Source organism: Capricornis sumatraensis, chromosome 19 (genome assembly GCF_032405125.1).
Source record: "Capricornis sumatraensis isolate serow.1 chromosome 19, serow.2, whole genome shotgun sequence".
NCBI lineage: Eukaryota > Metazoa > Chordata > Mammalia > Artiodactyla > Bovidae > Capricornis > Capricornis sumatraensis.
Genome location: NC_091087.1, coordinates 29,733,844 through 29,804,793, shown reverse-complemented (window position 1 = coordinate 29,804,793; position 70,950 = coordinate 29,733,844). Strand labels below are relative to the sequence as shown.

The 70,950-nt window shown below is 49.3% G+C and overlaps 1 protein-coding gene across 1 annotated transcript; it reads left to right on the top strand.

The window, feature by feature from the left end:
• The first annotated feature begins 35,307 nt into the window (after positions 1–35,307).
• Positions 35,308–59,890, top strand: LOC138094942 (liprin-alpha-1-like). The gene is made up of 17 exons (XM_068990951.1): positions 35,308–35,424; positions 36,518–36,619; positions 37,090–37,254; positions 37,819–37,834; positions 38,151–38,205; positions 38,912–39,014; positions 39,236–39,439; positions 41,348–41,494; positions 42,892–43,008; positions 44,217–44,324; positions 47,200–47,331; positions 50,456–50,679; positions 52,476–52,707; positions 54,746–54,775; positions 57,407–57,549; positions 58,402–58,574; positions 59,829–59,890. The coding sequence occupies exons 1-17, from the start codon at positions 35,308–35,310 to the stop codon at positions 59,888–59,890; spliced, it is 2,130 nt and encodes a 709-aa protein (XP_068847052.1).
• Positions 59,891–70,950: the final 11,060 nt, after the last annotated feature.

Sequence of the window (70,950 nt, the reverse complement as noted above, 5' to 3'; positions counted from 1 at the left end):
GAACCAATTCACCAGGTGAACCTGCCTCCCTACTCAACCTGAATGTGCTGGAACATTAGAATGATTACCAGGTGGCCCACCTGAGGGGTCTCCAGGAGCCCCAGGGAAGGTGAATCTGGCAGGGGACAGACTAGGAGCCTGACCACAGCACTGACCCCCGGGAGGGCCAGGGAAGAAGCCCACTCAGAGGAGAGCACGGTTCCCAGAGAAGTCCACCCAGCCCCAGAGCCCAGACATCTGAGCACTGACGCTCAGACGCAGGCACGGAGTTTCCAGACAGAGGCCAGGCCAGGCCTGTGCCTGGGTCTCCATGTCCCAGCGCACAGAGTACAGTCAGGCCTAAATGTCCTCACTGCAGAAAGTGCACGGTCTCATCATCCATGTAGACAGGACTTGAAAAGTGAAAATGAAAGTGTTATCTTGTCTGACACTTGTGATCCCATGGACTGTAGCCTGTCAGGCTCCTCTCTGCATGGAATACCCCAGGCAAGAATATTGGTAGTGAGTAGCCATTCACTTCTCCAGGTGATCCTCCCAACCCAGGGATCGAACCTGGGTCTCCTGCATTGCAGGCAGATTCTTTTCCATCTCAGCTATAAGGGAACCCCTAGACAAGATTTAGAGAGGCCTGAATCTACCATGTAGACAGAACTTGGTCGGGTTTAGACTAGCGTAAAGCTGCTCTCTAGGAGGCACCGGCCACACACATGCAGAGTCTCTCATCGTTGGACGTGGGGCTCACCCTCGTGTGGGAACTAGGATGTACATCTCTCAAAGAAATCATTCCTGGGCTCCACATTTCACCCACATCAGGAACTGAAAGAACCTTTGCCATTAAACATTTCAACAGGCAAAACAAAACTGGTACCAATTTCTGTGGCCCCTTGGTGGTCCAGATCCTGGGGAGATATTCTTAGAGTGCAGCCCAGTGTCTTATAAAGACAGACAGGAAGTGGCCTGATTCCAGAATCCTAGGCCTCCAGCAGGAGGTGGACACTGGAAGCCTTCTGGAAAAGTTTTATTATTTATCAGAGTAAAAATATACTCCTGAAAAAACAAGCATACTAGTTATTATTTGCAAACCTAAAATATTGTTAAAAGCTTGGCACCCTGATCTTTGTGGTGCACACTGGTTCCTTTGTGTTCAGATTTTCTGGGTAGAAGCAAGCCATCATTTCAAATTAGTTTCTTCTAATTCTGTTATTTGTTATTATATGAATGAAAGATCACACGACAAAAAATTAGAAGAAAATTTCTGCAAAAAATGAGTGACTCAAAGAGCCCACAAGCTGCATGTACTTTGTCTTCTAACAGATTCCTTTCTCTCCCTAAACAAACAGGAAAAAACTGGCCCCCTGATTTTTTTTGCTTCTCTGTTCAAACTGAGCTAAAAAGAAATTGCTAATCATATAAACAAGCAAGAGTTTATGAGTTCTGAGATGTCATACCAGAGTAACAGGGGCTGGAGAAAATGGAACATTCCTACTCTGCTGGTCGGCAAACCACATCCTTAAAATAAAGCTTAGTTTCTAATTGTATTTAATTACCACAGTATGTGGTTACATGAAGTATGAACCAGGAGTCTAAATATAGCAGGCAATGTGTGAAGACAAATTTGATATCCCATATGTGAGAGTAAAAGCTACTTGTTTTTCCAGCAGTCGTATACAGATGTAAGCGTTGGACCAAAAAGAAGGTTGAGCCTGAACAATTGAAGCTTTCAAACTGTGGTACTGGAGAAAACTCTTGAGAGTCCTTTGGATGCAAGGAGATCAAACAAGTCAATATTAAAGGAAATCAACCCTGTATATTCATTTGAAGGGCTGATGTTGAAAATAAAGCTCCAATATTTTAGCCACCTGATGCAAAGAGCCAACTCAATGGAAAAGACCCTGATGCTGGAAAGATTGAGGGCAAGAGGAGACAGGGATGACAGAGGATTAGATGGTTGGATGGCATCACCAACTCAATGGACATGAGTTTGAACAAACTCTGGGAGATGGTGAAGGACAGGGAAGCCTGACATGCTGCAGTCCATGAGTTCCCAAAGAGTCAGATACACCTGAGCAATTGAAGAAATGTTTGTCATAGCTTGTCTTCCAAGGAGCAAGTATCTTTTAATTTTATGGCTGCAGTCATCATCTGCTGTGATTTTGGAGCCCAAGAAAATAAAGTCCATCACTGTTTTCATTTTTTCCGCGTTTATTTGTCATGAAGTAATGGGCTCAGATGCCATAATTTTAGTTTTTTGAATGTTGACTTTTATGCCAGCTTTTTCACTCTCCTCTTTTACCCTCATCAGGAGGCTCTTTAGTTTCTCTTCACTTTCTGCCATTAGAGTGGTATCATCTGCATATCTGAGGTTGTTGATATTTCTCCTGGCAATCTTGATTCCAGCTTATGTTTCATCCAGCCTGGCATTTCACATAATGTACTCTGCATATAAGTTAAATAAACAGGGTGACAATATACAGCCTTGATGCACTCCTTTCCCAATTTGAAACCAGCCCATTGTTCCATGTCCAATTCTAACTGTGGCTTTTGACCTGCATACAGGTTTCTCAGAAGGCAGATAAAGTGGTCTGTTATTCCCATCTCTTCAAGAATTTTTCAGTCTGTTTTGATCCACACAGTCAAAGGCTTTAGTGTGTCAATGAAGCAGAAGGAGACACCCTTCTGGAATTCCCTTGCTTCCTGTATGATCCAACGAATGTTGGCAATCTCTCGTTCCTCTGTCTTTTCAAAACCCAGCTTGTACATCTGGAAGTTCTAGGTTCATGTACTGTTGAAGCCTAGTTTGACAGATTTTGAGCATTACCTTGCTAGTATGTGAAGTGAGTGCAATTGTACAATAGTTTGAACATTCTTTGGCAGTGCCCTTCTTTGGGATTGAAATGAAAACTGACCTTTTCCACTCCAGTGGCCACTGCTGAGTTTCCAGTTTGTGGTATATTGAGTGCAGCACTTTAACAGTGTCATCTTTTAGGGTTTGAAATAGCTCAGCTGGAATTCCAACACCTCCACTAGCTTTGTTCATAGTGATGCTTCCTAAGACCCACTTGACTTCACATTCCAGGATGTCTGCCCCTAGATGAATGACCACATCTTTGTGGTTATTGAAGTCATTAAGACCTTTTTTGTACAGTTCTGTGTATTCTTGCACCTCTTCTTAATATTTTCTGCTTTTGTTAGGTCCTTGACATTTCTCTCCTTTATCGAGCCCATCTTTGCATGAAATGTTCCCTTGTTATCTCCAATTTTCTTAAAGAAATCTCTAGTCTTTCCCATTCTATTGTTTTCCTCTATTTCTTTGCGTTGTTCACTAATGAAGACTTTCTTATCTCTCCTTGCTATTCTCTGGAACTCTGCATTAGGTATCTTTCCCTTTCTCCTTTGCCTTTTTGCTTCGCTTCTTTTCTCAGCTATTTGTAAGGCCTTCTCAGACAACCATGCTGATCTGTTGCGTTTCTTTTTCTTGGGGGTGGTTTTGATCACTGCCCCCTGTACAATGTTAAGAACATCCATGCATAGTTCTTCAGGCACTCTGTCTGTCAGGTTTAATCCCTTGAATCTATTTGTCGCTTCTACTATATAATCATAAGGGCTTTGATTTAGGTCATATCTGAATAACATAGTGGTTTTCCTTACTTTCTTCAATTTAAGTCTGAATTTTGCAATAAGGAGCTCATGGTCTTATTTTTGCTGGCTGTATAGAGCATCTCCATCTTTGGCTCCAAAGAATATAATCAATTTGATTTGGGTATTGACTATCTAGTGATGTCCATGTGTAGAGTCATCTCTTGTGTTATTGGAAGAGGATGTTTGCTATGACCAGTGTGTTCTCTTAAAAAACTCTGTTAGTCTTTGCCCTGCTTCATTTTGTACTCCAAGGTCAAACTTGCCTGTTACTCCAGGTATTTCTTGACTTCCTACTTTTTCATTCCTACTCCCTGTGATGAAAAAGATATCTTTTTTTGTGGTGTTAATTCTAGGAAGTCTTGTAGGTCTTTACACAACTGTTCAACTTCAGCTTCCTTGGCATCAGTGGTTGTGGCATAGACTTGGATTACTGTGATCTTGAATGGTTTGCCTTGAAGATGAAGCGAAATCATCCTGTCACTCCTAGGGGACTGGAATTCAGCCCCTTCTCCATTCACCTCCTCTCTGCTCTTCCCCTGGGAGAGGGGCTCCAGCCTGGCTGGGCTCCTGCACAGCCTCCCCGCTGTGGTGTCTCTGAGTCCTGTCTGGGCCTGCTGGGCTCCCTGGAAGTACAGACTGGCTCTGACAGAGCTGTTGGGAAGGGCTGGTGGGGCCCTGGTTGCTGGGGTTCTTCTGAGGCCCCTCACTTGTGAGCCTCCTGCCCCTCTGGGGCCACCTTCCCCTTCTGTCCCTGCTGTCCTTTCTGCATCCTCATCACAGTGGGTCTGGTGGCTCAGCCCTGCAACCTCATGGGAGACCCAACTCCCTTCCCCTGGACCTTAGGGCCTTAGGGTAGGATCCCCCACCCACCTAGATTTCCTGGGGGAGCCCGGTGGTCCCTGCCCGTCCCCTTCCCCAGAGCAAAGGTGCTAGTGCAGAGCTGCACACCCCCATGACTGCCCCCACTCCTGCCTGCGAACAATTACATATTACATCAGGAGTGGGAAGAAAAATATTTTAGATCACAGATCAAGAGGAAGAGGTGAATTTATAATTACTTTAAATTCTTGAAAAGCAGTGTTGCCTGTGTGAGACCCCTATTTCAAATCATCCAAGTTGTCCTTGAATGGAGAAGATTGACTGGGCCTCCATTTGTTTTTGCGTCTGTTAACATTTTATGAGAAGCTGAGGGGTTGGGGGTGGGGGGTGGTGAGGGTGTTAGGGGCAATATTATATAATCAATAGGCTTGAACTTCCCTGGTGGCTTACATGATAAAGGGTCTGCCTGCAATGCAGGAGCCACGGGTCCAATCCCGGGGTCTGGAAGATCTCCTGGAGAAGGAAATGGCAACCCACTCCAGTATTCTTGCCTGGAGAATCCTGTGGACAGAAGAACCTGGCAAGTCCCAGTCCAGGGGTCACAAGGAGTCGGACATGACTGAGCGACTAACCTTTCACATATGGGATGCATCTGGGCAGTTTTACAGGATAGGTAAGAGCACGTATTAGTGGAAATTACCCTAAAACTTAGTGTTTTAAAACTACAGCCTTATTCTTGTTGTTCAGTCACTCAGTCGTGTCTGACTCTTTGTAACCCCATGGACGGCAGCATGCCAGACCTCCCTGTCCTTCACCCTCTCTCAGAGTCTGCTCTAACTCACGTCCACTGAGTCGGTGATGCCATCCAACCATCTCATCCTGTCGACCACTTCTTTTCATGCCTTCAATCTTTCAAGCATCAGAGTCTTTTCAAGTGAGTCGGCTCTTCCCATCAGGTGGCCAAAGTATTGGAGCTTCAGCTTCAGCATCAGTCCTTCCAATGAATACTCAGGGTTGATTTGCTTCAAGATTGACTGGTTTGATCTCCTTGCTATCCAAGGGACTCTCATGAGTCTTCTCCAGCACCACAGTTAAACAAAGCATCAGTTCCTCGGTGCTCAGCCTTCTTTATGGTCCTACTTTCACATCCGTACTTGACTACTGGAAATACTATAGCGTTGACCAGACGGATCTTTGTCAGCAACGTGATGTCTCTGTTTCTAATACGGCATCTAGGTTTGTCACAGCCTTTATTACATCACCATTTCTCATGGTTCAGTGTAGTTTGGTTCTCTGATACTGAGTCTCACCAGATTGGGGCTGTGGTCCCTTCAAGGCCTGAATGGAAAGGACGTGCTTCCAAGCATACACATGAGATGGGGGCTGGATTCAGTTCTTGGGGGCAGTTGGCAGGAGGCTGTCCTTTGTCCTTGTGACGTGGGCCTCTCCGTTTATTGTTTATTGTGATGTGGGCCTCTCCATTTATTGTTTGTTAGTCACTCAGTCATGTCAGACTCTTTGCAACCCCATGGACTGTAGCCTACCAGGCCCCTATGTCCGTGGAGTTCTCCAGGCAAGAATACTGGAGTGGGTTGCTATTTCCTTCTCCAGATCTTCCCAACCCAGGGATCAAACCCAAGTCTCCTGCATTAGCAGGCGGATTCTTCACGGCTGAGCCACCAGGGAAGCCCAGTCCTCTCCATATGTGTGTATGTACATGCTAAGTCGCTTCAGCTGTGGCCGACCCTTTGCGACCCTGTACCAGGCTCCCTCTGTCCATGGGATTCTCCAGGCAAGAATACTGGAGTGGATTGCCATGCCTTCCTCCAGGGGATCTTTCCAATTCAGGGACTGAACTGGCATCTCTTGGGTCTCTAGCAATGGCAAGCAGGTTCTTTACCCCCAGTGCCACCAGGGAAGCCCGGGCCTCTCCATAGGGCTGCACAAAACGTGGCAGCTTGTTTCATCAGAGCAAGTGAGCGACTGGAGGTGGGGGAAGTCACCATCCTTTTACCCTGATCTTGAGACATCCCACTGCTTCTGTTGATCCATTTCTCGGTATTTTGTCTGAAATTCTGACAGGTCTGAGATCCTACTTGTGAGTTAACGAGTTACCTTACCGCAGTTATTTATATGAGTCTTTATGAGTGTGCATGTATACCTGGGTAGCATGTATTTATACCAGTATACAAGTGTATATGTATGCATACAAACATACATGCTAGCCAACTGTATACACACCAGCCCGTCGTGACACCTCTGGATCAAGCATCAGACTGTTTCGTTGCCGAGTAAACTTAGCCCTGGTCCCTATAGGGGAGAGGGGAGAGGCATGTGTACCTGTGTGTGCAGTGGGGTTTATGCATAAATTCCAGGTTATGAAACTCAGAGCTTAAATAGATGGCTGACACATCTGCTCCTGTTCTCCTCCTCAGTAGGAAAGATCCTGTATTTTCTTCTGGAATAGAAACAAAGCCTCTTTCGGAGGAAAGAAGCCTAGAATGTGAGTACATGGCCCTGATCGGCAGGGGACAACCTCTAGCCCCTACAAGGCAGTAGCCAACATCTTCCTTCTAAGGCGTGTCAACCATTTTTGCTTGTTGCATGCTAAGTCGCTTCAGTCATGTCTAACTCTTTGCAACCTATGGACCTTAGCCCACCAGGCTTTTTTGTTCATGGGATTCGCCAGGCAAGAATACTGGAGTGGGTTGCCATGCTCTCTTACAGAGGCTCTTCTTGGCCCAGAGATGGAACCAGCAACTCTTAGGTCTCCTGCATTGACAGGGAGGGTTCTTTACCACTAGCACCACCTGAAAAGTCCTGTTAACCCTTCAGACAGCCTTTAAGCAAAGTTGGCCACAATCTTTGCTCAAAGAACTTAAACTTTAAGCAAATCTGAAAAATGTCATGTCCATTTTATAAATTGAAAATAATAGGATTAAAGGCCAGAAATTTGTCCCCAGTAGAAAGATAAGCATGGTGCACACAGTCTCTCTGCCTGGATGATAAACATTCACTTTATAGAATTTCATTAAATACATATAAACTTTTAAAGATTTTTTGACATTCCCCAATAGTTTGAGTTGAACAAATAGAAAATACAAAACTCAGTTTTTGGAATAGATTTCCACCAAACCGTGAAGTGACTTTTCACCCATCCCTTTCCTGGGTCCTGAGTCATTCTGGCCTGTTTTTTCTTGACTCCTCAGACTCGGGTTTTACCGTTTCTCAGCACTTGACTGTCTTCCTCTGGATTCTTTTGTCTTTTCTGTCCTCTTGGGCACACCACATGCTCTCCCTGCTGAATCACAGCAAAAGGTCTCTGGCTTGACAGCTGTCTCTGTCCTCCCTTATGCTACCATCCCACAGGAGTCTGGAATCTTCCTGATGCAAACCACTTCCCAGGATTTCCACCCCTCCCTCCCTGGAGAGTGTCCAGACAATGTCTTATTAAGCACTTGGCTTTTGCTCCATTCTCTGAGTTGCTGAAACCATTTCCACACAAATGACCATTTTAGTCTACCTATTAGCCTTGTTAAATTATCGTGGATTTTAGAGACATTTGGGCTTCTTCGGTGGCTCAGATGATGAGGAATCTGCCTGCAATGCAGGAGACCTGGGTTCAACCCCTGGGTAGGGAAGATCCCGTGGAGAAGGGAATGGCAACCCATTCCAATGTTCTTGACTGGAGAATCCCCTGGACAGAGGAGCCTGGCAAGCTACAGTTCGTGGGTTGCAAAGAGTTGGACACAACTGAGTGACTAACACACATATAGACATTTATGTGACAAAATGTTTTTGTAGTATTATTCAAATGTCAAAAACTTCAAAATAATTAAAATGTTCCCAGTGGGATTCTGGTTAAGTTACTGGTGTTAGACCCATATAGTATGTTAGGGAGTTATCAAAAGTAACATTGTAGCAAAATAATTAGTGAAATGAAAAAATGTTTAAAAAAAGGTGTTTAAAAATGTTTAGAGGGAAAAACAAGATTATTAATAGTAGTTACCTGTGGTGGTTTTAAGGCAGGTGCACAAATTCTTTGATCTTTTTCTTTCAAGATACATAGCTGAACATGGGGTGCAATTAGTGACCCATCTGTAATCCTTAGGACATGGCAGAGGTGGCTATACATGACCAGCTGCTAAAACTGGGATCTCTCTTCCAGATCGAAGGGCCAGCAACAAGCCATCACAGCAAACAGTTCCTCAGGACAGTGCGGTAACCGTCTTTTAGGGCACACAGCCATGTCAAAGGGGTCCCTGTCCACATAGGGCATTTGGCCCAGAGTCAAAAGCTAGCTCCCACAGCCTCCCTCTGAAGGCCCGCAGGTCACTGGCACTGGAGAACTCATTATTAACCAGACTTTCAAGGGCCATCCACCAAACCCGCCTGTTCTCATTGTCTACCAGGCAATGACAGAGTCCATGGGGAACACGTCTCTGCAGACAGCATTGTCTGCGATCTTAACTTGAAGTGTGTCCTCAGCGACACGGTTCCTAACAGCCACATCTTGGTGGATGACTTCCCTGCTGGACAGATAGCTCATTCCTCAGGCAATCTGAACAGTCATGTGAACCAAGTCTTGTTGAGACACCGCCTGTGGATTATGGGCCTCTACTAACTGGCGCTGCCGTAAAAACAATCTAAGATTCCCCCAGTTCATGCAAGCCAATATCCCCAAGGGCTTCTCTCCTTCTATACACACCCTGGTGACAGGAAGAAGATTTCTGTGATGAAGACCGCACAGCTTACAGCTCTCAGTGAGCATCACTGTCACCCGAATTTCAGAAGCTTGATCTTTATCCGTTTTTACAAATACTTGCTTTTCTTTATTTGGATCTTTTTTCTTTTTTTCCTTTAGCCACAGACTTTATTGTTTGAATATTTGCAGCTATTTTTCTATACACTTTTAATTTCTTCCAAAACTCTATGCTCCGTATTTGCTAGGTCACTTCACTCTCCGTTTTATTCTACATTTCCATCAAGCAGTGTTTCCCCAAATCACAATCTGCCTGGTTGTGTATTGTTGTTATTCAGTTGCTAAGTTGTGTCTGTCTCTTTGTGATGCCATGGACTGTAGGCCACCAGGCTCCTCTGTCCCAGGCAAGAATTTCCCAGGCAAGAATACTGGAATGGGTGCCATCCCTTCTCCATATTTGGATCTTTTTCATCTACTAAGATCCCATGGAAAATATGCTCAAAAGTGCCTTATTGAAGTCCATCTTTTAGAATTATCCTCTCCCTGGCTATTGCAATATCCTTCACCTTAGTGCTGGCCTCCGAAAGAGTGACCCTTCTCAGGTCTTTCTTCTGTCTTTTACCCTGCTTGAGTGAAAATATAAACAAAAAACCAAACTCTGTCGCTATGTCAGATACAATATCATCAACATAGTTCAGAAGGGACAATGCAAAACAATTTTTTAAACAAAAGCATGTTTATTATGCAATCTGAGACAAAGTGCAATCAGGAGGGAACCTGATTATACTTTAAAAGAAAATGCACTCAGGAGTGAGTCTGGAATCAGAAGCAGCTTTGGTATTTGTTGACTGTGATCCTCAGCCACTTTTGCCTAAACACACAGAATGGATGGGTCTGGTGCCCTGTGTGCTGGGCTGCAGGCCCAATTTCTTAACACAGGTCAGATGAACTGGGCCCACCACCCCTGTGCTCAGTGGGCAAAGCTGAGTCGCTCTCTTGTCCTCATGGGGCTAGCGGGAGGGACTGACTGAAGACAAAGTGCCATGGGTTACACCGCAGAGGGGTGTGATGCAGGAGAAGGGTGCTGATTTTATTGATTGCAGCCCCATCCACTTCTTCTTCCATCTTCCTGGCTTCCTCCAATTCTCCTGGATTTAATACCAATTAACTTTAACTTCGGCCACTTACCTAGATTTCTCAAGAATTTCATCTGTGTGAAAATAGGAGGAGGAAAAAATAAAAATAAAAAAATAAACCTTTTTGCTGTGCTCAAAGACTCAGCACAACCATCCTGCTTTTGAAAAACAGAGTATAGCACCAGAACACTACACCTTATTCCCTTTCATCTCCTTTTATAATAGTTGAAAATAACATGAGGTGCTTTGACTAAAGTAAACCTTGTTCTAGACCCGTTCAGTTCACTTCAGTTCAGTTTAGTTGCTCAGTCGTGTCCGACTCTTTGTGACCCCATGAATCGCAGCACGCCAGGCCTCCCTGTCCATCCCCATCTCCCGAAGTTCACTCAGACTCACATCCATCGAGTCCGTGATGCCATCCAGCGATCTCATCCTCCGTCGTCCCCTTCTCCTCCTGCCCCCAATCCCTCCCAGCATCAGGGTCTTTTCCAATGAGTCAACTCTTTGCATGAGGTGGCCAAAATACTGGAGCTTCAGCTTTAGCATCATTCCTTCCAAAGAACATCCAGGGCTGATCTCCTTTAGAATGGACTGGTTGGATCTCCTTGCAGTCCAAGGGACTCTAAAGAGTCTTCTCCAACACCACAGTTCAAAAGCATCAGTTCTTCAGCGCTCAGCTTTCTTCACAGTCCAATTCTCACATCCATACATGACTACTTGAAAAACCATAGCCTTGACTAGATGGACCTTTGTTGGCAAAGTAATGTCTCTGCTTTTGAATATGATATCTAGGTTGCTCATAACTTTTCTTCCAAAGAGTAACCGTCTTTTAATTTCATGGCTGCAGTCACCACCTGCAGTGATTTTGGAATCCCAAAAAATAAAGTCTGACACTGTATCCACTGTTTCCCCATCTATGTGCCATGAAGCGATGGGACCAGATGCCATGATCTTCGTTTTCTGAATGTTACACTTTAAGCCAACTTTTTCACTCTCCTCTTTCACGTTCATCAAGAGACTTTTTTAGTTCCTCTTCACTTTCTTCCATAAGGGTGGTGTCATCTGCATATCTGAGGTTATTGATATTTCTCCCAGCAATCTTGATTCCAGCTTGTGCTTCTTCCAGCCCAGTGTTTCTCATGATGTACTCTGCATAGAAGTTAAATTGCAGGGTGACAATATACAGACTTGACGTTCTCCTTTTCCTATTTGGAACCAGTCTGTTCTCCATGTCCAGTTCTAACTGTTGCTTTCTGACCTGCATAGAGGTTTCTCAAGAGGCAGGTCAGGTGGTCTGGTATTCCCATCTCTTTCAGAATTTTCCCCATTTCTTGTGATCCACACAGTCAAAGGCTTTGGCATAGTCAATAAAGCAGAAATAGATGGTTTTCTGGAACTCTCTTGCTTTTTGGATGATCCAGAGGAAGTTGGCAATTTGATCTCTGGTTCCTCTGCCTTTTCTAAAGCCAGCTTGAACATCTGGAAGTTCATGGTTCATGTAGTGCTGAAGCCTGGCTTCGAGAATTTTGAGCACTACTTTACTAGCGTGTGAGATGAGTACAATTGTGCAGTAGTTTGACCATTCTTTTGCATTGCCTTTCTTTGGGATTGGAATGAAAACTAACCTTTTCCAGTCCTGTGGCCACTGCTGAGTTCTCCAAATTTGCAGGCAAATTGAGTGCAGCACTTTCACAGCATTGTCTTTCAGGATTTGAGATAGCTCCACTGGAATTCCATCACCTCCACTAGCTTTGTTCATAGTGATGCTTTCTAAGGCCCACTTGACTTCACATTCCAGGATGTCTGGCTCTAGGTGAGTGATCACACCATCGTTTTTATCTTGGTCGTGAAGCTCTTTTTTGTACAGCTCTTCTGTGTATTCTTGCCACCTCTTCTTAATATCTTCTGCTTCTGTTAGGTCCATACAATTTCTGTCCTTTTTCAAGCCCATCTTTGCATGAAATATTCCCTTGGTGTCTCTAATTTTCTTGATGAGACCTCTAGTCTTTCCCATTCTGTTGTTTTCCTCTATTTCTTTTCATGGATCGCTGAGGAAGGCTTTCTTATCTCTCTTTGCTATTCTTTGGAACTCTGCATTCAGATGCTTATATCTTTCTTTGAAGATGGTGATTGCAGATATGAAATTAAAAGATGCTTACTCCTTGGAAGCAAAGTTATGACCAACCTAGACAGCATATTAAAAGCAGAGACATTATTTTGTCAACAAAGGTCTGTCTAGTCAAGGCTATGATTTTTCTAGTAGTCATGTATGGATGTAAGAGTCAGACTATAAAAACAGCTGAACAGAGAATTGACGCTTTTGAACTGTGGTGTTGGAGAAGACTCTTGAAGTCCCCTAGACTGCAAGAGATCCAACCAGTCCATCCTAAAGGAAATCAGTCCTGGGTGTTCATTGGAAGGACTGATGTTGAAGCTGAAACTCCAACATTTTGGCCACATGATGTGAAGAGCAGACTGCTTTGAACAGACCCTGATGTTGGGAAAGATTGAAGGCAGGAGGAGAAGAGGATGACAGAGGATGAGAAGGGGATGACAGAGGATGAGATGGTTAAGTGGCACCACCGACTCAATGCACATGAGTTTGGGTAAACCCCAGGAGTTAGTGATGGACAGGGAGGCCTGGTGTGCTAGGGTTCATGGGGTCGTAAAGAGTCAGACACGACTGAGCCACTGAACTGAACTGAATAGATACACAGATGTAGAGGAAGGACCTGTGAACTCAGCTGGAGAAGAGGGGGGGGGACAAATTGAGAGAGTAGCATTGAAACATAGCCACTACCATATGCAAACTAGCTAGCTAGTGGGAAGTTGCTATATAACATAGGGAGCCCAGCAGGGAGCTCTGTGACGACCTAGAGGGTGGGATGGTGGGAAGTGGGAGGCAGGCTCACCAAAGAGTGGATAATATACTTATGGCTTACTTGTGTTGTTGTATGAGGAAAACCAACCAAGCACTGTAAAGCAGTTATTCTTCAATTAAAAATAAATAAATACAATCTGAAAACTATCATTCAACACAAATGCAATGTCATTAAACTTGTATGGGATCATCTTCTCTTCCTAGTTGTTTTTCCACTATAAGTACTTATAAATGTCATTAAAGGTTTTGAAAATATGATTTTAATATCCACACAGTATTGCTTAATACATCATACATAAATAATGAAATTTCAGTCTCAACATAGAAACATAATACCAAAAAAGGTTTCCATTCTAAACTAGAGCTTGCATTTTAATTCAGCTTAATGAGAATTCCTCTGAAGATCTAAAATTCTTATGAAAAATAAATTACATGGAGTTCTTTTTGCTTTCATCTGTTATGCCTTATTGTCATTTATTTCTAAGGACTCTTGGACTTTGGACATTTTGCATTTGACTGTAATTTTTGACTGAGACAAAATCTTAAATTTAGATATTACAAATATCAAGAAGTAGTCTTGTAAGTGTGAATCATTCAGTCATGTCCAATTATTTGTGACCCATGGACTGTAGCCCACCAGGTCCTCTGTCCAGAGAATTTTCCAGGCAAGAATATTGGCATGGGTAGCCATTCCTTTCTCGAGGGGATCTTCCTGACCTAGGGGTCAAACCTAGGTCTCCTGGATTGCAGGCAGATTCTTTACCATATGAACCACCAGAGAAACCTGACTCTGCTGTACATGGATATAAAAATCCTTAAAAGAATATTAGCAATCCAAATTGATGAATACATTAAAAGAATCATACACTATGATCAAATGTAAGTTATTCTGTGCCTGCAAGCATGATTTATGATCTGCACATCAATCACTGTGATACACAATATCAGCAAAATTAAGAATAAAATCACATGATCTTCTCAATAATTGCAGAAAAAGCTTTTGACAAAGGGTAACATCAATTTGGATACACTCTCTCAGTCCAGTGGCTATACATGGAACATACTAAAGGGTATATAAGACAAGCCCACGGCTAACATCCAACTCAGTGGTAAAGAGGTGAAAAGTGACAGTGAAGTCTGTCGGTTGTGCCCGACTCTTGGTGACCCCAGGGACTGTAGCCTACCAGGCTCCTCCGTCTATGGGATTTTGCAGGCAAGCGTACTGGAGTAGTTTCCCATTTCCTTCTCCAGGGGATCTTCTCAGCCCAGGGATCCAACCTGGGTCTCCCACATTGTAGGCAGATGCTTTACCATCTGAGCCACCAGAGGTTTTCCTAAAAGATCAGGAAAGAGCAAGGATGTCCACTCTCACCTGTCTTGCTCATCATAGTAGTGGAAGTGTCCTTCCCAGAGTAACTAGGCAAGAAAAGGAAATTAAAGGCATCCCCATCAGAACAGATGAAGTTACACTGTCACTATTTGATTACAACAGGATTTATATGTAACCTTAAAAACTCCACCAAGTAACAACTATTAAAACTAATAAACTCAGCAATATACCAAGATATGAACCATCAGAGAGAGAACAGAACAGTCCCATATACAAATGCATCTCCCCCCCCAAAAAAAAAAACCCTGAAATGTATTTCACCGAGGGGCAGAAATACCTGTACAGTCACAAGCTCCAAGACCTAGAGTCTGGGTTCAAATCCCAGCTCACCCACTGACATGCAGAGTGACCCAGGGCAAATCACACAATGATCTGAGGCTCAACATATTCAACTGTAAAATGAACACAAAACCAGTATCTCCTCCCAGGGCTGTGAAACTCCAAGGAAATGCTTATTTAGGCCGAGGGGTTGGAGTGTCTCCAGGAGCCTCTCTTTGTATGAAACTCCTCTAGAACTGGGCTCTCCTGATCCTGTGGGCGAGGGTCAAGGGTAGAGCCTGGGAGCGGAATGGGACTGGACAAGGACGAGGACAAACAAATACTAGTTCTGTGTCAATGAGGGAAGCCACCTCCTTTCCAGATCTCAGAGTGGGGCCTACACCAGGGCCATGCACAATCAGAAGTGATAACTCCGAACCCCCTACAGCAGGGATGGAGCCTTCCCGGAAAGAACCTTCTCTCTTGGTCCAGGCTCCAGTGTGATGTAGTGTTGCTCCCTGAGTCCTCCACGTCTCCACCAGGCAAAGAGCTCTTGGGAGCTGGAGGTCTATTAAACCACAGGGGCCTGAGGGTCAGAATGACACAAGGGCGAACAACATTGCATTGAAAATTAGCTATGTTTTTAAAAAATGACAGAAGTACAGACGAGGCAGGGGATGAGAAGCAGAAGGACTGACGACCTCTCAAGCCTTTAGCAGAAATATCTCCACACCAGCTCAGCAGAGCCTACAGGAGGAAAATATAATGGAAAAGCAGGCTATGGATATATCTCTACACTGCTGGACCCAGAGATCCAAGTCCCAATCCACCGACATCGTTCTGCATATCCAGACACCAAGAGGACGAAACACAGACCTTGCCTTAGGAGGTCTCAGCCAGACTTAATATTGGGGTTGCTGAGCATGGTCACATGGTCACTATGGACTCAGACCCTCCTCCATGCTCACATCCTCTGTTCTCACAGAAACATACACGGTTCACTACACAGAACCCTCTGAGGGTACTTGTGTATACTAGAAACTGGCAATGGTGAAATGCAAAGAAAAGACACAGAAATGGAAACATGCCTCTGGGGAGCTCGATAAATTAAAAAGATCTGAAGTGCTTGATACTTGGCATTTTAAAAAAAGCTTTTTAATAGGTAAATCCAGAAAGGACATTTCCAGGAGAAAGGACAAAAGAATCATCCCACTGGGGCAATTTGGTATCCATATGGGAAAGTAAGTTGGAACCCTACCTCACAAAACACCACCAAACCAATTAGACACATACTGAGAACCAAATAGATTTAAGGGACTAGATCTGATAGATAGAGTGCCTGATGAACTCTGGACTGAGGTTCGTGACATTGTACAGGAGACAGGGATCAAGACCATCCCCATGAAAACAAATGCAAAAAAGCAAAATGGCTGTCTGCGGAGGACTTAGAAATAGCTGTGAAAAGAAGAGAAGCGAAAAGCAAAGGAGAAAAGGAAAGATATAAGCATCTGAATGCAGAGTTCCAAAGAATAGCAAAAAGAGATAAGAAAGCCTTCCTCAGTGATCAATGCAAAGAAATAGAGGAAAACAACAGAATGGGAAAGACTAGAGATCTCTTCAAGAAAATTAGAGACACCAAGGGAATATTTCATGCAAAGATGGGCTCGAAAAAGGACAGAAATTGTATGGACCTAACAGAAGCAGAAGATATTAAGAAGAGGTGGCAAGAATACACAGAAGAGCTGTCAAAAAAGAGCTTCACGACCAAGATAAAAACGATGGTGTGATCACTCACCTAGAGCCAGACATCCTGGAATGTGAAGTCAAGTGGGCCTTAGAAAGCATCACTATGAACAAAGCTAGCGGAGGTGATGGAATTCCAGTGGAGCTATCTCAAATCCTGAAAGACAATGCTGTGAAAGTGCTGCACTCAATTTGCCTGCAAATTTGGAGAACTCAGCAGTGGCCACAGGACTGGAAAAGGTTAGTTTTCATTCCAATCCCAAAGAAAGGCAATGCAAAAGAATGGTCAAACTACTGCACAATTGTACTCATCTCACATGCTAGTAAAGCAATGCTCAAAATTATCCAAGCGAGGCTTCAGCACTACGTGAACCGTGAACTTCCAGATGTTCAAGGTGGCTTTAGAAAAGGCAGAGGAACCAGAGATCAAATTGCCAACATCCTCTGGATCATCCAAAAAGCAAGAGAGTTCCAAAAACACACATCTCTTTCTGCTTTATTGACTATGCCAAAGCCTTTGACTGTGTGGACCACAATAAACTGTGGAAAATTCTTCAAGAGATGAGAATACCAGACCACCTGACCTGCCTCTTGAGAAACCTCTATGCAGGTCAGGAAGCAACAGAACTGGACATGGAGAACAGACTGGTTCCAAATAGGAAAAGGAGAACGTCAAGGCTGTATATTGTCACCCTGCTTATTTAACTTCTATGCAGAATACATCATGAGAAACGCTGGGCTGGAAGAAGCACAAGCTGGAATCAAGATTGCTGGGAGAAATATCATAACCTCAGATATGCAGATGACACCATCCTTATGGCAGAAAGTGAAGAGGAACTAAAAAGCCTCTTGATGAACATGAAAGAAGAGAGTGAAAAAGTTGGCTTAAATAGCAACATTCAGAAAACAAAGATCATGGCATCTGATCCCATCACTTCATGGCACATAGATGGGGAAACAGTGTCAGACTTTATGTTTTTGGGTTCCAAATCACTGCAGATGGTGAGTGAAGCCATCAATTAAAAGACGCTTACTCCTTGGAAGAAAAGTTATGAGCAACCTAGATATCATATTCAAAAGCAGAGACATTACTTAGCCAACAAAAGGTCCGTCTAGTCAAGGCTATGGTTCTCCCAGTAGTCATGTACGGGTGAGAGAGTTGGACTGTGAAGAAAGCTGAGAGCTGAAAAATTGATGCTTTTGAACTGTGGTGTTGGAGAAGACTCTTTAGAGTCCCTTGGACTGCAAGGAGATCCAACCAGTCCATTCTAAAGAGATCAGCGCTGGATGTTCTTTGGAGGGAATGATGCTAAAGCTGAAGCTCCAGTATTTTGGCCACCTCATGCAAAGAGTTGACTCATTGGAAAAGACCCTGATGCTGGGAGGGATTGGGGGCAGGAGGAGAAGGGGACGAAGGAGGATGAGATCGCTGGATGGCATCACTGACTCGATGGATGTGAGTTTGAGTAAACTCCGGGAGATGGGGATGGACAGGGAGGCCTGGCGTGCTGCAGTTCATGGGGTCGCAGAGTTGGACACAGCTAAGCGACTGAACTGAACTGAACTGAAGAACCAACGATTGAAAGAAAAATTTTACAAAATTTTGAACAATTTTGGATGAAGTAATATCTTTTCTTTAAGTTGAGGTATTGTTACAATAATTTGTTTGTTTAACGTGTACAGCAAAGTGATTCAGTGATTCAGCCTCTCAGGTGCGTCCTTGGACAAAATTCATTCCCTCTGGGAGGCCCGTGGGCCATGCCCTCAACTCAGAACACCTCCGAATCCTGAATACGCAAAGCAGCATGTGGTGGTTCTTGTAGGGGTTTTTAGACTGAATAAATTATTCTAACATGATACAAGAAATAAGCCCAGAGGTCAAGAGAGGATCTCCTCACCTATCTTCAACAGGAGGCCCTGCTCCCTGGAATGTGGGTGTCAAACAGCGCTTGGGAAGGAAAGAGGTGTGTCATGAATATTTTGCCTGCAGAGGACAAGTGGTGTGTAGAGAGGATGCGCAGGCACGTCCCAGGACACTGAGCAGACGGACACAGTGACTGGACCCTCAGCCCTGCTCTTGGGCATCGCACTGTCTCCACCGCTGACACAGCGGGAGCAGCTCACCCGTGTCCTGGAGAGTATGGTCACATGACCTGAACCTGGCCAATCGGTGTGTTCTATCCCTCCTGGCCACCGTGATTGGCTCAGGACTGGTGCGGTGACCAATCTGGGCCCAGGGCCGGGCCTCACGCTGGAAGCAAGGGAAGAGGAGTTCGCCTTCTGCCAGAAGGGGTAGAGCTGGGTGAGGTCAGGCTCCAGCAATGGGAGGGGCGTGAGGTCAGCCTGGGGCAGTTGGTGACCTTCCTGAGCCCATCAGGGCAGAGCTGCTGGCCTGAGAATGAGGGCGTTCCTGAGCCCAGGGGTTGAGAGCGCCAGTTCCCGCTGTGGTCCCGGAGCTCCACCTGAAACCGGAGGGAAGCGGTCTGCCTGTGAGTCCTCTCCTGCTTGCCTGTCAGCTTGTTTGACCCACGCTGGATTTTCTGTCCAGCTGGCTAAGTGGAGACCCTGGAAATGCAGCTGTGTGGATTTTGGCTGGCTTCAGGGAAGAAATGCCAGATGACACTGGGAGACGCCAGTTTAATCTGGATTCAGGTCATATCTCTTGAAAATGAAGTGAAAGTCCCTCATTCGTGTATGATTCTTGCGACCCCATAGGCTATACAGTTCATGGAATTCTCCAGGCCAGAATACTGGAGTGGGTAGCTTTTCCCTTCACCAAGGATCTTCCCAACGCAGGGACCGAACCCAGGTCTCCTGCATTGCAGGCAGATTCTTTACCCGCTGAGCTCCAAGGGAGGCCCAAGGGAAGCCCAGGAGCAGGGGTGGGGGGATGCAAAAGGACAGTGAAGCAAGAGCAGTGGGGGCAGATAAGCAAGTCTGCCCTCCTGAAATGTCTGCTGGCCTGGTCGTCTACAGTTATGACTGGGCAGGGTGTGGAGGGCACAGGGGCTCAGAGGTGTGTGACCCGCTTTGCTCCCCCTGGGCCAGCAGATGTGTGAGGCTGAGCCGCTCGGAGGCAACATGCACTTTGAGCCCCACACAGATGGGGCCCCTGTGTGCAGCGTGAGCCTTTCGGCCCAGTCACGAGGTTTATTGTTGAGAAGACATCCCATGATGACCGGGGGAAGACTGGCCTGGCTGAGGTAGCGGTCGATTGGTGGATCTTAGGGACACAGAACATTGAATGTCCCAGGTGAGGCTTCTGATACCGACGACCACAAACTGGGGTGGCGGGGAGGCTTAAAACAATACTAATCGATTCTCTCCCAGTTCTGGGGGCCAGAAGTCTAAAGTCAAGGGTCAGCAGGACCAGGCCCCCCGACCTGGGCTCTGGAGGAGCGTCACTCCCAGCTCTTCCAGTTTCTGGGGCTCCAGGTGTTGCTGGGTTTGTGGCCACATTCCCCCAGCCTCCGCTTCCTCCTCACATGGCCTCTTCCTCTCTGTGTGTCTCTCCTCTTCTTATAAAGACACCCATCATTCGGCATAAGGCCCACCTAATCCACTGTAACCTTATCTAACTTGATTTCCTCTGCAATGACCCCATTTACGAATAAAGGCCCCCTGGCAAATATGGGGAGTTGGGATGTGGGTGTCTCTTTTGGAGGGCACCATTCACCCCGCCACAAAGCTGAGCTTTTACACATGAGCAGTTATCCCAGGAGTCGGGGGAGCTCACGCAGGACCCCTCGAGTACAGCCATGGGTGGGGGAGGCATGGCGTGTGGTTGGAGAGCTGAGCAGGGCAGGTGGTCTGGTGGGGACCAAGCCTTGGCCTGGCTGCCTCGGTGCAGGGTCCCGGGGTGTGCACGGAAGCCCCTGAGGTCGTCAAGATGCAGGTTCTGACTTTTAGCAGGTCTAGGAGTGCCCCACAGTGCGCTTCTCAGCTGGTCCCAGGGTGTATAAACCGCTGACCCTGGTCCATGCTTAGAGGTGCGAGGAGCGTGCAGGCCTGTTTCCCAGGAACTGTCAGAAACTTCCCCAAGGAAGGCCCCCGACTCCAGTGTCTATGCAAGTCCCCAATCCCCTGTCCAGTGCCCCAGAGGTACCCCAGACAGAGACCCATACACAGCACTGGGTGCCTGGGTCAGGAACCCAGTGGAGGGGGAAGTGGTGGGTCTGGAAGAAACATGCTCATAACTTTGCGTATAGGATGGATGGAGGCTGAGCCTGGCCAACTGGCTGTGACCACAGGTGACCCACTTGCCCCCCCCCGACACTCCGCCAGGCACCGTGGGCCCAGAGGACCTCGGCTTAAAAGTTGCTTCCCCAGCCACCCACGAGAGGGGCCCTCATTGTCAAATCAGGATCTGACCCCTTAATCCAGAGACGACCCCCGAAGTCAGTTTCACACATGAGGGTCCAGGAGGGATGTCATGTCAGAGACCCCTGGGACAGCAGACAGGATGGAAATGGGAGGAAAAGGTCCTGGAGGCAGGTGGCCCAGGCCTGCCTTCTGCAGGAGTGCCTCTTCCGCCCATCCCCCACTGCTCTGTCCCTCCGATGGCTGTGGGGTTAGCGGCCAGGTTTCCCAGGAAATGGACAAGAGCAGCTTGTGGGCCAACATGTTTCCTTGTAACTGAAACCTATCAGCATTTTTGAAGCGCAAACTCAAAGCAAGGGCATTACTTATGTCCACTGGTAATTGCCAAAAAGGCCACACAGGAAAATCCCGGCTGTGTACTGGGGGTGACCGAGGCCTACATCTCCTTGATGTTGAACTTGACTCTGGATTTGGCAGAATTGTTAAGGCCTCAGACATGTGAACCCTACAAGGTCAGTTTGCTTTCAAGCTGGCGTTCAGGGCTCGCCACCGCACCCCAGGGCTGGGGGGTGTAGTTTCTCCTCATTCCTTCCCGGAGTTGGTGTGGGCCGTGGCGGTATCTGTTTCCCGTCTTCGTGGATATTGCTTTTTGAAAAGCAAGCGAGCAACTGCCTACTGGAGGACGGGAGCCACCTCCACACCAGACTCCAGGATGGCTGGTCAGGCGGTAAGGGTACCTGAGCTCCCAGAGAGGCTCAGACCCCACACAGCCCGTGTGGCCATGTGTGCAGGTCCGGACCCAGCCCGGCCACTTCCTGAAGGCTGAGCAGCCTCAGGCAAGTGGCTTCCCCACTCGGGACCTTGGTTTTTCCACCTTAGAATGGAGGGGCTTTCACCTGCTGGGGGGGTGGGCAGGGTTGCCATGGACACAGGACAGGGGAGAGGGGCATGTTTCTTGCAGTTTCCAGCTGAGGCTTTGTGGGCATGAGCTGGTGTCTGAGACAGTTCCCAGACTTGGCTAAGTGTGGTGATGAGCATGGAGTTGGGGGGTGGGGGTCCGTCCCCATAGCCTGGACATTGGAGTGGGGGTTCTCGACTTAGGGGCACCTCAGGTCTAATTTCAACAACTCCATATGTAAGGATAATGCAGCAACAGATGTTCTCAGGGACTTGTCAGCCTGGATGCAAAGCCCCATCCCCACCCCACCTTCTGTGGGCATCCTGACCTGGCTTGTGGTAAAAGGGTCAGATCCCTTTACCCAAGGAAGGAACTGAGGCTCTGAGAGGTGGGGCAAGGAGATCAAGGCCACTGGGCCCAACAGGGGCAGCTGAACGTGGGTGCTGTGTTCTCACATCAGACTCTTTGCCCTGAACCGTGAGAACTGGACTGTCGGAGGGCTGAGTCCCAAAGAATTGATGCTTTTGAACTGTGGAGTTGGAGAAGACTCTTAAGAATCCCTTGGACTGCAAGGACATCAAACCAGTCAATCCTAAAGGAAATCAACCCTGAATATTCACTGGAAGGACTGATGCTGAAGCTGAAGCTCCAATACTTTGGCCAACCCGTGTGAAGAGCTGACTCATTGGAAAAGACCCTGATGCTGGGAAAGATTGAGGGCAGGAGGAAAAGGGGGCATCAGAGGATGAGATGGTTTGATGGCATCACGGAGCCAATGGACATGAGTTTGAGTAAGCTCTGGGGTGTGGTGAAGGACAGGGAAGCCTGGTGTGTTGCAGTCCATGGGATCTCAAAGAGTCGGACGTGACTTAGTGACTGAACAACAACAAAATGTGGTCTTCAGCCTCCATCTCACTCCTACCCCCAGGCTTAGTGCCTATGCCATGAGCATCTCCTTCAGTAAGGTGTCAGGGGCCATTGTCTAGTCCCGAAGCTATTCATGTCTCTATTCATAATTCCACCATTACACATTCATTTCTTTGGTTGTAAAGTTTTTATGTCTTTAGAGTCTTAAGTGCTGAGGCTTTTCTACACCCCACCTGGCTCCCTTTGAGCCTCTCTTGGTTTTGTGGAAGCATACTTGTTCTAAACTGGAGAAGGAAATGGCAAAGTTATTAAGTGAATTCTGGACATGTTTTAAGAGTCTTGTCTTTAAAGTTCCCCAAGGATGGCTCTTCCCTGGTCCCAGGTAGTCGGGCTGAAATCTGTGCCCCTCTGGTTGCGGTTTTGATGTCCTCCCATGTCTATAGGCCGGTTGTGTGCTCTCTCTGGCTCATCGGGAAATCTGCCAGCCGGGTGTTAACCCTTTGGTACATGAAACAGGCCACGGCAGGAGTATTTACACCACAGAAATTGGCAAATGATGCAGCTACAGATCAGGGTTCCTTCCTGGAGAGCAGGGGGTTGGGCAGGGGCCTGCATACATTATCAGCATGCCCCTGCTGAGTGGCCACGTGTCTCCTTTTCCTGAAGAGGCCAAGTGTCTTCAAACGCGTCTATTGTATTTTCACTTCTCGTTATGACACTGTTTTATTTCTGCTCGTTCTGTTTGGTTCTTTTCCAAGTTGGCTATGTCATTTTCTTTAATTGTTTCCTGTCCTTTGCAGGACCTTTCTATCTTGAGGTTCATTTCTCTAAATGAGATGAGCTTAGCTGATTTATTAGATTTATTACCCATCAAATCCTTTCAGAATCCCAAAGCTGAGGGGGTCACTTCTGCTGGTTCTCCTCCAGCTGTCTTTCATCCTGGTGTGCCTGGCGCTCTTCCATAATGGCCACCACTCTTCCATAACCCGTGGGAGTTCCCAAGCAGGAATAATGTGTCCTTATCCAGAAAGACTTGGCACTTGCATTCTCCACTCATCTGAGGGTGTTATGGATAGGGTTACCTTGAACCAAGGTCATGGGCTACATGCCTGGACCCACTGGGGTCCTCACCTGCTCCTTCTCCTGCTCGGCACCAGAACCACCTTCCTTGTCATTCCCGAGGCCTGAGGAGGGAGGTCCTTTCTGGGTCACCTGAAAGTGTCGTCTCCTGGGAGTCCAGCTCCACGGGGGTGGGGGGGGGGCGGGCGGGGAGGAGTCTTCTGTTGGACTCCTCCTCTTGGGCAGTTGCTCCTCTGGGTCTTCTCAGGTCTTCACTAACGTTAAGGCGTGACACTTTTTGATTGTTTTTGTTTTCCATGAGAGGGTGGATCTGAGTAACCTACCCACCAATCATCAAAGCAGAACTGTGAATGAATACATGTCTTTTATTCCTTCAAGAAGCCAGGCCTTAGGAACCAGACCCTATGCCGAACCTGAGGGGTAAATCTGCCCCAGCCGGTCCTGCAGCCCCAGCTCCCTGAGAGACTGCATTCTGGGTCCTGGCTCACTGGAGACAGTCAAGGGTACCATGTCCAGGATGTGGAGAAAGCATGCTTATGCCAGCACCCCATGTGACCACTCCTCCTGGGCGGTGCAGACGTGGTCAGCAGGAACCACAGAGCAGGAATGCCTCCCTGCAGGCCCTTTCCCAGGGACTGAGCACTTTGCTGTCCGCTTCGGGAGCCGCCCAGGTAGAGGGCAGGCGTGAGCAAGTCAGGGTCAGCCCCCAGGGCAGTCCCAGCCTGCCTCCTCGTCCACGAGTATTAAAATGAACCCAAGGATGCTGCCAGAGGTTGGGGAAGGACCTCAGGAGCATTCTCGGCCTGCACACAGTAGGAACTCAGCAGGACTGTGCCCCCGGCCCCATGGATCACTCAGCAAATATCCTCAACCAAGGCTCCTGTGAGATGACACATTCAGGTGACCCAGAAAGGGCCCCTGTCTTCCAAGTCCGGTAACTGGAAGGAGGGTGGTCCTGGCGCTGATCAGAAGGAGGGGATGAGGCCCACCCCATGCCAGACGCTCTCCCTCCCGGGGGGCACGTCTGTCACCTAAGCAGAGAGACTCAGCCTGGAACCAGCCTTTCAGCTCACACCCACGTGGGACCCCGGTGCCAACAGGAAGAGCAGGCAGGACCCAGGGCTGCCAAGAATGCACCCGGTCATTAGGGACAGACCAGCCATCACGTGCCTTGAACACATTCGAGGAGAACACGGCCTCTCCCACAGAGCGGCCCTGGCATCAGAGGCCCTCCGAGTGGTGGTATTATCCTTAGAGCTGAGGAAGCCGAGGGCACAGCGGGGAGGTTGACCAGTCCCCTGTGGTGGTCAGAAGTCCGACCCAGGCTTCCCACCGGGGCTCTGCGGCTTCCTGGCCCGGCGGTGCTCGGAAGCCGTCCTGTGTGTCCCTGCCATGTACACATGCTTCCCACAGCTCCTGCTGGACCATGAGCCAGTTGGGGTTCACACACAAGATGGCGTGGAAGCGCACCCACCACCCTCAGGCCTGAGATGTGGCACCCCTAATTCCTTGATGGCAGTGACGGGGCCCTCTGGGGTGGGTGGCAGCTGTGGGGTCAGGGTGGGTTGGGGAGGTGTGCTGCCCGGGAGGCCTCTGGGGGGAGCTAAGGACCCCAGGCTTGGCCTCATTGAGGCCAACCTTCCAACAACCTAGGAGGCTGCCCTTCAGCGAAGATGGGTGACTGTGACATATAACACGGCGGCTCAGGCAGCCGTGGGGACGAATAGGGGCCCTTGGCATCCTCGACCACAAGGAATCCCCACGGGGACGTTTTTGCTTGTTCTGTGATTCCCTTCTTCCTTCTAAAAGGAAAGTGCCGGGAACACCTATGGTGAGGTCGCTGTTGCTGTGAGTTGAGCCGGGAGTGGAGGTTTAAACCAGTCCAGTCTGTGCTGGGCGAGCCTCCCCTTCCCCTCCCACACCTCGGACGGCACAGACCTGGTCACTCTTCTGGGCCTTCTTGGCTCTTTAGGAACTTTAAAGTATGACATTTGTTATTTCTTGTCTTTGTCCAGCATTTGGCGGCAGTCCACTGCAAGGGCCCTGACCCTGTCCTCTCCCCAAGCCCCTTGGCCCTTCCCATGCCCACGCCAAGGCTCAAGGCCCCTGCAGTTCTGTGGCCTCCAGACTCCCCACCCGAGGGGCCAGTCCGGACAGAAGCCACCGCTCTGGGGCGTCCTGCTGGCGGAGGGGACCAGCATCTTATGGTTTCTTCCTGCTGGGAGAAGACTGCTGTCAGGCCAGGCACCAGGGTTTAAAACATCCTATATGTGTAAGAACGAGGACATCCCATACGTCCACCGAGTCCCACGACCCTTTCCCAATCCTGCCAGATGTTTTACTTGGAGGGACCCTGTCGCCTACATAAACAGCTGAGCGTGTTTTCCCAGGGATGTGGCCCGGGCACTGCTTCTTGACCAGCATCGAGAGAAATCTCCATGGACTCGGAGGAATATAGTTTGGGTCTTTGCATGTGGCTGAACAGAACGCATAGAAATAAACGGGAGCTGTAACAGGAAAGACGGGGTTGGCCGCATGGGGCCATCCATGGTCATTCCCACTGCCCCATGTGGTCACCCTGTGCCCGGGAGCCCCCAGGCTAGAGGCGTTGCTGCCTCTTGGGTCTCGGTGCCTCACGGCTTCCTATGGTAGGGGAAGCGGCTTCCAGCTTCTTTGCAAAGAGAGTCTGTGCAGGGGCGGCTTCAAGGTCGTGGAGATATGGCATAGCCCCAGCCACGGGGTTGGGCGGGGATGCTGAGAGCACCAAGATCTCCCCTCAACTGTGAAGCAAGTCACATATGGCAAAGATTTGCAGAGGAGCAATAGATGGTCTCAGAGAGGCTGAGTCACTCGCCAGAGACAACACAGCAGCAGACCGGGACCGCGACCCCTGTCGTGTAAACCGCGGCTCCCTCCAGTGCCCGTCTGACCTGCCCCTTGAGGGCAGCAGGAAGATCTGGGCTTCCCCGGCCTGAGCGCCCATGCCTGCCTCCCCTCGTCTGTGCTGGGATGTGTCCATTCCCAAACCCATGCGCTATGTCCCCTGGCCCTGGGCTGTCATGTCAGGCTCCAGGTTCCCTGCAGGAGAGCCCCACGCCCACCAGCACACCTTGGAGCCCTGCTCATCTGTTCTCTGTGCCCAAATGTCCTGATCCTAACTGTCTTCTTGAGGCAGCCTTAGGACTGAAGTCCTGGAGCCCTGCTTCTTCGAAGCTCCCTGCACCAAGCCCAGTGAGGCTCTGCCCGGTGGCCTCATGACCAGTATGGTGGTTTGAGTGGTGGCCCCGAAAGCCATCCATCCTTCCACAGCCTGCAAATGTGACCTTATTCCTATGAATGGTCTCGGCAGATGGAAATAATTTACTGACCTCTGCACCAAATCACCCGGGATGCATGTGGACCCTAAATCCAATGGCAGGTGTGCTTGGAAGAGAAGAGGGAGTGATCTGAAGCGCAGAGCCACCCAGGGGAGAAGGTTTGACACATGGACACAGAGGTCGGGGTGATGTGGCCACAAGCCCAGGGAGGCCTGGGGTCCCCCAAGAGCTGGACCAGGCCAGAGGGACCCTCCCCTGGAGCCTCTGGAGGGAGCTGAGCCCTGCCCGCACCTTGATCACAGGTTTCTGACTCCAGAACTGGGGGCGAATTAGTTTGTGTTAAAGCTGTCCAGTCTGTGGCCAGTGGCTTCAGCCACCCCTGGACACTGAGAGTGAACTTGCCGGCTCCAAGGTGAGAACAGTGGCAGGACCGGCCCCTGCCCCCCACACACAGACACACAACCTTGTCATGAGGTTAAATGAGTTAATACGCACAGATGTCTGAATCAGGGACTGACACTTGGACCTCCGCCCCCTTCACCTCTTCCTCCTCATCGTCATCACTGTCATTGTTAGGGGCCCTCATCCACTCATTCAGTGGACCCACAGTGCTCCTGCACAGCCCTGATGTGGGCAGCAAGGCCAACGAGCTGGGAGGCTCCGCACAGGACTCACCCTGCCTGCTGGGGCCACGTGGACAAGGCCTGTGCCGTGACACGGAGGCCCCGGGAGAGGCTGGATCCTCTGGTCGTGGGAGTCACGGGGGCCTCAGCATCAGCAGTGTAGGGGTGAGCCGGGTTAATCCAGGGGGTGCAGCCCTTCATTCAAAGTGGGGGAAGAATGCCATGTGTCACCCTGTGTCCGGGAGGCTGCCCTTGCCCTGGTGGGCTGCGGGCACAGCCTTGGATGACCAGGAGTCTGCATCTCAGTAGGGGCCGAGGCTGGTGCTGAGTGAATCTTCAGTGAGGTTTTTTCCTTAAAAAGCATGCCAAGTGACTTTGGCTCCATTGCTTTTTGCCAGATACCCAGAATGACCCCAAGAACTTTGTACACTCCAAGGGTGGTGACTGGGTGTGGAGCCCAGCACAGACCCGAGTCAGTCCTGCCCTGAGTCCCACACCATCCCCCTTCCATGGCCTGGCTTTCTTCTGCCATGACCTTCAGAATGGTGGAAAGGCAAGTGTGGCCTCAAGCTGGGGGCCCCAGCGTGGGCTCCTAGCCCCTGGGGGTCCCCTTGGGACACCTGGGGGACCATAGTCCCCACTGCCGTCGGGCAGCTCTGTCTCGGGAATGTCGAGTTTCTTTGCTTTTCTGTGTGATGCAGCACCCAGGGGTGATGGGGAAGTCTGCTGGTGTTACATGCTCCTGCCTTAAATGGGGAAACATTCTTGCTGCATTGACGCTGCTCACTCAATGCTGGGAATCTGTTAAACACAAATGGCAAGGGGAACAGAGGAAAACAGAAAAAGAAAAATGGAGAGTGGCTTGGTTGCTTCAGGTCTCACATGTGATTAAGAGAGTGTACAGCCTGCACATGAACCCGAGTTCCCACACCTGCCAGCTATAAGGTGCCAGGCCCTGATTTTAGAACCCTAGCTTCACTAAGCAGTCAGTGACAGAGACAGTTTTTGTGTATTTCAGGTCTACACTGTGATGACTTGATGCCCATAGACATCATGGAATGATTGCTCAACATACGCATCACCTCACACAGTGAACTCTGTGTGTGTGTGTGTGTGTGTGTGTGTGTGTGTATCTTTAATGTTCCTATAATCCATGGAGAAGGCAATGGCAACCCACTCCAGTACTCTTGCCGGGAAACTCCCGTGGACGGAGGAGCCTGGTGGGCTGCACTGCATGGGATGGCTAAGAGTGTGACAGGACTGATCGACTTCCCTTTCACTTTTCACTTTCATGCATTGGAGATGGAAATGGCATCCCACTCCAGTGTTCTTGCCTGGAGAATCCCAGGGACAGGGGAGCCTGGTGGGCTGCCGTCTGTGGGGTCACACAGAGTCGGACACGACTGAAGTGACTTAGCAGCAGTAGCAGTATGCTAGTCTTCGAAAACAAGGTGGAGAGTGTTCCTTGTTTACCCTGAGAGTTCCTGTGAGATTGCTGTTTTCTTCCCTAGATTTTTGGAAGCATTGATTGACAAAACCAGTTGGTTTCATTGCGGGGAGGCTTTTAATTTCAGATTTAGTTTTTTTCATGCAAATAACATTTTCTGATTTTGTATGTCTTCCTGGGTATGTTTAGGTAAGGCATTTCCCCTTTGCTAGGCCCGTAGACTCTCCTATGAGTAAGTGAACTGTGGTTCACACTATCTTTCTTTTCTGTAAGATGTGTTGTGCCCCATTTTAAAGATCCTTGATACTGGTGATTTGTGCTCTGTCTCTTTCTCTAACCAGTCTCCCTAGGGGTTTATCAGGTTTATAGGTCCTTTCCAAGAGCCGACGTCTGGCTTGTTTAAACAATTCCCTGTTTGCCCTGTGTTCCCTCATTTCCTGCTCCTTTTCTCCCATCCACCTTGTGCTCCACTCGCTGTGCTTTCTGTCTGGATTTTTGGGAGGAGGCTCAGCTGATTTCGGCCTTCCTTCTTTTCCAGTATATGTGTTTAAGGCTTTAGGTTACCATCTAAACACAGTTGGCTGGGTCCCGCAAGTTTGAATAAGCCAAATTTTCATTATCTTGTATGTAAAAGTATTTTCTAATTTACATTGTGCTTTTTAAAATTATTATTCATGAAAGTCTATAAGAAGTCTGTGATTTATCTTCCCAATGTTTGGGGAGGTTTTTCTGGTGACCCTTTTTTGATCTCTGTTAATTCCATGAAGAGCCCCGTCTCGGTCTTTAGGGGCTACTGTTATGAATACCGTAGACCAGCTGATAAACAACAGAAAGTTGCTTCTTATAGTACCGGAGCCTGGGAAGTCCCAAGATCACCAGCAGGTGCCGCGTCTGGTGAGACCTGTTTCCTGGTTCCTAGACTGCCTGCTTCTTCTCCCTGTCCTGGCAGCATGGCAGCCCATTCCCTCCTGACCTGAGCTCTCCCAGAGTCCCTGCCTCCTGGTATCATCACCACGTGCAGGGTGAAGTTTGAGGGCACATAAGCCATCAGCCCATTGCAATCCGTAAGTATACCCTGCATTATTTCAGTCCTCTGAAATAATTTGAGCTTTCCTAAGGGCTCAATATATATTCATTTTGTTATATGTTCCTTGGGCTCTTGAAAATAATATCTATCAGTGGGAATGCAGTGTTACGTGCGTATCAGTTAGATCAGATTTGTCAATCATAATTCAGATTTCGGTAGCCACGTTGAGTAAAGCAGAAGTAGCTGAAGTTACCTGTAATATATTTTATTTTAACATTCCCCAAATATTGTCATTTCAGTGTGTAATCAACCTGATAAAACCTAATGAAATATTTTACGTTCGTTTTCTCATGCTAAGTCTTTAAAATCCAGCGTGTGTTTCAGGCTTGCAGCACATCTCATTGTAGAGCCAGCCGCATTTCAGGTGCTTCGTGGCTGCAGGTGACGACGTCCCAGGGAGCCCAGTTCCCCGAGAGATGTGTCTTTAACGTCTCCCACTGCAATTGTGAACTTGGCTGTGACTGCTCTTCTATTTCTGTCAGTTTGTATGTATTGATGTTTTGAGGTTATGTTATTAGGGACATTCAGATTTAGAATCCTCATCGTCTTGGCAGACTGGACTTGCGTGAGCATGAGATGCTCCTCTTTATTGCTAGTGATGCTTCTGACCTTAGACTCTCTCTGACAGTGATGTTGCCGCGTCAGGTTTCTGCCCTTGTTCGCCTGGGCATCTTTTACTCTCACCTGTCTGTGGTCTTCCATCTTAACATGTGCCTCTGGGAAGAGTGTGTGGCTCTAATCTTAATCAGGGTGACGCTTTTATCTTTTAATGAGGACATTTGCTCTGTTTACAACTTTGATGTTTCTGTCTGTAGATACCGTGTTGCTGTGTGTTTTCTGTTTGTCCCACCTGTTCCGTGTTCTTTTCTCTTGCCTTCTTTTAGAAGGATGAGGTGTTTCTCTAGTTCTGTGCTCCTCTGCCAGGTTGGTGGGTGCACATTCGCAGACACAGCCTGTGTTTTACATTGAAGTCTAACTTAGTACTTTTACTGCCTCCCTGACACGACTGTTTCCTCCTTGTCACTGTTATCCTTTAAAATTTTAGACATATTGTCGGCGTTATCATCACTGTAGCATTAATATTTACCCTGACAGTTACCTCATTGTTGGTCTTTACTTGTTGTTTATATTTCAGTCAGAGACGACTTTTCTTTCTCCCAAAGCACTGCCTTAATATTTTTTTAGTTCATGTCTGTGGTTGATGAATTGTCTCATTTCCATTTGCCCTACAAGTCTTTATTTTGCTTGCACTTTCGAAGAGTGTTTTTGTTGGGTATCGAATTCCAGGTTGGTGGTTATTTGTTTTTCAGCATTTTACAGATGTCAGTCCATTATCTTCTGACTTCCTTTTTCTTGAAAAGTCAGCTCTCAGTGTCGCTGTGCCATAAAAAGCCACAGATTTTTTCCTCTGAGAGCTTGAACATTTTCTTCTTGCCTTAGGCACCTGCAGAGCTGCTGAAACCAATGTGTGGTTTTCATTTTTGAGTCAATGCTCTGATTCTTGAACCAACTCTTGCCACTGTCCCTGTCAGTCAGTTCAGTTGCTGAATGTCTGACCCACTGCGACCCCATGGACTGCAGCCCGCCAGGCTTCTCTGTCCATCACCGATTCCCGGAGCTTGCTCAAACTCATGTCCATCGAGTCGGTGATGCCATCCAAGCATCTCATCCTCTGTCTTCCCCTTCTCCTCCTGCCTTCAGTCTTCCCCAGCATCAGGTTCTTTTCCAAAGAGGCAGTTCTTCGCATCAGGCGGCCAAAGTATTGGAGCTTCAGCATCAGTCTTTCCAATGAATATTCAGGACTGATTTGCTTTAGGATTGACTGGTTGGATCTCCTTGCAGTCCACGGGGCTCTCAAGAGTCTTTCCCAACACCACAGTTCAGAAGCATCGATTCTTTGGCGTTCAGCCTTCTTCATGCGCCAGCTCTCACATCCATACATGACTACTGGAAAAACCATAGCTTTGACTGAATGAACCTTTGTCAGCAAAGGAATGTCTCTGCTTTTTAATGTGCTGTCTAGGTTTGTCATAGCTTTCCTTCCAAGGAGCAAGCGTCTTTTCATTTCACCGTCTGCAGTAATTTTGGAGCCCAAGAAAATAAAGACTGTCACTGTTTCCGTTGTTTCCCCATTTATTTGCCATGAAGTGATGGGGCCGGCTGCCATGATCTTCATTGTTTGAATGTTGAGTTTTATGCCAGCCTTTTCACTCTCCTCTTTCACTTTCATTAAGAGGCTCTTTAGTTTCAGGCCCTGGAGGCATTTCTTATTCCCCTGACTGTCTTTTCTCCACCATGAGGGGCCCCATTTATAGTTTTTAACAATGTAGTTTAACAACGGGTTCCTTCGCTATATTCTATACTTTTTTCCCTCATATATATTTTTTTAACCGATCCATTCCTCAGTTCACTGATCCTCTCTTCAGCTACACCCAACTTGATGTGAAGCCCAGAGCCTGAGTTCTTAAATTCAGTCACTGTTATTTGAAAGTTCTAGAATCGGTTTTGAGTCTCAGAAAGTTTTCCTTTGGTCAAGTATATTTTTGAACTGGTGAAGTTTGCATCTGATTCCTCTAGCATACCTCTGATATGCTGATATACATCAGATACTTCTGGACCTGTTTCCGTTCTTTTTCTCTTGGTCTTATTTGTTGTTACACCCTTATTTGCTTTTTTGGTTGCATGGTGGACATTATCTATGGAAACCCCTAGAGTTTCTGGTGATGCTGTCTTCTCCAGAGGTTCCTCTGATGTAGACCTCTAGTGAGGACAGAGCTGTCTGTTCACTCAGGGTCTGAGTGACTTGAGGCTGGGGTGTCTTTGTAAGCTGAGTCTCAGCAGCCTTCACCCACCTTCTCCCCCTGATCCCAGGGAGGAGCCCTCCAGCATCTCCATCTGGAAGCCTGGGGTGCCTCCCATGGCCCCTCCCTTCTCGGCCGGTCCTGAAGCCCACCGTCTGTCTCCCGAGCACCACAAGGTGATTGATACTCAGCGCTCAGCCGGTTTGGGCAGAGTGCTGGGTATGTTTTCTGTGCCTCCCGTTTCTTGGGGACCTTAGTCTCTACCATCCGGACTGACTTGTCAGGCCTGTGGTTGGATTTTTGTCTTCCCAGCCCAAGGAAGTGTCCAGAGCTGTTAGCCAGTCCCCTCTGCTTGACTTTTTCCCTGCCTTTTCTTCCCAGAGTCAGCTTTGTTCTGATGCCCCGAGGGAAGGAGCGGCCCTCTCAGTCTCCAGCTCCCTCACTGGGCTTTTGTTTAAAATCTTGGATTGTGGCTGCCTAAGGACCTCTTTTGAAAAGTATTTAGCTTCTCTAGCTCTTGGTAGGCTGACCCACAAGCTGCTTGCATCTATAACTGGTAGTGGGGAAGCCCCGGGTGTCGTCTCTCATCTGAAGCCACATGTAAAATTCACAGTAATTATATTGATCATCTTTGGTGCTGGGGTAAACAAGCACCAGGGGCCCTTGCTCATTACCCACGGTTGTGTTTCTGATCAGAATCCCCTGCTTGCCTGGGCTGTTTCAGTGCCACTTGAACTTGGGAAGAAGGTGGGGCAAGCGGCCCATGCGGCCTGGGGACAGAGGAGCCAGTCTGCCCTCTTCCCTTGCCCCTGCCGGTCCAGGGCAGGCCTTGTGATGACAGGCGGCTGGTAGTGGAGGAGAAGGCTGAGGAGGAAGGGGTTGCGTGAACTGTATTCTGTGATGTAGTCACGTGCGGGTTTTCTTTTTCAGTGTGAAAAAATGACTGCCTTGACTCTTCTCTCCAGTTTCACTTGAAGGTTGAAAATGAAGATTTTATTCTTAAAGTTGAGCACAGTGATTTTACAGTCTTTTTGAAAGCAACAGTTGAGGTTTTCAAAAGACATCTCAGAGAACTCCAGCAGATAAAGCGAAAATAAGAGAATGTGTTCAGCGTGAACAGCGGGCGGGACCCCAAACTGTACTCTGTGTCTCCCAGAGTCTGTAACTGCTGAGATGGGTGGATATAGGGCCTCAAGCACCCTGGGGACCGAGGTCCTCAAGTGACAGCAGAGGCCCTGGCTGAGCCAGGAGCAGTATGGCCTGTGCCCTGGCGAGTGGAGAGCCACGAGGCTGGGAGTGGGGCCAGGAGAGGGGGTGGGAGACTCGGGCGTGGAGGGAGGGGCAGCACCTGGCGGGGTCTGGGAGGCGCTGGCTGTCACGGTTCAAGGCAGGGACACCCCTGAACCTCCACCGTGCAGCCCCCACGGGGCAGAGTTGTCTGGCAGCCCAGGGTCAAAGTGAAGAGGGCGAGTTCGCAGCAGATTGACCGAAGCCCCGTACCCACTGTGAATTCATTTTAAGTGCCTAGAGCGAGGTTGGTCAAGCCCTTGCTGAAGTCAAGTGAGGGAGTCAGTCAGGGAGGACGGAGCTCAGGGTGAGTGAGGGGCAGCTAGTGCGGTGAGTCCTTGTCACCCGGGTGGGTTCCGGGGACACCCTTGAGTTCAGTGGTACCCTTTCAGTAGCCTCCCTGGAGGCTTGTTTGGGGGGTAGAGGAGGCAGAAGCCCACTTAGAAGACGTGCTCATTCCTAGTGGTGGTGGTTTCTGAAGCAGTTTCTACTATTTGGTTCGACTGTGAACCAGCATCCTTGCAGGGTCAAGTCTGATGGTGGGCCTGAGCTGTGGGCACAGCCTTCCTTCTCCTGCACCCCACACTCATCTGTCATCTTTTGGGCAGCCCCTCCCCCCTCTCTGCACCCTTGGTGGTGGGCCTGAGCCCAGCCCCCCTGTTACCACGGAGCCCCTTATGACTGAGTGGGTTCCAGGTGCCAGGCTCCTGGGAGACGTGCGGGAGGCAGAGCCTTCGTGCCATTTCTTCTAGAGACAGCAGCGCTGATGGTCGTGGTGTGAGAGCGGTGGTCCTAGTGTGAGAGCAGTGTGTCTGAGAGTGGTGTGTGAGAGTGTCGTGTGTGAGAGTAGTGTGTGAGAGTGGTGTGTGAGAGCGGTGTGTGTGAGAGCGGTGGTCGTAGTGTGAATAGTGGTGGTCGTAGTGTGAGATCGGTGGTGATAGCTCGGGTGCTGAGGTATCTAACCGTGAAACAGCAGTTGCCCCTGAGTGGGGGGCTGCCCCCATCCGCGAGGATGGGTCGCAGAAGGGCCCGCCTATGGGCACTTTTCCAGTGCTGCATCCCCAAGGCAAAGGCCAAGACAAGGAAGAACTTGGCCTCAGCCCAAGTCCTGGAAGCAGAGCGGCCTGAGGTGAGAGCAGCCGGGGGCTGGGCCCGTCGGATTGGCCTTCACCCAGCGAAGCGTTGGAGCTGTGTTTCATTTTGTTAGCGTGGTTGTAGGCCCTGCCGGCCAGGGCATTTTGGCCTTCTGGGCAAGATCGACCCCAGCAGGTTGACCTTGTAAGTGGTTGTGCAGGTGCTGTGTGGAGGACGGGCGGGGGCCCCACAAGAAGGGAAACACTGTCTGGAGGAGTCCTGGGGCACGTGGATTGAGCTATAGAGTCAGTCCTTGAAGCAGAAAGGCTAAGCCCCTTAACCTCTCCCATCTTACAGAGCACAGAACAGTGTGTCCAGTATCTTAATGATGGGTACCTACTGCTCATGTGTATAACATACACCCTCGTAGCTTCACATGTCTACTACATGCCTCGGAACAAGCGTTGGGCAGTGTTCTAGGTGCTGAATACTCAGTATGTAGTAGGGGATATGTAGCCCAGGATTTTTTTATTTGTGTAAAGAAAACTAGAAGAATGAAAGACTCCATGTGGTTCAGTTTGAGCAAGTTCACCACGTGGACGGCACCGCGTGCATGAAAATTGTGATAAAATACATAAAACATGAATTTAACATTTTCTCCAGTTTATTGAATGACTGGGTGACTTCAGTGGAGTCAGGCTAACAGATGGCCTTGGGGTGCCATCAGCCTTTTTCCCAGAGGAACACTCCAAAGCCTGATGGCCTTGTAGATCTTACCTTTCTTCCTCACTCTCCCCAGCGGTTCTAGGTCACTTGTCTGTGTGTCGTTTAAGAATCTCTTTATCCACTTTGTTGTTAGGTTTATGTTTAGGGAAGTTTCTCAGACGTCCCTGGGTCTTGAGAAGGCAGGCTTGGATTCCGGGTTCTCCCCTGCCGCGTGCCTGCCAGGTCGAGGTGGAGGCTGAAGGCCGGTCTGAGTTGTGGTGGTCTGTGTGGTCTTGGGGTCAGTGGACCCCCTCTTCTCTGGAGGGGCAGGGAGACCCTTTGTGTGGAGCCTGGAGAGACTTGACAGGGTCAGTCTTCAGAGTCTCGCTCTCTTTTTAATTTGTGTTTGCATTTAGTTACTTACTCATTTCACTGTTTTCTAGGAGTTGGCAACATCTACGGAAGAACTCAAAATATGCCGGGAACAGCTTCTTGCAAGAGAAGAAGAAATAGCTCTGCTGATAGCAGAGAGGAATAACATCATGGTCAGTAGGGGAATTCTCACATGTTGACATTTGCCCCGCGGGGTCACCGCTGGGCTCCGTGTTGCTGTCTTTAAACTCTGTCTGGTTTTCAAGTCATTTTTCACATCTTCCCACTGAGCAGACCAGGGTGGATCAGTTTGGGGTTCTCATACTTTGCTTCAAATTTATGATGAGAGCTACTATAATTTTAGTACATTGGAGGGGGGAGTTCTCTTAACCTACAATTTTGTCCATGCTACAGTTTGTGTGGGGTCTTAGTTCCCTGACCAGGGATTAAAACCCATGACCCCTGCAGAAGTGTGGAGTCTTAACTACCGGGCCACTGGGGAAGTCCACTCTAACTTTAGACTGAAGTGGCGGGATTCTGACTTGCCTCAGCATGTTTCCGGCTGTAGCATGAGGCTGAGAGGGGTTGTCGGCCCTGAATTCAAGCATGAGGTTGACGGTGCTCCTTTGGCCCTGCCCTGCAGCTGCTGCTGGAGCACCTGGAGCGCCTGGTTTCCCAGTATATACCGTCCCTCCAGACGACGGCGGGCAAGTGGCAGGCGCAGACCCCAGAGGGCATGACCATCGAGCTGGAGGTGCTCCAGGCGCTGAAGTCACTCTATGAGCACCACAAGGCCCTGGACACAAAGGTACCAGCCACCCGGCCATCCTGGATTTGTACACTTGCAGCCTTGTTAGGTGGATGATGCACGTATTTATGTAACTAGTTGACTTTTGAGCTTCTTGAATTCTTGTAAATACTTTTTTTCTGTAAGAAGTCAGAGTTTTATGTGGTTAAAAAGTGTTGCCTGCATACATGCTCAGTCATGTCCGAGTCTTTGCGACCCTGTGGACTGTAGCCCACCATGCTCCTCTTTTCCTGGGACTTCCCAGGCAAGAATACTGGAGTGGGTGGCCATCTTCTACTCCAGGGGATCTTCCCGACCCAAGGATTGAACCTGCCCTCTTGCATTGGCAGGTGGATTCTTTACCATTGGTCCACCTGGGAAGCCGCCAGTTGAAAAGTATTAGTTGGTATAAATGTCTCAAGATTTATTATGTTCTGTATATCAATTTGCAATTAAAAACTAAGTAATAGAGTTATTTTAGGAAACATTTTTTTTCCTCTCAAACTTAGAATTTAAAGCTGTTAATAAGCAGATTTTTTGATGTTAAGATCAATGAGATACATTAAATGTATTCTGTTATAGTAGCCGCGTATTAGGGTGAGTATACAATGGCAACCCACTCCAGTACTCCTGCCTGGAAAATCTCATGGGTGGAGGAGCCTGGTAGGCTTCCGTCCGTGGGGTCGCGAAGAGTCGGACACTGCTGAGCAACTTCACTTTCACTTTTCCCTTTCATGCACTGGAGAAGGAAATGGCAACCCACTCCAGTGTTCTTGCCTGGAGAATCCCAGGGACAGGGAAGCCTGGTGGGCTGCCATCTATGGGGTCGCACAGAGTCAGACACGACTGGAGCGACTTAGCAGCAGCAGCAGCATACGCTAAGAAGTGCACTCACGTATATACACACATCAACACAGGAGGAGCACTTGAAAGGTGTAGTTTGTTAGAAGAATTAGCTGCCACACATAACAAGGTAAGTTGGATCATTCATCGTGTAATTTCAGTTAGTTCAGTTCAGTTCAGTTCAGTCACTCAGTCGTGTCCGACTCTTTGCGACCCCATGAATCGCAGCACGCCAGGCCTCCCTGTGCATCACCATCTCCCGGAGTTCACTCAAACTCACGTCCATCGAGTCGGTGATGCCATCCAGCCATCTCATCCTCGGTCGTCCCCTTCTCCTCCTGCCCCCAATCCCTCCCAGCATCAGTCTTTTCCAATGAGTCAAGTCTTCGCATGAGGTGGCCAAAGTACTGGAGTTTCAGCTTTCGCATCATTCCTTCCAAAGAAATCCCAGGGCTGATCTCCTTCAGAATGGACTGGTTGGATCTCCTTGCAGTCCAAGGGTTTGTCATTGGTATCCTTTCATTTTAAAAAAGTGTGAAGGCTGTAGTGGTGGACATCAGATGTTCTTTATCTTTCTGATTGAGGACCAGCCCACCTGGGTTATTTTAATGACTAGTAAACTAGACTTGTGGCTCAGAGCTGCAGGATCTCTTAAGCACCCCTTTGTCTAGTCGGAGACAAATTCTGACTCGAATCACCTGTTTCTATTCGGGATGGATAACATCACCATGTATTTTCTTTTTATGCTGTATTTTCAGTTTTGAGTTGAGTTTTTCCAAATGGAGTTTTGCTGTCTTTACTTATTTCTTTATTCTGATTCAATTTTTTGGTTTTCACTGATGATTCTTAAAGAGAAGAATAACCCGAAAAAGATACTAATGGACGGGGTGCTTGATGTAAATCACAAGCAAGAAAACATGCCAAGCGCCAATGGAAAGGCATGTCCTCGGTCTCACTCTCTGTCTGGTTCTCGTCTTACTATCCAGTCTGTGCGGGGCTGCTGAGACCTTTCACCAATGCATCATGTAGGTCTGAGTGGCCGTGAGGGTCGTGTGAGCTCCAGAGCGCAGAAGGCAGTTTTGACTTCACCGATTTTCCGGAAGTGCTGTGTTCCCTCCCTCCCAAAACAAGGCTGTCTAAGGTTTCCTTTCCCCCTTAGAGAACCCGCGACGAAGACCTGGCTCAGGGGCCCGAGCTCCAGGAAATCATCGAGAAGAAGTCACGGGAGCAGAGAGAGATAAAGGACCGCCTGGCAGCCCTCTCTGCCCACATAACAGAGCTGGAGAACGACCTGGACACGGCCAGGAAGGACCTCCTCAAGTCTAAGGAAGTGAATGTGAAATTACAGCAGGACGTCCGTGAAGTGAGTGACAGTGGACGTGTCTGTTGTCCTGAGGCGGAATGTGGGTCCCTTGTTCTCCCCGTGATCTCAGCCTTGGCACGGCTGCGTGAGCAAGAGCAGAGCACTGGCGAGACCGCCACTGGCTGCCTTCCCGCCTCTGCGTCGAGGTCTCTGGGGTAGAAGAGGCCTGGTCCAGGCGGCCCGTTGGCAGTGGACCAACATGGCTGTGCTGCACCCTGGGTGTGGACTCCTCATTTCCACAAGTTCTAGGGGGCCCAGTGTGTTCCTTTTTAAAAAATTCATTCATCCACTCATTCATTTATTGGAGTTGATTTACCCTGCTGTGTCAATTTCTGCTGTACAGCAATGTGAACCAATCATATATATATATATATACACACACACACACACACACACACACACACACACAAATCTCCCTGTGTTTTAGGTTTCCTACCCATTAACCTCACCACAGAGCACTGATAGAGTGCCCTGTGCTGTTCAGTAGGCCCTCACTCGTTGCTGACTTGATGCATAGTATCAGTAGTGTGTATATGTCAACCCCAGTCTCCCAGTTCATCCCCCTACCTGCCTGCTGAACATATTCCCGATGATGCTGAAATTTCCTTCTGATTCACTCAGGTGAGTCTGAACATCTGTGGAGCCCGCTCTCCCAGAGAGATGGGAACATGCTGTGTGGGCTCTGCTGAGGCAGCTTGCCTGGCCATCTTCTCTAGTTTTCTGAGGTTCCGCTCCTTGAAAGGATGTGTGACAGTGATACCAGCGGTCAGACAAGTCGAGTGGCTTTTGCTCACCCTCAGATCCTCAGGCCCGTGCTGTGTAACCAAGGCAGAATCAGGATGTTTCTGGCGGTCATGTCTGCGGGTGTCGTGATTTATGAGAAGCTCCCTAACGGTCACTGTGAAAACAGAAGAGAGCTGGGGGCTCAGGCCTCCTCCTGTGAGCCTCGCCTCTCCTCTCTGCACAGAGAGACAGCGCCCACTCTGCCCCACCCCTCCCCCGTGAGACTGTCTCAGAGGGCACCCCTCCAACATGTGGTACAGCAGGTGTACTTGTTTAGTAGCTCGGTGTGAGAACTCAAAACAGAAATATTTGCACACGTTTGTATAATGTGTTCACACTACTCTTTGGCAACAGGAGGAGATTAGGTGGCAGAGATTAATACACAGAGAATTCTGGAAAAAGCGTTTTTAAGACCTTTCACTTTTAATGTTAGGACAACATCGGTTACTTAGTGAGCACGGAGGGACCTGAAATGGATTTTGAGCCGGCGGACAGGAGTCGCATCGGCAGCAAGCTCTGCTCCTGGTTTGGGCGTTTCCTCCATGTGGTGTAACTGCTTGAGGAGGACTCGGCTGGAGAAGGCTGCTCCCAGTTGTGTAACACTGTGACTTCTGTTTCTACTCATTAATATTCTTATGTAATTTTGAGGAAATTGCATGAGATTTTTCCAACTTTTACCTGAGGAAATGAGCCTCAGAGCTCCCGGTAGGATCTGTTGAAGGTCCCTCCCTGTTCTGGGTCAAGCCCGCCTGTATGGTGTAGGAGATAGAGATCCTCATTTCATGCCAGATACCTTCCCTCCTGGAATTCTTGCAATGACAGAGTAGTTTAGTGTACTTTTTGTTTGCTGGTCGGGTTTATGATGTAGAAAAGAAGCTTGGTAAATCGAGTGGCCAGACAGATGTTAAGACAGATGGGTTCCATCGTGGCAAATGTGACATTTGAGGTAGGTGCGTTTTTGCTCACATCTCAGAAAACTGCCATGTCTAGGACTTTATTTTTGAGGACACTAATTTTATGTTTGATTTGAAACTTAGGATTTAGTCCAGCTTTTTTACTCTTAATTGTATCGCAGTATTCTATGATAATGACTTACCTTTTCTCCTCTGCAATGCCTGGTTGTAGGCTATGGCCCAGAAGGAGGACATGGAGAAGAGAATCACTACACCTGAGAAACGCTGCCTCGCTGCACAGCACAAAGCCATCTCTGTGCACAACCTCGATGATAAACTTGAAAATGAAATCGCAAATAAGGATTCTATGCATCGACAGGTAATGGCTTTTCCTGAACTGTGTCTGACTTCTGTAGTAGTGAATACTGAGGAAGGAAGGTAAAGACCTTTTCATGCGACTCCCATGTTGGAAATCAAGTCCCAGTGTAAAGTTCTTATGACCCTAAAATACTGCGTTCAAAAGTGTGGATGTACATCATGATCAATCAGCTGTACTGAAAGGAAATACATTTTTTAAAAATTGAGGGTGACTGCAACTTAGAGGTTTGAATTATTTGGGATGTGGGTTAACCATTTTGTGGAATTCCACTCCTGACTCTTGTCTCACTTGACTTGAATCTATTGGCTTGTTAGCATTTTTCCTGAAAGAGCAGAGAGCAGCAGGGAACTTCACAGCAGCTGGCTGCCTGTTAGGAACTTGGGTCACTGTGACAAAAGGCAGGGTTAGAGCTCCAGTCTGATTAGGATTTGTACTTCCTGTGGTTTGGTGAGCTTTACTTGCTCCTGTTCCTGTGTGGGTCTCACATAATCAGGACTTAATCAGGAAAACCAAATCTGGCTTCTCCAAAACAAAGTGAGTCAGTCTGGTGTGTGACAATGTATATCATTGGCCCCACTACAAAAATAAAATACTAGAAAGCCATTGAAATGTATGATGTGGAATGCTAATTAAGAGCATTCTGATATACAAAATAATGGCTGTAAAAGGCAGATCAGAAAATACTACGTACCATATGCTGTTGTTTTCTGAGGGTTTTAAAGCACATCTTATTGTTTATGTACGTACATAGAGTAATACACACACAGAAAAAATAAGAAAGCTGCTTAGAAATAAATGCTAACCTCTCAGGAACCCGAGCGTATAGATCATTTCATTTTTTTTCTTTTTCAAAAAAGAATCTGTCTAAATGTTCTACACTGAAAGTTTTCAGAGGAAGAAGATCTATTAAAAGAATAATCATGCATTTACAAATGTTAGTTGACTGACATTTCCCCAGGCACACTCTGGTCAGGTTTGTATTTCAGAGGAGATGAAAGCCATATTTTGGCTTACAAGCCCATGGCCGTCTGCGGTCGGTAGGGTTCCCTTCAAATGATGATTCTGGTGATGTTTTAAGAAGGGTCAGTACTGACCCTTAACTTGTCAATAAGAATGAATAAGCTTCTATAGAAACCTGATCTTCTTTAATATATAAGAACTTTTTTTTTTCTTTAAAGACTTCTTTGGAGACGTTTAGGAAAAGCAAATACTCTGGCAGAAGGTGTTCTGCCCACTGAGACCAAGCCCAGGAACACTGAGAGAAAAATTACCGTCACGCGGCTTCCGAAACAGAACTAATCCTGTAGACACATGCATTTAGGTTTTGTCTCAGCTTACTAACAATGGCAGAGGCTGCACCACTTGGCCCGTTTTGATGTTCTGCTTTCCCTTTGTAGAAGGAGGATAAAGACCGACAGCTGCAGCTGTGCCTGGAGCCGGCAGAGCAGAAGCTGCAGCAGATGCTGACAGAAGTGGAGGCTGAGCTGGCTCAGGGGGTGGCTGCGCTCTCCAAGGTGCTTCTCTTGGTCCCCAGGGGGCGGGCGCGGGGAGGGCCTGTTCCCTTGCTGTCCCACCGTGTCACTCCCGGTGCTGCTCAGTCCACAAAGGAGCGCAGACGCGGGGGTCCTGCTGCCCGTCTGCGATGGGAGCGCTCCCTGAGTGTCAGACAGTCCCCGCTCCCATGTCATCCCTACGTTAACTTCCCTGCAGTTTTGTCCTGTGCTCTGTGTGTCCGCAGGATGCTTCAGCTCCGAGTCACTGCTGCTCAGAGTTCAGTCAGCAACTCAAAGCCTAGCAGGATACAGAACGAGAAAAATCCCATTCTCGTTAAGAGATGGCCAAAATAGCTCTGTCATGAGCACAGTTTTAAGTCTTTATTCATACATTGTTGAATAAGTCACAGCGGGGCACGGTGCAGACCCAGGGCCCCACTCCCAGCTTGCAGTCCCCGGGAGCCCACGGGTGAGAGGCCGCGTCCAGGAGACGTGGCGCTGCTAGGGATATGGTGCCCACAGCCAGCTAGCCACCCCATCCTTCTGGTGGGAAAGGTGTTGCCCCGCACTGCTGGTGGGCACTGGCTGGGCATGGAGAGGCAGGCCGGGCCTGTGCTGGCCTGGCTGTTGGAGCATTGCCTGGAGCTCAGGGAGCACCTGAGGGGCCGGCCGGTTTCCCGGAGGCGGGTGGTGTCCTGTGCTCGCAAACCCTCCCCGAGCAGGGTCACTAACAGCCGCCAGGGGGCGCCCTTCTGCCTGTGATCTTCCCCTCAAGGGCTGGTTTCTTCTCTCCCCTGGCATCTTTGCTGTCTGTCCCCGGTCGGCCTTGTAGTCTGAACTTTTGTCTTCCGGAAGCTCTGCCACTAAGGAGGCGAAACTGTTCGAACTTACCTCCCAGCTTAGGAAGGAGGAACGTGTGCCCTCGTGTGTCCCGTGCTTGCCACTGCCTGCTGCCCGCGCTGGCTCGCCCCAGGCAGTCTGAGGAGGGGGTCTGGGGCCAGGGGGAGCACCTCTCCTCTCACGAGCCGGTCACCAGCACCCTCCGTCACCCACGTGTCACACACGAAGCCGCGCCGGCTGCGTGAGCAGGCGTGCGGGTGTGCCCCCCGCGAACCCGGAGCCAGTGGTCCGCACAGAGCATGGCCCGCTTGCCGCCCCTGCGGTCACAGCCCGCGTGCCGTCAGGACAGGGTCGTTGCGAGCGGAGCTGACGCTGTTCTTGGCCGACAGGCGGGAGAGAGACACAGCAGCATGGAGGAGAGGGGCGTGTGGGCCGGAGACGCGGCTGGGCGGGGCCGGCGCTGCCTTTCTCCGCCGCTCCTGTCTCTGGCGTCCAGTGTGCGTGTGTGGCCCTGTCTGCTGATCCAGGCACCCAACCTCGGGAGCAGGGCCAGATGTGGTCGCCCGTAGGTGGTGGGCAGGGGCCAGGGGGTCCCCACGTTCAAGGAGGACGCGTGTTGCTCTGACCAGCCAGGCCGGGGAGCTGCTCAGCATACAGTTGGACCTTACGAGTGGCCCTCAAACCTGAGGGAGCCAGCCCGAGGCCCGTGAAACGGAAGGCATGGTGCCCAGGTGTGGAGGTGCTTGCCTCGGACGTGGCGCTGGAGTCCCACATGCCAAACTGCCGGTCCAGACGTGGGGTGTGTGTGTAGGATGGCTGCTCCTAGACAGGAGGAGAACCGTAGTTGCGCTGCGACAGAAGGCGCTCCAGGAAAGGGCGATGGTGGAGGCTCGCATCAGAGAGCCCTGAGAGAGGTTTCCCGGAAGGGTTGGCCACACAGCGGTACCGAACATCCAGGAAATGGAGTGGGGATCCCAGGTCCAGCCTCAGGGGTCAGTACTATCCCCACCTTAGCTGTGTTCTTGGGCCTGGACTGCAGAGCCTCACATGTGGGCTCCCAGGGGGCTGTGGTTCTGAACTCCCATCATGAGACCTCGGTGGGGCTCCCTCTCTGCTTAAGCAGAGAGCTCAATGTCTCCCGATCAGGGGTGCACTTCCTTACTTTCAGAACTGCTGCTCAGAGGCTGTTGAGATTGGGGTGCTGTTTATGACTGAGCCAATTCAAAGTAAACTTTTGGTTTGCTTTAAAAATATTTGAATGCCGATGCCTTATTGGGAAAGCTGTGACAGGTTTTATTTCCTTGGGCTCAAAAATCACTGCAGACGGTGGCTGCAGCCATGAGATTAAAAAATGCTTGCTCCTTGGAAAGCTACGACAAACCTAGACAGCATATTGTAGAGACATTGCTTTGCCGACAAAGGTCCATATAGTCAAAGCTATCGTTTTTCCAGTAGTCACGTATGGATGTGAGAGTTGGACCGTAAAGAAGGCTGAACACTGAAGAACTGATGCTTTTGAATTGTGTTGCTGGAGAAGACACTGTTTTAACAGAAAATATTTAGCAGAAAATAACCTGTCAACCCACTCCAGTACTCTTGCCCGGAAAATCCCATGGACGGAGGAGCCTGGTGGGCTGCAGTCCATGGGGTCGTGAAGAGTGGGACACTGCTGAGCGACTTCACTTTCACTTTTCACTTTCATGCATTGGAGAAGGAAATGGCAACCCACTCCAGTGTTCTTGCCTGGAGAATCCCAGGGACGGCGGAGCCTGGTGGGCTGCCATCTGTGGGGTCGCACAGAGTCGGACACAACTGAAGCGACTTAGCAGCAGCAGCAGCAGCAACCTGTTTTTTGATTTTTTATGATGGGATATTTCAAACATGCACAAAAGTGGACGGAGTAGTATAATAAATGCCCATGACCAATCAATTGGCCTCAGCAATTTCTAACACGGGGCCAATCTCAAATCTAGCATTCTTTTGTCTTCTCTCCATTCTTTTTTATACAGTAGGTCCTAAAACAGCTTTTTAAACCATGAAATTGATGCTCATTTTATAAATCACAGACTTTCCAACTTTGTTATTACAATTAAAAATTGCTTGAGGTAATTATTTCCAGTTTTTTAATATGAATTTTCATCTTGGAAAAGACCCTGATGTTGGGAAAGATTGAAGGCAAGAAGAGAATGGATGACAGGGGATGAGATGGTTGGATGGCAGTTCTGGGAGTTGGTGATGGGCAGGGAAGCCTGGCATGCTGCAGTCCATGGGGGTCCTAGAGTCAAACATGACTGAGCAACTGAACTGAACTGAATATGAATTATCATTGGAAGAAAAGCTATGACCAACCTAGAGAGCATATTAAAAAGCAGAGATATTACTTTGCCATCAAAGGAACACTTAGTTAAAGCTATGGTTTTTCCAGTAGTCATGTATGGATGTGAGAGTTGGACCGTAAAGAAGGCTGAGCACCAAAGAATGGATGCTTTTGAACTGAGGTGTTGGAGAAGACTCTTGAGAGTCCACTGGACTGCAAGGAGATTAAACCAATGAGTCCTAAGGGAAATCAGTCCTGACTATTCATTGGAGGGACTGATGCTGAGGCTGAAGCTTCAATACTTTGGCCACCTGATGTGAAGAACTGACTCACTGGAAAAGACCCTGATGCTGGGAAAGACTGAAGACAGGAGGAGAAGGTGCAACAGAGGACGAGATGGTTGGATGTCATCACTGACTCGAAGGACGTGAGTTTGAGCAACTTCTGGGAGACAGTGAAGGACAGGGAAGCCTGGCGTGCTATAGTCCATGGGGTCACAAAGAGTCAGACACGACTGAGGGACTGAACAAGAGCAATCATTACCAAGAATTCAAGTGATGTTTCATGTAAAGGAAAATATGTGAAAGTCTATCTCCACTGGCTTTTTTTCCAAAATGAATTTTCTCACTTTTTGCTTTATAAATTGAATTCATTTTACACCCTTAACCCAGAATCAAGCTTCTATTTATACACTGGGAAATTCCTCCACCGACGTGTGTGTAAGCCGATCCCCTTTCAAGTGTACTTGTTTCTGAGTGTAACTCTGCTTGCTCCTCGAGCCGCTTCCACAGGAAATGGCTGGTGACACTAAGGTCCCCCAGGTGCTCTGCCAAAGAGAAGTGTTGGGAGTGACCTTTGACCAGTGAAGTCCCTGCCTCCCTCTGCACCCGCCCGTCTGCTCTGGGGATGCTCAAGAGCCCACCAGAGGTGGCCGTGGGAGGGGACCGCCTCGGGAACCAGGGCACAGGCCGCTCACGTCGCGGCTCCCTGGTGCTTTTAAAAGAACGACTGTGCTTGCTTTTGAAGTTTATGAGTTTTTGTTTTTCCTGTTTTAGGCAAGGCAAAGAGAAAAAATGAATGAAGAACACAACGAACACTCATCGGATACCGTGGATAAGCTTCTGTCTGTTTCAGAGGAGAGGCTTCAGCTTCATCTGAAGGAGAGAATGGCTGCTCTGGAGGATAAGGTGAGCCAGCTTCATGGCCCCTTTACAAGAGGCGCATGTGGCCTGGCCTGGCTCGGCCCGGTCTGTGTGTGGCGGGGGTGAGAGGGGGAATCTCCAGGACAGGAGTTGGGAAACTCCCATAGAGGGCCCCAGAGTGAATGTCTTTGCTGGTTGGAGTAGCAGCATTTCACGCTAGTCAATAAGCGTGACAGCATCCACAGGCAGTGTGTAAAGGAACAGACGTAGATGTGTGCCCGCAACCCTTCCAGAAAGCCTCAGTGAGGCGGAATCACCAGTGGCCCCGATGTTACCAGCCGCTGTGCTAGAACATTCTTCTAGGTCCACCCTCACCCCTTCGTTTCTTTCTTAGAAGTTTATTTCTGGGGCTTTGCTGGCAGTCCAGTGGCTGGGAGCCTGCCTTGCAAGGTCAGGGACGCAGGTTCGATCCCTGGTTGGTGAGCTAAGATTCCACGTGCCACGCGGCAATCACATCAAAGGAATCGCGCATGATGCAGCTAAGGCCCGATGCAGCCAAATCAATAAGTTTAGTTCAGGATCTTTTATATAATGTGATAGAAAAGATTGAAGCAAGTAAAAGCAAGCATTCTCATATTCCAACTCCAGCCATCTCTCTTTTTATTTGCTTTGGAAAATGTCTGAGAACCTCTATCAGAGCAGCTCAGTGGGCAACAGTCTGGTTGAGGTTCGGTGAAAACCTGTCCCAGCTGCACCAGTGCCCTAAAGACGAGGCCCAGAACCTTCACCGAGGTCGGCGCTTGGGCAAGGCTTGTCTGAGAGAGACCCATGGTCACTACAAGTTCTGCGGCACATTTTTCCCCCACAAAACCCAAGATGATACCCACACCTCACTAGAGAGCTCACTTCACCCTGACCTGTGGGCTGGCCCTGAGGTGGGGAGAGTTTTGTCTCAGGTTTGAATTTTACATGTGAAACCTGCTCCAGTTTCCTGAGTGACCACTGAACTGCAAAAGCTGAAAGCAAGTATAAAGCAGTTTCACTTACCCCAGGGACCTGGCCTCCTTGGATCCAGAAGATCAGTCGGGGAAGGAGGAGTTTTTCTGTGTACAAGTTAGTGTTAACAGTTGTCATCCGGCTTCGTGCCGACACTTCGCTCTGGGCGCGAGGTCCGCCCCTCATCCCGAGGTGCTTTATGCTTTCAGACAGGAGAGTAGCCATCCCGCAGTCCACGCAACGTCTGTTAAGAATTGACTCGAAAGCACTGTATGTATCTTTTTCAGAATTCTCTCCTATGGGAAGTTGAAAATGCAAAAAAGCATTTAGAAGAAATGCAAAACGACAAGGTCCTTAAATCTCTAAATCCTTTAGAAATGTGTTAAGAGCTGAACTGACCTGGGTTCACTGTTACAATTACTGCAGACGCTTCGCGGAAGTGGAGTTACATTTTCCTTATGGCTAGTCCACTGCTGTAACGTGTATAGCGTTTTCTGGTTTTGAACATTGAATGTGATTTGCATTATAGGTGGATTGAGAGTGTGTGGCCGTTGTGTGTGGTTCAGAATTCTAAGTAGTCCTTTCTGGGTTCACCCGAAAGCTGAGACAAAGCATGAGCCTTTCACGTGGACAGTGCTGTCCGTCAGAAAGATAATATGAGCCACATACACAATCTAAAATTTCCTAAAAATGAGCGGGCTGCTTTTCATGCTTTTTTCACTGCGAGTCTTGAAATCTGTGTGATTTCCACATCGAGCTTTGCACCGGCCTGCGTCACATCCTCAGTGTGCTGCACAAGGCGAGTGACTGCCGTGGCCGACAGCACAGAGCTGCCAGGTTGAGTCGAGTGACTCGGAAACTTGGCCGTTTGACTTGTTTTGCCCCGTGAGGGAGTGAAGTGGGGTGTAGAGGAATGAATGTGAGCGATGCCCAGGAATGAATGTGAGGTCCATGGAGACAGTCTAAAGCAATGGGAGGAGCGAGGGCAATAGAGTGAGTCCTGTCCCCCACCACCCGACCCCCGACCCCAAGTCCAGCTTCTCTCCATAGACTTCGTTGTCGTCAATGGCTGGCCATGTTTCCTCCAGAAGCTTTTCTACACCTGAGATGTGACTTCTTATTCATTATGGTTTATAAGGGTTAGTATTGTTCTGAGTGTTTCTCTTTGCGATGGAACACTTAGAGTACAATTTCTCAGAATTAAGTGTTCAAAAATGTGCGATTTTAAGGCGAGAGAATGGAGAGGATGTGCTCATCAGGCTGATGGGGGTGAACCCATAGGCAGCTAGTTCGCCGGAGCGGAGCAGGAATGATGGCAGGTGGTCCTGGAGCCAGGAAAAGGGGTGGCCCAGCCCTGGGGAGGGGTCGTGACGAAGACAGAAAGCGAAGGTACTGGCCACGGGGGACAGGGAGCCGGCAAGCCAGCAGCTCGAGGCTGCCCCTCCGTTGCTTTGAGGTCATCTCTGGGAAAACAAGGCAGGACCTGGGTGAGAGTGGGGCAGGGGGAGATTTGCGGAGAGAAGGGAGTGAGGTGTGAGGAGAGCGGGAGGGTGGCACGGGGCCCAGCAGGCACTCTTGCATGCGTCTCAGATGACAGAGGCGCCCTTGAGGTGTGCGGGGCCATCCCCAGAACAGCCCGAGGGCCTGTGCCCTGAGAGGAGAGCCACGGGAGGCTGGCCCTCCCGTCCCCTGGCTGCCCCTGCTCACTCCTGTCTGTGCGTGTTCAGACCAGCCTGGAAAACGGAGGGCTGGGAACCCGCGAGGACGGCACTCCTCGGCGAACTAGTACCAGTGATGACCGGTGGGGTGGACCCAGCGGCTGCGGAGCTGAAGGGTTTTTTTTTCTAATTTTCCTTCAGCCTGGCTGATGGAAGCAAGGATATATATTTGCAATTTTCGGTTTTTGTCTCTGACTCCATCAGCCCACCCTTGTGAATAACCTCATAGGATTGCCTTCCGTCCACGCTGAGACCTGAATGTCACCAGGCCATCTAGGAACTGGATTCTCCTCCTGCCCGTTTCTTCAGTACTGCTCGCTTAAGAGATGGCAGTGTCTCATAAGCATGGCCCATTTGTCCAAAGTCAGGGCTTCCATGTAAAATTGTGTTCAGTTCCTGATAGACTTGAGGTGCCCAGAATGTTGCTGACGAGATGTGGTCCTCTCGTGCCCCAGGCGCAGCCCCTGAAAGATCAGGACCAAGAGCGCGGGAAGCAAGCCAGCATGCTGGCCAACGTGGGCCAGGTGTTGGAGAGGGACGAGGGCGTGTCAGACGGCGAGGGCGACCGGGTCACCGTCTTCAGCTCGCCTGCTCTGCTGTCGCCCAGCGGCCAGGCCGATGCCGAGACTCTGGCCATGAGGATTCAGGAGCAGCTGGACAAGATCAATGAAGAGATCTGGTGGGTGCGCCTGAGCCCAGCTCCCCGGAGACTCGGCTTCTCTGAGGAGCTGTCTTCTGCTTAGAGAAGTCTGAGTGTTCCATAGTGAGAAAACTGACTTCAGGTCTGCTTCAGGAATTTTCAGTTCTAAGATTGCCCTTGATTATAGAGCTCAGTCAGCCAGGGCATTCTGTCCACAGTGTGGTGTCAGCACTCTGTGGGGGGGGATTGTGGGGTGTCCCCCCCTCAGCTCTGGGCCCCAAGGTGGGTGAGGTCCCGAGGCAGTGTCCCCTGTGGCCCGTGCACCCTCCAGCACTGAGGGTTCGCCCTCGTGTGTCCCTCGGAGCCTTCTACGTTCTGGTGAAAAGCCACCTGGAACAGAAAAGCTGGGGTTCTGGGCTTGGCAAATTCCCACTCAGATCTGCATTTTCCTTTTTAGCTTAATACATTGTGAAGATTGGCTTGTTGTAAGACAGTGATCCATGGACCTGTGTTTGAGTTTTTCTCATCTCATCAGTATATTTAAAATGTTTTCTTTAGACCCAGTCTTGGCAGTTAGAACAGTTTACAAAACAGGATAGAACCCAAAGGCCCGCCTCGTGGTGAGCAGGGGGCCCTGGGTCTGGGGGCAGCCGGGTGGCTGGGGCCCCGAGGCCTGCCTGGTGCCACACCCGCACAGCTGTGCCTCCTGTCCCGAGTCCACGTTCAGAGTGGCCGCAGGCCGGTGACCCTGCACAGGACCTGGCAGAGCTGCTGCTCAGATTGTTCTCATCCTGTCACCCCTGGCCGAGGTGCCCATTCCCGCTGGTCGAGTGCGGGGGGCTCGGGGAAAAGGCAGGGGTGAATGGCACAACCAGAAAACACAGATGGTGCCACCTGTACTTTTGACGCTGAGACAGACTGCTTTGTGGGCCGTGTTTGAGCACAGACAAGCTCAGAAAGATTGTCTTTCCTCATCCCCGTAGGAAATTGGGAACACTTCTGTATTAATATTTTTATTTTTAGAGCAAGTTGTCAGGTAAAAATGATTTTTCCTTATGCAACAAGTTGACTTGATGTAAATGGTAAATTCTGTCCATCAACTTGTCAACAGTGAAAAACTTTCAAGATGTATAAGTAGAAGTGAAACTGGAGAGTTTACTACCTGTAAGGATCTTGTATTTTAATGGGAAAATCATTTTACTTGCATAATCATGCATGTAATCTGTATATAAAATCATCCATGACACATTAGGGGAGAAGAGCAGTAACTGTGAATTCTAGGTTAATGCAGCACATTGACCTGAATCCAGAAACTCACACAAAGCTGGTGGAGAATTTCATCAAGTGATGCGTTTGCACATACACAAGCTTAAAACAAAATGAAAAGTTCAACTCAGCACTTCATCTGGTCTGGAGACGTGTTTAGAAACTCCAGCTTGCTCGTGAATCGCTGTTTTGGTTATACGGAGTTCCGGATTCCCAGTGGAAAAGATCTGAGGCACTGACGTGCATCTCTGCCCTGAGAGCAGGGAAGGTAAAGGTGGTCAGCTTCAGGTATCTCCTCACAGGGAGAGTCACCACACAGGCCCCATCAGAATGTTAGAGTAAATAAAATCAAACGTGAATGATGAGGGGACACTTTGTAAGACTCAATGATAAGTTATTGTAAGTTTGAGAATATTCCAAAGAGGGAAAGCTGAACCTTTTTGCTGAGATGTTAATTGAGCACCTCTTCCTGGAATTTGCTAATGGTGACACAGAATGCAAGCCCAAATTTGCTGTCCAGACATGTTCCTCTGCTGACAAAGGCAGGTGATGATTTTATTCTGTTTTAGGTTCATCCCAAAAGACAAAGAGAACACGAATCAGCGGGCGGAGGGGATTGAGAGCAGGGTGGGCAGTGGGAGCTTCAGCAACCTTCGGCGCTTTAAATGCTCCAACTCCCTCAACCTGGATCTCGCCTCCTGGTATGCCGACTCCTTCCCGCCCAGCGGAGGGCGCTCCATGCCCAAAAGGAGGCAGCCCAGCCCTGAGCCAGAAGAAGACAAGCTGGGCTTCATGACGCTGGTATGTGTCTGCCTCCTCCCTGCCGCGTCCCTCCCCGAGCACACTGGTTTTCTTTTGTTTGTTTGTTTTTTCTCTTTTTACCCAGAAGAAAATCAGGTACGTTTGCTACGCTCAGAGGTCTAAGATTTTTAAAACTGCCTAGTCTTGAATCGGGCTTCCCTGGTGCCTCAGACGGTAAAGCGTCTGTGTGCAATGCAGGAGACCCGGGTTCGATCCCTGGGTTGGGAAGATCCTCTGGAGAAAGAAATGGCAGCCCACTCCAGTATTCTTGCCTGGAAAATCCCATGGACCGCGAAGCCTGGTAGGCCACTGTCCATGGGGCCACAAAGAGTCGGACGCGACTGAGCGAAATCATTCCACAATCACACAGCGACAAATTAGTCTTGATATTTGGACCCCTGGCTTAGGAATCTCAACTGGTCTGCTCACTGATGCGCCTGGCCGTGCCCTCAGGCCAGCTCTGCGTGTGAAACCAGGTTCAAAGCCCGGTGCCCCAGGGCCCTAGTGAAGAAGTCTGGCTTCCTCACTCTTCCGAGTCTGAAAATGGGATGACGACCTAGGGCTTTTGGTGACAGAGTGTGCGGCTCTAAAGCACATGTTCCAGCTTTCTTCCATGTTTAGCTTAGGTTTTGCGAGTGCATTGCTGTTTACCCCATGAACTCGTGTTTACAACTGCACTTGTATTTTCACTTTTTTTTTGGTTACCACCCGTTTCATGTTAGCTGCATTGTTAGTCGGCATATCATTAAATTAACTGTGAATCATTTAGCGGCATGTGAAGTGGTAACTAGTCCATTTTGTGGTCTTTGGAGACACTGTTTTTATAATTTGCATCGTTGGCTAATTAGTTGATATTTAAAATTCTTTGACGATTTCTCTGTAGTTTCACGATTGATTTCTTTCCGAGTGTTTGTAAAAGAACAGTTCTGTATATTCTGTCCTGCTGTTGGAGTTCTCTGATGGTGTGTCTGCTTTCATCATTGGTTGTGATTTCCTGGCTCATCCTGTTGTCTGCTCAGTGGTTGTCAGTCCAGACCCCAGCTTCCCACCACTGCCCCGCCTCGCCCCCGAGGCTGCAGTTGACCCATCCATCTCCCCTTCCCCGTCCTCTCACCTGCTCTGGTCATAGCAGTGCTGTGGTCCACAGCAGGCGTCCCCTTAGTCGGGTTTGTGCTTTGTCTTCATGTCTCATCAAATGGTGTTTTTCCCCATAGCAGTAAGTTTGAATTAACATATCACTATGCAGTTACAAGCATAATGTAGATGGATCCTAAACCGCATATCATGTGTCATTCATAAATGAGATTATCCTTACCTAAAGAAATGATCTTAAGTGTAGAATTAATGGACTTTTGACACAATATCCTTTCTGTGTCGGTGCTTGTTTTTAAGACTATAAATCTCATCAGCTTTTGCACAGTGAATGTCTCTACTAGACTCTTTAAAAAGCATCTTCTATGGTTAATAAAATGGAAAGACTGCACCTGCTATTATGCTAGCTTGCTTTCTTACATATTTTCACAGGGAACGTGCTTTAATACATTTATTTTGAGAACTTTTAAATCAAATTCTAGGTAAGCATTTTATGTTAATGTCCAATAGGTGGTTCGATTTGTTCAGTGTTCAAATAGGTATTAATGGTAACTTCCTCATCAGTTAAATTACTATTTTAAAGTATAACATGTTTTTTATGAAGAGAAACTAACTTATAGAGAAGTTTGGCTGAGAATAGACAACTGTTAAGGGCCTTTATTGTACAGAATGCTGTGCTTTAATAAATCATGATGTTGTAATAGAATTGTATCTTCCTGAGTAATAATTTATAGTGTTTCTCTAGTAAAACTTGAATAGCTTATTTAATTTCTGTGGTCAAAAGAAATGTTCTGTTTCCAGTTACATGTTCTCTAAGTCTTCATCTCACTTGTAAGTTTGCCATCATTTTTGCTATACTGTGTTTGTCTGTACTGATTCTTGAATTTTTAGCTTCAAAGTCGCAAGAAATCTGGTTTCTCTTCATTTCTTTGCATGCATCTATCAGCCTAGTGATTTAAGGAAGCATTGTCAAAAGGTAAACTATTTAGTAATTTAGCATGCCTCTGTTTCTCTGTGCAGTATTAGAGAGTCCTTATCATTTTACACGAATGAACCCTGTGTGGTTGTGTACTGGTGAATAATTGACATTTTAATGGAAGTAATGAAACTCACCCACCACTTAAAGTATGCTGATGGTTCTGTTGGAAATAGGTCATTTGATGGGACAATTGTAACAGTTTGCCCATCTCCCACGTGTTTGCCTTCTAATCATCTCATGCTTATTTATAATAGACATAGTAGTATTTATTATTTTAAAATTTGTCTTTACTTATATTTTTGGCCATGCTGCACAGCTTATAGGATCTTAGTTCCGCAACCAGGGATCATACCAGTGTCCTGGCAGTGAAAGTGGCAAGTCCTAACATCTGGACCACCGTGGAATTTCCGCTTAGAGTATTTTTTTAAACAAATGACTGAATCAGAGCCATAGAAGTTAGATTTGGGGGAAGGCGATTTAATGACGGTGGGTAGCAGTGTGCAGGAGACTCTGTGCGCCAGGCACCTTGTCGAGTGCTTTCCGAGTCTGTCATCTAATCCCGCAGACGCCAGGTGAGGTCCAGGCTGCTGTTATCCCCATTCAGCAGACAGGGACACTGAGGCTTAGAGAGGCCGAGCACCGTGCCCAGGCTCCCACACCCAGCAGTGTGGTTCGGACTGGTCTGATCAGAGCCTGGACACTTCCTGTGGTGCCGTCCAGCCCGCTTTGCTCCAGAGGCTCTCGTGTCCATCACGGCATCCCTGATGGAGGGAGCATCAGGAGGGAGCTCGCTGCCTCTCCCGTTTGGTCACTTGGTTGAGCCCCTGTTGTTGGAGTCCAGTGCCCCGAGGGCTGGCCTTCCTTGTCCCTCTCCCACTCCCAGCCCGCTGATGGAGCACTCCTGGGGCCTTCCTGCAGGACTCGGGCAGCCGTGCTCCAGTTCAGGCAGCTCAGTGCCCGGGAGCCCTTCTGCTGGGCACAGCAGAGCAGCGTCATCACCCCGGGGTTGGTGCCCTGGGTGTGCCGCTCGCCCGCTCTGTGGCCTGCTTTGCCCTCCTGGTAAGTGAGGACACGGCACTGCCCATCCTAGTCACGTGGGCAGCAGTGGGGCGGCTCCCACCCTGGGGGAGGGCGGCCAGGCTGCGGACCCAGAGCCTTCCTTAGGAGGAGGCCCGGGGGAAGGGGCTGGCCGTGGTCCCTGACTCTAAGGCAGGTGTTTGTCTCCACTGAGTCCATAGTCAACCCAGGTGTGTCACTTCCCTGCTCTGTTCTTTGTTGTTTTCTGATTTTTAGAAGTGCTTATTTTAACTTGAATTTGAGATTGATCCCTGTTCAGTTCCATGTGGATAATTTCTAGCCTTTGTAGCCTTCTGTTGTCTGAGGTTTCTTGGTAGAGGTCAGGGGAGGGTGCCCAGTTTATCCAGCTGCTGTTAAATGAGTCCAGCTGTATTTTGCACTAAGTCACTTTGTTGTCACCAAGCTCCTGTGGGGCTGCACGGGACCAGTATTCTTTACAGAATCCCATTAAAAAAGGACTGGTTAGTTGGTTAAAACAACGCACTCATTGTTTATAAAAATACTTGCCATGCATGTTTCCTCAAACCTCCCCTGCTTAACCACACACCCAAATGTATACGTGAGACCTGTCTGGACCCCGAGGGGTTCATCTGTTCCCCACGCTGTTGCCACCAGTGTCTTTCCTAGCTTCAGACCCAGGACTAGCGGAAGAGCTGGGAGTCCAGGCGAGATCATCTTTTTCTTTTTTTTAATTAGTTTACTTTTTAATGGAAGGATAATTGCTTTACAGAATTTTGTTCTTTTCTGTCAAACCTCAACATGAACCATCCATAGGTACACATACATCCCTTCCCTTTCGAACCTCCCTCCCATCTCCCTCCCTATCCCACCCCTCTAGGTTGATACAAGATTATTTCTTAGTGAAGACCTAGGAGAGCTTTATGTAAACCCCAGGGAGCAAATGACACTCAAACTGGGTGTAAGCACTTCAGTGTGTAGCCCCCGGTCTGTATGTGACTGAGAAATACAAGCCAGACACATGGTGTTCGCATGGAGGGCTTAGGTACCTTTTCTGTGTTTCACTTGTTGTCCTGGGCTCAGTAACCTGCATCATCACTACAGATGATCTCGGGTGGTGGTACAAGCTGTTTCCTTTCCTCCTTCAAATCGAAAGGTCTGGACGGCTTTGCTGAGAGGTTTCTTACTCTTGCTAGTGGTGCTTCTGAGCAGCATCTGGCGATGAGCACAGTCCTTTCATCAGGGCAGTTCATGCCATGCAGGGTTCTCGGTGCTGGCGTGGCTCTGCTGTCCTGCCTGGCAGGGCCATCTGTTCGCTGGATTTCAGGGAGTGCAGAGCCCGGCTGCAGGGAGGCTCCCGTCCGGGGTCTCTGCAGTCAGTGGGGTGCTCTCGCTGCTCCACGGCCCCGCTTCTCTTGAACAAACAGTCCTTTAAGATGGCATTAAGCTAGAACAAGGCATTTTTTGTACTTGGCGGATAGCATAGCTGATATATTTTCAAGTAAGTTTCTGGTTATAATGTAAAGCCTGTGTGATTGCCTTTTTCGACACAGTCTATTGTTAGCCAATTTTACACTTACCTCACTCCCTCAGCTGCCAGCCATACAGGAAGAGGTAGAAGATGACACCATCAAATGTGAAACCTCGACCTCCGCCTCGCTGCGGTCCTTTCGGCTGGACCGGCTCACGGGCTCACTGCGCACAGCCAGCGATGAGGACATCAGGGACGCCCGCAAGTAAGGGGCCTGCTCGCCTCGTCGTCAGTTTCAGGAGCCCTGTGGCTCTTGTCTTGAAAGAGTTGCAAGGATGGTTGTAAAGGAATCCCACTGGATTCGGTGCCTGTGTTTAGTGGTGAACTTCAGGTGCCGGGGTAGAAGAGCTCAGTGACCTCAGTGATTTTAGAAAACATCTGTCTCTACGTGTTGACTCCTGTGGGAGGTCTCTTCCTGCTCTAGCTAGAGGTCTGCCAGGCCTGGGGCGCGTTCCTGATGGTTACGGCTCCATGCCTCTCGGCTTTGCTCTTGAGGGTCCCTCCCTTTTCCTCAGGGGTCTCCTCTCAGGAGACTGTCTGTCCCCTCCTGTGACTGACACTGTCCTCATTCAGAGCCCAACCTGCTGAGCTCCCGTCGTGAGCCAGGCAGCACTTGATGGAGGGCACATGTGGTCACCTGCCCAGCAGCCCTGCACAGTGACCGTCGCTCTCCTGCCACGGCCGAGGACGGTCACCCTGCAGGAGGCGGGGGGAACTGCCCAGAACTGGGGAGCTCGCCTTCTCTGGGAGCGTTGTCACCTGCCGAGCAGCGACCCTGAGGGAGGGTCGGGGCGCCCTCTGCACCAGCTCGTCTGGAGTGAAGACCTCCCTCCTTGGGGGAGGGCTCCAGTCAGAGAATCTCAGCTTCCTGGGGCCATTGGTTGTGGCCGGAAGCCTGCATCGCTCGTGTGGAGTGTGGTTGGTGAAGGAGACTCCACTATCTGCTGCGAGGTTGAGGCGTGGGTGTTGCTAGGTGTCCGGTTCTATCAGTAGGTCTTATGGAGGGGTGTGTGTTTGCACAAGGGTGCCAGTTAAAGGTCATTTTCTCTCCCCGAAGCACGACAGGCTCTCAGGACGGTCTCGGGGGCAACCCCAGCAACAGCAACAGCAGCCAGGACTCGCTGCAGAAAGCCCCAAAGAAGAAGGGCATCAAGTCTTCCATCGGTCATTGGTTTGGCAAGAAGGAAAAGGGCCGGCCTGGACACACCAGCAAGGAGGCGTTAGGACCAGGTGGGTGCTTCACCGTTCAGAGGGAGGAGGGTCTGCATGTATGTCCCTTCTGTGTCTCCCCCACTGTCCCCACGAGGCTCCTGTCACTCACGCTGGGTGTCCTCCTGGGAGGAGCGGAGGAGGCGTCTGTCTTCTCTAGGGTCCGAGATGATCAGATCAGTTGATGAGTGGATGGGTGGATGGGTGGATGAACAGATGGTTGGCTGGCTGGGTGGGTGAACGGAGCATGGAATGAGTAAAGCAGATGCTTACTCCGATGAGAAACGTATTCTACGAAACGGGTTGAGTAGGAGCCGGGCGATGACTGTTTCCTCCAGAACAGTGACAAGTGTTTGGAAATGGCCTAAGTGCTCATCAGAGAGGAGTGAGGTACAATCTGTGGGCACCCCACAAGGAACAGCATCCCCTCCTTCCTGCCACTTTCCCCATCCCCAGGAGCTCATGAGGGGTTCTGCCCATGCCCCCCGCCCAGCCCACAGCCACGCAGGTCCTCCTGGGGTCTCCTCATCACACAGTGTTACCATCAGGCCCCCGTCTCGCTCGGCTTCATCTCCTTAAGGACAGGGTATGTTCCTGCCTCTTCAGCCAGATATTTGTTGAGTGTCTTCCTTTTGCTGGGTGTGGGATTTACAGGGTGAGTAAAACAGATGTGGTCTGGAGCACAGTGAAGGGAGAAGAGAGAAAAAGGAGCAGATTGTTCGGTGCTATCCCTCTTGTTAGTGAATACAACACTGAGCTGGATGGTGCATTGATTGTATACCAGACGCTGTGTGTGCCCCTTACCAAGCAGGTGCTGCCACCTCCCGATTTACAGGGGAGGAGACAGTGATGGTCACGCGGTGAGGCAGTGGTGAGGGCAGGTTCACATCCACGCAGTGGGACCATGCACTTTGCCGAGCCCCAGCCACCTCTCTGGTGGATGCAGCAGGAATGAGATGGTTCTATGGCATCACTGATTCGATGGACATGAGTTTGAGCAAACTCCAGGAGAGTGAATTACAGCAAAGCCTGGAGTGCTGCAGTCCACGGAGTGGCAAAGAGTTGGACACAACTGAGTGACTGAACTAAAACCTGAGTTTGTGCTAAACTGCTTCAGTCATGTCTGACTCTTTGTGACCCCAGGGACTGTAGCCCAGTAGCTCCTCTGTCCGTGGGATTCTCCAGGCAAGAATACTGGAGTGGGTTGCCATGCCCTTCTCCAGGGCATCTTCTCAACCCAGGGATCGACCCCACATCTCTCGTTATCTCTTGCAGTGGAAGGCAGGATGTTTACCGCTAGCGGCACCTGGAAAGCCCCAGGGAACGCTGACAACTAGGAAATGCAGAAAATCAGGGGGCTGCTCCTAAGTTAAACTGGAAGAGCAGCAAGCACAGGATGAGAAGAGGAAAACACACGAAGAGCAGCAACAGTGCCGACAGAAACAAGCCGGGATGTGTTCACCCACAAAGAAAATATCTGTGCCATTCGGAGGAGGAGCCCGCCAGCCCTTGGAGGGACAGTCGGAACGGGAATGAAAACCGAGGCCATGGTCAACAGTGCCCACCCACACGGCCCGAGTGGCGTGGTGTCACTCACCGGCTTCCTGTGTCCCCAGAGCTGCTGGGGTGACATCTGAGTTCTGAGGCCAGGCAATGTCCCCAGTGAGCTAAGGCATCCCTGCTCTCCTTCCAGTGCTGCTGTGGGGCTCTCTGTTGGCGGCCACACTCATCGCCTGCTCTGCCACCTGCTGGGGCCCGGCTGTCCCCCTGGGATCCTTTCAGCTCTTGAGCTTGGATGTTCCCAGCCCTCTGCCACGCCGGACTGGGACGCAACTCAGGACTTGGGCTTGAGATATCAAGGAGACCGTGAATCTGGAAGGACACAGCCCTGGGGCCCTGGAGTGAGCATGTGAGAAGAGCAGGAGAGCAAAGCCCCCTCGGGGAGGAAGCAGAGCTGGGGAACGTGCCCACACCCACCGCTGCCTCTGGCACAAGTGCCTCTTCTTTGCCTCTCCTTGGCCTGAAACAGACCCCAGCTGCTGCTGCTCCGCAGGTGATTCCTAAAGATGCACATCCTGCAAGAGCTATTGTCCTGCTGCTCTGGGGCTGCCTAAGTGTGCTCAGGAGCGTCAGACAAGTGGGGCTGCCACGCCTGATGCTGGGGGAGGGCCTGATGCTGGGGGAGGGCCTGATGCTGGGGCAGGAACATCTGATGCTGGACCAGGGTCTGATGCTGGGGGAGGGCCTGATGCTGGGGGAGGGCCTGATGCTGGGGGAGGGCCTGTTGCTGGGGGAGGGCCTGTTGCTGGGGGAGGGCCTGTTGCTGGGGGAGGGCCTGATGCTGGACTAAGGCCTGATGCTGGGGGTTAAACGTCTGATGCTGGTGGGAAGGTCTGATGGTGGTGGGCAGCCTCCTCCCAGATGTACACAGAGTTGTGATTATAAATCTCTATGAGAAATCTTTTTTTCATACTTTCCTGACCACCTTGCTATGTTCTTTTTTTCTGAAGCATAATTGCTGTGCAATATCGGTTTGATTTCTGCCGTACAGCAACATGAATTGGCCATAGGTGTACGTGTGTCCCCTCCCTCTTGAATCTCCCTCGCACCTCCCCCTGCTACATTCTTGTTTCTATGGATATATGAATAACAAAGACTGGTGACCAAAATAACATGAAAAGCTCCCACACACAAGTGTGCACACGTACACTCCCTAGTGCATCATTCGGGTCCACGTCAGGGTTGCCCTCGGCCACCCCACCCTGGGATCCACGGTGAGCCTCGACACCTGCACTTTGTTCCCACCCTCGGCCCGCTGCCCACGCCTCAGCAGCAGAGGGGCCCTGTCCCCGCAGGTGCTGAAGTGATGGAGTCCCTTGTCTCCGGATCCAAGGACATGAATACCAGGTTGGTTGTCCTCTGGGGACACCTATACTTCCGCCTTCTAGCCTTTCCATTGTATCCACCTGTTTCTCTTCACAGAATGTCTGTGTGATGACACGGGCTCCCATTACCAGCTCTGGTCTGTTCTCATTGAGAATACAGCTTACCCTCGGCACTCTTTATTGGCAGTGGGAAATTTTGCTTCAGTACTTTATTGAAAGAAAGCAATAAATAATACTGTGATAACAAATAGTTCAAAAGTAGACTGTACATACTTTGTCACATATTCAGGAAGTTCACAAAAGATAGAAAATTAGAATGTTAACAATGAATTGTACAAGGAAAGGCAGAACACACATGTAAAGAGACATGCCGTCTGTGTCTGCTGAGATATCAGCTGCATAAAGGCACCATGAACTGAATGCATCTCTTGCTGGCTGCTTTAATGTGCTGCTGAAAAAGTAAAAGTTACATTTGCTACTTACACTATCCAAAATGGCTATGTCATCAAAATCTAAGAATGTATGCCTAGGTCCATTCTTTAACCATGTTTACAAACAGATGTAAAAAGATGATTTACATCAGAAAAATAAGGCCTTTGTCAGAGCTGCACTATGCTGTCTGTCTGTCGGGGATGTGGTGCCCTCACTGTCCAGCTCGATGGCTCCGCAGCGGGTGCAGGGCATCGCGACTGGTCCTCGAAGAGTCTCACCGGAGAGGAGGGATCTGGGTCCACAGAGACTGGGTTACAGGAGAGAATTTCATAGTCGTCTTCTAGTTATCCTTTCAGCCCAAATTCCATTAGAAGCTCACATTTAACACCCAGTACTTTTAAATGGCTTCACGCTGCAGACAAAAAGCATTTCTTCCCAGAAACAAAGTACAGTTTAGGTCAGTCGTTAAAATACAACAATTGGTTGAAATTAAGTTCGCTCATTTCAGAGTGATTGTTGGAGAGCTTGGTTATATTCTGGAAGGATAATGCACACTGTGTCATGATGATTTTACAATCGCAGTAAAACCCCTTCTCTCATGGCTTAACATTTAAAAATTAAACAAGAATGATGACAATAAATGCATCATTTGCAAAAGCCCTATATTTGTTCATAGGATTTATACAGACAAGTATTAGGGTATAATCATTTGAAAGACTAAAATCAGGTATCAGAACATGAACTGATCTGAAAGGATATTCATAGCCTGGATAGACAAGAAAAAGGAAGTATATCAATGAAGTCATAAGTTTACACAAATATAAGAAACATTAAATTTTAAAATATTTTCTCTATGGTATTCATGAATTTTTCACTAATTAAAAACTCTGTAATAAAATAACTTCTGGTCCATATAACAAGTATTGACAGATTAAAGATTGCATCAGGTTCAAAATGTAGCCTTTGTCGTATTCTGGACGCTGTATAATCAGCTACAGAAGTAGTGCGGGTAAACTGGAAACAAACACATAGACGAGTCAGTCCTGGGACGGCAGCTGGTGCCCGAGCCCCTCCTCTCCAGACACCCCGCCCCACCCCATTCTGGGCTTCAGCTGCTTTGAGAATTCAGAGAAATGTGAAGGACCAAGCAGATCAAGGAGAGAACTCTGTGGCTGACTTTATTCTGACATACAGCTAAAAGCTGCTGGTAAAAAACTTAAAGCCCAATCCAGCTTTCTAGCTGAGACATGAACAGGACAGAGCAGACAGCCTCCTGCTCTCAGAGTGGCTCGAGCAGGGCTGGGCTCTCGGGCTGGACCCACCAGAGGACCGCCCAGAGCAGCACCTGCAAGGAAGGGTGGCTCCTCAGCGGTGGCTGACCCCCAGATGCCAGGGCGCTTCTGTGTTAAACACTGGCCTCTGGATGGAGAGGCCCAGGGCAGGGCAGCCCTGTGAACCCTGATGCTCTGGGCCCTGTTCCCTCCGAGAACGTGCACGCAGGGCATGGCCAGCAGCACTGCTGCTGTGGGAGGGACACCCATGTGCACGGACGCCAGGGAGACTCAGGCCATGTTCTGACCACTCAGGTGGCCGGCGAGCGCCAAGGTCACGTTCTCTGCTGCTGAGGGCTCCTCTCCCGGCGCGACCTCTGGAGACCTGCTGACCCTCCACTCCTAGGGAGTGGCCTCCGTGCCCCCGCGGGACCAGGCCGGCGTGTACTCACCGCAAAGCTCAGCAGGAGTAAGTCAGGAGTAAGCTCAGCCTCTGTGTTCCCTCCACGCTGCTTGGTCCCAAGAGCACAGGAGGAAGCGTGCAAACACAAACTGGTTAGTCATGCAATATCACACGGGGCACGAGGACACACACACACCTGCAGCGCCCACGCCTACTGAGGGTGGGGAAACTTCTAGAGGGTGGATGAGCTGGAGAGAGCAAGCCTGGGGGCTCCCACGTGGGGGTCCCTGCCACCTGGAGTGGGGGCGGGACGGTCACACTGGAGCATCAATGGCACATTCAATGACAGAAACGCCGACATGGGGACAGCTACTCCACAGCTACTCAGCTATTCACAGAGCTCCAGATCACATATTCAACACAGTCTATTGTCACCCAGTTTTACACTTACCTCATTCCCTCAGCTGCCAGCTTTACGGGAAGAGGTACGAGATGACAAGACCACCATCAAAAGTGAAACCTCGAGCCCCACCTCTCTGCGGTCCCTTCGGCTGGACCGGCTGCAGATGGGGCGCTGCGCACGGCCAGCCACGAGGACATGAGGGACACCCACAAGTGAGGAGCCTGCGCGCCTTGTCGCCAGTTTCAGGAGCCCTGTGCCTCTTGTCTTGAAAGTGATGGAAGGATAATTTTAAAGGAATCCCAGTGGATTCGGTGCCTGTATTTAGGGATGTGTGTGTGTGTGTGTGTGTGTTTTCTGGTAGGCAGGTTTCTCTAGATCTGGCGTTAAGGTAGACGTCTTACTCTGTGTGTGTGTGTTCGTGTGTGGGCGTGCACAAGTGGGTTTTTCTTTGCTCTGTTGCTACACCATGGCAAATTCTAGGATGCTCTGGTGGCTTCCCAGAGAACAATTCAAAGTACGAGGATTTTCTGACCACAGTGGGTAATCTCAGCTCTGTCAGTCAACCAGAGACAACATTGACTACAGGGAAAATGCCTTATCTATAAAACGTGAAAAAATATTTTAGTATTCCAGAAAAAATATCGCTTGAATATAGTTTAACATTTATGGCATTATAGATGTGAGAATCAGTTTGTTTCTCAAAACTATTTTCTTTCTATTAAGTCCCAATTTGTCTCAAAGGTATTCTTTTAATTGCTAAATTTACGCAGCCAATGCATCCACTTTCAGAGAATTTTTGAGGGTTGGTGAATCTCAGATTTTCACGTTCTGTGGAAACTCCCAGGGAGAGCAGTGCGGGCTCACCAGGTGCTGGACGTGCTCCATGAGGAGTGGAGGCCAAGGCCGCCGTGTCCCTGTTGGTCACCGCAGTGTCCTGGGCGTGCGGGGACTCCCCTCGGGCATCGTGTACCTCCTGCTCTAAATGCTGTCTTTCCTCTTCCCCTTGGTGGACACTGTCGTGCGCCAGCTCGCAGGGGAAGCCGAGTCAGCAGGTCTGCTGAGCTGTGTGCGTCCTGAAGCCTCCCCGTGGGGCTCGTCCCCAGCTCCAGGCTCTGAGCTGAGCAGCGCTGCAGGAGTAGGGCACGGTGTTGGTGAAGGGAAGCCCAGCGACCCCTCGTAGGAGGTGCTGGGCTGTGCGGACGGTCAGTCTCAGGAAACAAGGCCACACCTGTTGTCTGGGTGGTGCCACGTGTGTAGCATTTGATGGGAAGAAACTCACACAGCCATCTTGTTAGGAAAGACAGCTTGACCGTGGCGCTCATATCCTGCTTTAAAGTGCCCGTTGTCAGCCACAGAGGGTGTGGCTTTCTCTTGGGCGTATCTGTTCCCCATAGAGTTCACTGTATTTCCGAATGTCTTTCTCCTGTGACTCTAATTTTAAGGCGAGGAAGCATGCCACGTCAGTTTACTGCTAAGCAAGTGTTTTAATGAATTGCACTTGGGGACTCCAATTTCATCCTCGAGGGGGCAGAGGCGGTCCTAGCTAAGCAGCCCCTCAGGGCGGGCTGAGCAGGGTCATTGCAGCAGAACAGGCAGCCCCCCAGGCTCGTCTCTGAAGCTGTCTCTGTAAAGAGAGGTTTCAGCTGAGAGTGAGCCGTTGACAGCAGAGTGATGCGATATCTTGTAGCCGAGGAAGGAAATAAACCCCAGCAGAAGCCAGGCGAGTCTTCCATTTGCTTCTGGATGGTGGTTGTGGTTGGGACGCAAACTCCAGGCATGTGGTACATGCTCGTTCCCCTGGGATACGGGAATTTTGAAAGTTTGCCTTTTTTCAAAACTCTCTTTGAGCTATTAAGGGGCTTCCCTGGTAGCTCAGATGGTAAAGCATATGCCTGCAATGTGGGAAATCTGGGTTTGATCCCTGGGAGATCCAAGATCCCCTGGAGAAGGAAACGGTAACCCACTCTAGTACTCTTGCCTGGAAAATTCCACGGAGGGAGGAGCCTGCTAGGCTACAGTCCATGGGGTCGCCAAAAGTTGGACACGACTGAGCGAAAACACTTCCACTTTCACTTTTTGAGCTATTAAGATACATGTTGTGTTTTCTGGTATAATTATTCCCAGAAAATAGAGTATTTACTCTTCTAGGAAACCTAAGGTTGAAGTAAAGGAACAGTTACTTGACATTTGATGTGAAGCATTTCGAGCTTTAACCATACATAGACTTCACAGTCTGAAGTAAAGTCTGATGCTATTTGAGTGTATTGAAAAGCCACTGTGTATCTTCAGGGAATTCCCTAGCAGTCGAGTAGCTAGAACTCTGCACTTCCACTGCAGGAGGCCTGGGGTTTGATTCCTGGTTGGAGAACTAGGGTCCTGCAAGCCACACAGTGGCCTAGTCAAAAAAGAATAACCAGTATCTTAATTTAGCACAGAGCTAGTTAGCTGAACAGCAGTGCAGGAGAAAAACAGCCCCCATCCAGCCCTCTCCTTGCTTGCTGTGTTATAGCGTTCTGTGTTGAAAGTCTGTGTTGCTCTTTGTGCGTCTGTTGTGAAATGGTGTGCATTCCTGAAGCTCTCTCAGGGACAGATGCCTCTGCTCAGATCTCGGTGTGGTTTCCTCTTCTACGTATCTGTCCTCACTGTTTAGAAAGGGAAGAGTGGATGTTTTTCCTTGACTACCCTCCTCCCTTGGATGTGCAGACTTCTGAATCCTTTAAGGCTGGCAATAATTCTTTCATCGGGAAGGAGGTGATTCTGTAAGGAATTGCGGGGACTCAGTCAGCATTTCATGACTCAGGGGTTCTTTGTCATATGTCTGAACTCTCATTAAGTAGATGGTTTAGAAGATTAAAGGAAAATGGTGAGATACCTACTCTTTCACTTTTCAAATTTATAAAGAAAATAAATACTTAGGTTAACTTGTTTTATACCCGTGTGTAGTAGTGATTCTTGAATTTTGAATGTTTCGTTACTTGCAGGCATGAGTTGCTGGAGGAACCCGGGAGACAAGGCGTGCCTTGGCACAGTGGGACGGGCCAACTGTTGTGGTCTGGCTGGAGGTGTGTAGGCGCCCCACCCGCACCCGCACCCCCGTCCTGGCCTGGGTGTGTCAGTCCCTCCACAGCCACGCATAACCTCCTGCCTCCTGTCTCCTGTCCCCAGCGCTGGGTCGGGATCCCGGCCTGGTAGGTGGCTGCTTGCCAGCCAACGTGAGGAGCGGTGCCATCATGTCCACCCTGTCGCCCTGTTGGACACAGAGATCCAGGGTGAGATCGGCATCAGCAACCCGCTGCACCAGCTGAAGCTGCGGCTGGCGATCCAGGAGAGCATGTCCCTGACCGGCCGCTCCGCCCCGTCCAGAACGGTATGCCTCCCTCCTTCCCTAGGGAGAGTTCGCGCCCGGTTTGTGTCGCTTCCAGGGATCTCTATACACACAGCCACTGTTCCAGCTTAAAGTTCTAGCATTCAAAACCATGACAGCTTTTCATTTGCAGCAGTAGTGTTGTTAAAAGATAGATGATTGAATACTTCAGACTGATTATTTTTGTAACAGAAGGGCTGCGGTGGCATTGTGAATAGAGAAATGGGAGTTTTTGAAAACATAAAAAAGGGACTTTTGAAAATGTGAAAATTGTAAAAAAAAAAGGAAGTTTTTGAAAATGTATTAAAAGAAATGTAAATATAAACGTCAAGAAAGTGAAAGAGAAAAGGCTTAGCCCCCAGGCTGCATTGTTTTTCCCTTATTTACCTTGTCCGGCCTGTCCTCTTGGGCAGTTCCCTTTTCGGGAGCTGTAGACCCTGGGCTCTCAGGGTTTTAAGAGTCCAAACATCCGCTAGGTCACACCAAGTCGTATCGTGCTCATCCAAGTATCCTCCACGTGGGAAGGCCTTGAAAGTCCTGTAAGAGGGTCCTCCTAGTTGGAAAAATTAAAACGAATCTGGTGGAAATGTGGATTGTTGCCAGGAGATGAGGGCCGGCCAGCTCCTCATTTCTCGAGTGCAGACTCAGGACACAGCTCAGTCCCCACGCTCGGTGTGTCCACTCTGGAGAGGAACCCTGGTGAGGAGACGTGACCTCCCAGATGTACCTGCCCTGAGGAGCAGGTGGAGCCTGACTCAGGCTCATGGTTATTTTACACAAAAAGCGTGAAGGCTTTCTCGTCCGTTTGTCTTCCTTGTTTCTAAGGGTGAGCGTGAGGGTGGATAACTCACCCCGCACTGATGCAATTGTTCTCAGCGTATCTGCTCTGCTCTCTGTGCCCCAGAGGGTTCACTGGAGCCACCTTTTTAGAAATGAAGGTGCTGAGGGTTCCCCGGAGGTTTTATTAAAGTATCTCAGTAAAGGGAGCGTCTTATGAATTGAGTTTAATGGGTGGTGAACTCAAGCAGCATCCCCCCTCCGACCGTGAGGATGGGCTTGGGGACGGGACATCGGCAGAACCCCTGATGAACTCCTGGGGATGGGGAAGGTGGCAGGAAGGAGGGGGAGGTCTCTTCCTTGTGGGGTGTCCACAGATTGTACCTCACCCCTCACTGATGAGCACTTAGGCCCTTTCCAAACAATTGCCACTGTTCTGGAGAAAACAATCATTGCCCAGCTCCTATTCAGTTTCGTAGAATATGTTTCTAGGATGGAGTGTAAACATCTGCTTTATTCATTCCATCCTCTCTTCATCCACCCACCCATCCAGCCAGCCAGCCATCTGTTCATCCATCCGTCCACTCACTAATTCATCCCTCCACCCATCCATCCATCCACCTGTCCACCCAGTCAGCCAGTCATCTGTCCATCCATCTATCTACTCACTAATCCATTTATCCACCCATCCATCCATCCTCCATCTATCAATCCATCCATCTATCCAACCGCCCATCCACCCATCCACTCATTAATCCATCCATCCATCCACCCATCTATACAAACTTCCTTCCTCCCTCCCCCGACCCCTTCCTTCCATCCTTGGCTCCTCAGTAGATCTTTACATTTTCGTGCAGATTGGTATTTTATTCCTCTTAAGTTTAATCACAGGGTATTTCTATTCCCCCACCACCTTGCTCTTTTGGATTGCATCCTTTCTCCACTGCAATTTCCAGCAGTTACATGATTCTTTTGCCAACAGTAACTCTGGAGAGTTGTTAGCATCTGACTCCCTGACAGAGCTCTTCTATTATCACCAGGTTTCAGCTGATACTTTTTGGTTTTCCAGGTAGGCCATCATATCATCTTTAATCAGTGGCTATTTTATTTCCCTCTTTCAGTAACCACAATTATTATTGACTTTTCTTGCCTGATAGCACATTCTAGAACTTGCAGAGCATTGATAATTCACAGAGGTGATCACAGCATCCTTGACTCGTCCCTGACTTTGATGAGACCACTTGTGACACATCACTATTCAGTGTGACTTTGGCCCTTGGCTTGAAATAGATGTTTTTAAAGAGTTTTTAGCAGGAAGATGTTCAGTTCTATCCAATGAAGTGGGCGACAGAGGATGAGATGGTCAGGTGGCATCACAGACTCAATGGACGTGAGTTTGAGCAAACTCCAGGAGACAGTGGAGGACAGGGAGGCCTGGGGTGCTGTAGTTCATGGTGGAGTAGATTGTAGGAGGCCATGATTCTCCTGCCCTGGCCTGTAACTGCCCCGTTTGCCACACTACATTGCGACATTTCCCGTTAAGAGGCACAGCGTATTTCTGCAGCTTCTGGGCTGGCCTTGTGACTTGGCTTGGCCGACAGAAAGAGGCAAAGTGACAAGCTTCACAGGGCCTTGAGAGCTTTACTCTCTGGCCACTCCCCTGTGAACAAGCCCAGGCCAGCCTGCTGGAGGACAAGACTCCCATCATCACCCCTGCCAACAGCCAGCTTGTCCATCGTGAACCATGGCTACCCTTGAGCGGCCAAGCTCATCTGACCCACCAGCTGATTGTAGATGCAGGACTGTCCCCACTGGAGATCGACCACACATCTGGCCCCAGTCAGCTCCCCGACCCACAGCCTGATGAGAGATAATGGGTGGCTGTTTGCAGCCACTAAGTTCTGGGTGGTTCACTGTGCAACAGTAGATAATCATACAATGGCTGTTCTCTTTTGGCCTGCTGAACATGAACTGATGTTTACTGTTGTGTCCTGGAAATCATAGAATGAGCCTGTATGTGCGATTGGGCCCAATTTTTTGACATGCTGCCGAGTTGCCAAAAACTCAGCAAATGTGACCAGGCACTCTTTATCAGAATTGGCTGAGACTTTATAAAATCGAAGGCTCATTTTGTCTTATTGCTTCAAAAAATGCTGCTACTGGGATTTCCCTGATGCTCTGGTGGCTAAGACCCCATGCGCCCAATGCAGAGGGCCTGGGTTTGACCCCTGCTCAGGGAATTAGATCCCACGGGCCACGACTAAAGATCCCATGTGCTGTGACTGGAAGATCCAGCACGATGCAGCTAAGACCCAGCAGGGCCCAGTAAACAAGTGTTTAAACACTGGTGCTGGAGTCAACCTGTGGGAGAGGATGGGGTATGGTCCCTGGGTTGCCCAGGATGCTGGGTTCCGGGTGTGCGATGCTTAGAGGAGAATGAGTGTGATCTCCAGAGTGAGGATACGGTGGCCGACACCCAGAGGTCTTAGGCCCCGTAGACACAGCCAGCTGAGGCCACTTTCTGACTGGGGAGGTGGGAGGGGGGCTAGCGACAGTTGATACCATCCTGTAGTTGGTCACAAAGTCTAAGCTGAAAGAAGCTCCCAGAATACTGCTGTCCCTGGGGTTTTGCTGTGGTGGTTTTAAATGGTGTCCTCAAGTTTGGGGGTATTCCTCTGCTCAGAAAGGAACCCAATCTCCCTCCCCTTAAGTATGGACCGAGCCTAGTGACTCACTTCTAATGAATAGCATAAGGTAGAAATGACAGCATGGAACTACTGAAAAGAGGGCCGTCAGAGGCATTTCAGACTCTTGCTCACTTTCTTGGACTTCCTGCCCTGGGTGAAGCCAGCCCCCATGTTG

Coding starts and splice junctions, on each gene's coding strand:
- LOC138094942 (XM_068990951.1), top strand. CDS start 35,308: ATGGGTCGCAGAAGGGCCCGCCTATGGGCACTTTTCCAGTGCTGCATC. Junction 38,206..38,911: donor TTAGCTGCCACACATAACAA/GGTAAGTTGGAT, acceptor TTTTTGGTTTTC/ACTGATGATTCTTAAAGAGA. Junction 44,325..47,199: donor TCCTGTCTCTGGCGTCCAGT/GTGCGTGTGTGG, acceptor TTCCTGTTTTAG/GCAAGGCAAAGAGAAAAAAT.